We start from the raw sequence: 72,089 nt of genomic DNA, 5'->3' as shown, positions 1-72,089 counted from the left end.
AAACTACAAAGCTAAAAACCAAAAAGCAAAAATTAAAGTATCCTAACCTAAACAAGAGGCTTTTTAGTTACTTTTCTATTTGGTTAACAAGAAAATTAACTAAAATTCAAACATAAATATAATATTAAAAAAATACACCTAATTAATGAGTAACCAAAACGTGTTTTATTATTTTCTATTTAAAAGTTACTAGATAGTTTCATAAACAAGTCACCTTTAGAAAATAACTTCATTATGTTTCTAAATATATAGCTTTTAAGGTAATCAAAATATATCTTAAATATTACAGAATTAAATAAGTTACTGAAACAATAATATGTTACCAATACCAACTACAATAATTAGCTATCAAATAGTAACTACAATATATATTAATTCCACAATTAATAATAAGTTATGATAATATATGACCTAAAAATTAAATTATGTTTTAAAAGATAACCAATAATCTTATATAGTTTTAAAGACAACAAAAAAGTAACTCACAAAAGATCCCATAATAACAAAATTTATGGACCTTAGGTGATCTCCAACTCATTTCCTTTATAAACACTTTAACTTTATTTTGATATACTTAAGGTCATCTTCAATCACTATTTCATTTTAAATCAATTTTAACTTCATTGTATCTCATTTTTCACCTCAAATTACTATTTCATCTCCAATCACTACTTAAAAAAAAACTCTATTTTTATTATTTTTAATCATCAATAGATAATTTAATTAATAATATAAATCAATATATTTTTGTGATTTTAAATTTAATAATGTTATTAGTATTTTATTTTTGTTATTAATTATCATGTTGTATATTTTTATTTATTTAGATTATTAATATAATTTAAATCTAAAATTAAAATATGAAATATAATTATAATTATAATAACAACAATAAATATTTAAAATATAAAATATTCTATAAGAGGATATGCATGTACTTAATGAAAATTATCAAATGTATTTTAGGTATTTAATAATGGCATTATCATACATAATTTTTGTTCTATCTCAAACCTTTACTCCCAACTCTCCAAACTCTTCTTCATAAAGAGTGTAGGTTTCTTTACCGAAATGCCCCTACACTAGTTCACTAAGATAGAAACTTTCTAAGGTTAATCTTGTCTTTTAATTCAGAAAACAAATGGACAAAATCTTGTCACGATACTCCTAAACAGTGATTCTAAAATAAAACCTAAGGAAACAAAGTTTTTATATTCATTCCATCAGAAAAGTAAAGCTATCTTCTTCGAGTATCCCTTAGTAAAATCCAGAGAAACAATGTTAGGGCAAAATGTTCATACACAGAGAAAAACAACTCAGAAAATCTAATGAGAATGAGAAACAAGAAAGAAAAACAAACACAGTAGTTTATCGAGGTTCACCCCAATTAATGGACTACTTCCTCGTCGAGCTCGCCTCAGGGATGCGTCTTAGTCATTAGCACTATTATCACAAGGTTTTTGGTACAAAAACGAGGATCCAAGCCACACAGACGACTGGTAACCTCTGAACTCTGATTCTCCTGTTCTTTCTCTCTATTTTGCCTCACTTGTACATTTCTCTAACTATCACTCTTTTCTTTCTTACATGAAACCCTCACGAGTTCACTCTCTCTCTCTCTCTATCTGAAACTTCTTGAAGTTTGCTCAAAGATCTTGGAGAGCAGTTTGCTGATGAAATAAGAATTGCACTCTTTTTCTCTACTTTCTTTTTACATATATATATTTTGTTGTGAGGCAAAGGGTAGTTGTAACTCTGTTGAAGCAGCTGATAGATTATTTTATTTCCTGTTGATTGCATGATCTTTCTGTTGTAATGTTTGTGAATGTGCAGCTTATAAGGGGATTTAAACAATAAATTCCACCTAAATCCCCTTATGAGTCTGCCTAATAATAGTGCTAAGTTTCCCTGAGGGTCCTAACTCAAATAGTAAAGCTTTTATTCCCCAATACTGATCCCTAGCAAGTTCAAGCAGTGTTTGAACTTAGTTAGGTTTACTATCTTAGTGCCCATATCTACTGGATAGTCTTCTGTAGGAGCTTTTTCAATTTTGACCATCTCTTGTGCTACATGATCTCGTATGAAGTGATATTTGATAGCTACATGTTTAGTTCTGTCATGAAACACAAAATTCTTGCATAGGTGTATACAACTTTGACTGTCTGAGTATACAATAGGTTTCTCTTTTAGTAGCTTTAACTCCCCCATAAGACCTTTTATCTAGATAGTCTCTTTTATAGCTTCAGTTACTACAACATACTCTGCTTTTGTAGTAGATAGGGCCACTAATGGCTGTAATTGTACTCTCCAATTCACATAGTTACCTTCAACTAAGAAGAAATAGGCAGAAGTAGATTTCCTGTTATCTCTGTCACTTGCATAGTCTGCATCACTGTATCCTTCAACTAGTGTACAATTTTGTTGCTTAGAAATCTCATGGCCAATCATTGTAGTCCCAAGTAAGTACATAAATACCCACTTTATGGCCTCCCAGTGTTCCCTTCCTGGATTTGACATGTATTTACTTAGTATACTTATAGCATAGGCTAGATCCGGTCGAGTGCATACCATTAGATACATAATTGACCCTATTGCATTAGAATAAGGCACATTTGTTGCGAAAATTAAAGCTACGCAAGTATACGTAGTCGTGTCAAGTAGTAAATTCCGTAAGAAGGGATATCGTCCCACAGAGACTATCTCCCAAGTACCACTAATTGATTTTCAAATTCTATTTGGTTAAGTGAACAATTAAAAATAAAAGAAATACTATAAACTACGAACCAAAATTAAAGAACTGGAAACAAAACAATGAATCACTAGTTAAAAATCAATAATAAAAATCCTAGGAATTAATTTCATCAACTGTTCATTCTATTAATTTTAATAATCAAATCTAAATCTCTTATTTCTATTCTAATAGCAGGTTAATTTACTAAATTCCTATTATTTTTCAAGACATAAGATCTCAATCTATATGCAAGTTTTCTACATTTCTGTGATAAACTTAAACATATAAAATGCATTAAACATGAAAACCTAATTACTACACAAGTCATATAGGTACTTTCGTCCAATATGCACCCTATGTCTATATAATGATAGCATATTCAATTCTCATCTTTCGAATTTTGAATCAAAAACATTAAATCAAGAAAATAGTGATCAATTATTTACTAGCATTAAACACACATCATATAGATTAGATAGAAAAGAAATATCAATAGAAAATCATAATAAAATTAAATAGAAATCTCAGTGACTACATTAATTCCTAGATAAAAGAAATTAGTTCATAAATGCCATGATGAAAATAAACTGCAAATAATTGTTCATAAAATTAACCTAAAGAATTCAGATGAAAAAGAAAACTAATTACAACAGCCTCTTTTTATCTAGGGTTTATAAAAACTTCCAGTCCTCCCAAAATCGCAGAATAATGTCCCATGAATAGCTCTCAAGTGTTCCCAAGTGAAAAGACCAAATTGCTCTTCAAAAAGTGGTTTAAAATCTGAAAAACGCGTAACCAGCGCTGTAGCGCTACTTCTGGAGCGCTGTAGCGCTATTAACAGTGCCAAAATGCCTCAAAATTTGGTGCACTAGCGCTGTAGCGCTAAAGTCAGAATAGAACAAAACTCGTTTCGAATAGCCTGCAGCGTCAGCTCATCGTATTTTGATCATAACTCCTTCGATATAACTCCAAATTGAATGATTCAAAAAGCTATGGAAATCTAAGAGAAATATCTACAACTTCTATTGCTAAAAGTATTTCCAGAAAGTGAATAAATCATGGTCAAAATGCGGCTTAAAGTCTCATACTTGTGTTATAGAGCATAAACGACGTATGTTGAGCATCTTCAATGTGGTATTTTCCACACATAATGTCTTGAAACTCCAAAATCAACACTGTACGCCCTGGTTTTCCCACGGGCTGATTAGTAGGTCGAGCCTCGGACTAATCAAGGTTAGTCCGTAAGCCTCCCCAGGTCAGAGACCTGGTTTTCAAGGTCGTACCCACTTAGCTCGAGGTATCCTCAAGAACTCGCCAATGCTGCCTAACACTGGGGGGAGGAGTCCTTCAGGACGAAGGTTGGGTCGGTAAAGCAGCTCGTTGTGCGAGCTGATGCTCGTGGATTCCTGATCCTTTGTGAAGTCAACACACGCAAGATAATCGTGCCTATATCTGACATCACGTGTCCGATATCTCCCTGACTTTCCGGGCACGCATCAGGAACGTGCGCATTCAGACACCCACGGCTGGGTTGGGCCATGCGACCCATTATCTCCTTACATACTGATTAGACCACACTTATGTGTCAGGTTTAGGAATTAATCATAAATGTTACAGAGTTGATATGACCAATGGTAAGGTCACGTGATGACCTCCCTACCAACTTCCAGGTGCCTTCTCCTATAAATATGGGGACCCTGGGAGTTGATAGGGGTTGGAAAAAATAGTCTCTGAAGAGCCATATACTTTGTAAACCAAATACCCAGAATACATCAATAATATTGACTAGTGGAGTAGAAGGATTTTACCCTTTGAACCACTTAAAAAACGTGTCTTGAGTCACATAGTTCATTCTCTAAGATTTCATATCTGTGACGGTTCTACTTTCAGCACTAATCCCTTCCTCTTCTTCTCTTAATTACCTGTTGGCGAAGAACCGCGTCAACAGTTTGGTGCTTTCATTGAGAGCTAGTTCGATTAGTGCTACCGCAAACATCCAACTATGGTGACCACTCGATCCAGACATGGCAACGAAACAGAACCTCATGATGGGCAGGAGGCGCACCAGGTTGCCATCCCTGATGAGCAAATTCCTGAAGTCCAGCAGAGGCCAGGAAAGCAGCCGGCGGGCCAGGACGACACTGGTAGCTCAGCACCCCGGCCACCTAATCTGAACCCGTGTTATTATACTGCGGTGGAGATGGAGAATGCTCAACTGAGGAGCCAGTTAGCAACAGCCGGTCGGAAAATCCAGGATATTCTGGCCCGACTACCCCCTCTCACAACCAACGTTAACGTTGGAGAGAGGCAAGGTGAGGCTCCTAAGTCTCGCCGGAGTAATCGGTCTAGACATAGCCGTTCAGATAGGTCTCATGCAGCCAACTCTGCCCCTTCATCACACCATCAAGAGGCAAACTTCAGGGAAATGCCTGGGGTCAGACAACAGGAATATAGCCGTTCGGTTAGGACGTCAACCCCTAGCTCTCAACCTTCCTCAAGGGCGCCCAGGAGAGCTCGAGGAAACTCCCGAAGGAGATCCGGGGCGGGCCAGCAGCGCCAGCCCATCCCAGAAGACCGTCCTGCGCCTCGTTCAGCTCGCCCTGCGCAGGACCAGCAAGCTGGCAGGGCCGAAAGGCCCCCGCCAAATTTGATCCGCACGGACGGAACTAGGATCGCCTCCCCAGTCAGGCATCCTCCTTCTCCAATCAGATACCCATCTCCTCAGCCCATTCGGGACGTCCTAGCCTACGGGAGTAGTAGGAGAGACCCGCCGTCGGCTGGGCCTTCCTGGCGCAGCAGGGTGCCAGGGGAAGGGTCAGGTCGTAACCGCCAAAGACGCACTCCAAGCCTATCCAGCAGGAGCCACTGGATCGGTAGTCGCCGGAGTGATCTCTCGGGAGGAGACCTGCGTCAGCGACTGAGTTCGGCACAAAGTATCCAGACTACACAAGGAGGCGACCTCCGAGATCACCTCAACTCTCACAGAGACGATCGAACCGAAGATGGTAGACAGGCCCGCTCGGCGGGGGTCCGATCCGAAGTACATAACGGAGGGAATGTCCCAAATAACCTATCTCAAGATAGGAGGGGCAACAACCCACCTAATGTGTACAATGGGTCCGGAGCTGTGGAACAGCCCCGGAATAACCCAGGATCTCAGGACAAAACCCTTGAGCGCCTGACTCAGATGGAGGAGCTGATGAGAAAGCTCCTGACAGAAAAAGAAAAAGACGAGTATGATTCTGGCGACGAGATGGAACTCTTCGCCCCTAACATAGCAGCGACGGCCTACCCATCTGGTTTCCGTATGCCCCATTTGTCAAAGTTCAACGGGGACGGAGACCCGTCGGATCATTTGGGAATGTTCAACACCCTAATGATGGCTCATAACATCGGCCCAGAGCTGCGTTGCTTGATCTTTCCTTCCACACTGATCGGACCTGCCAGGCAGTGGTTCAAGCAAAGTAAAAGACAGTCAATCAGTTCCTAGAAGACTTTTTCAGCTGACTTCAAAAGGGCATTCCGCGCCTCCCAGGCCGCCCGAATCCAGGCAGACTCCCTAGCTAACGTAAGACAGCAGCCCGGTGAGACGCTAAAAGCCTACTTGAGCAGATTCGCGAATGTCGCTGCTCGAGCTCGGGACGCTGACGATAGCTCTAAGCTCATGGCCATGAGAACCAGAATTCTGGTTGGAGGAGACCTGTGGAAAGATATTCAAAGGAAGGGAGTCAGCTCGGTTAACGAATTCCTTAACAGAGCCCAAGAATGGATAAACTTAGAGAAAGCTGAAGCTTCAGCCGCGGGGACCAGCCAGGTTCCCGAGCAGCCCGCAGGGGCAGGGATGGAGATCGCGGTGGCAATTCCCGGCGACGCGCAGAACAACCAGCCCGGCGGGGGCAAAAGAAAGGGAAACGGTGAAAACAGCCAGCACGGTCAAAAGAAGAATAAGTCTGTGGATAAATTCAAGCCCGTATTCACAACATATACTGAGCTCACCCTGTCCAGGGAAAATATTTTCTTGGCCAACGCTGCTCGGGTCCCCTGGAAGAGGCCGGAGCCATTGAAGCACCACAAGGGAAAGAGAGATACTTCGAAGTTCTGCCGTTTCCATAATGACATCGGCCACAATACCGACGATTGCAGACATCTAAAAGATGAAATCGAGACTCTCATCCGAGCAGGCCCCTTGGTGCAATATTCACGAAACAGGGTCCCAGCAGGTCGACCAACTCCAGAAGTCCCAGCCAATCAGCCCGGGCCTCGGGTAGATCAGGACGTCCCTCCTCCCGTGATCGAGGGAGAGATATCCACCATCTCTGGAGGGCCGCATATGGCTGGCACGAGCAGAGGCGCACAGAAGAGGTATGTGAATGAGTTAAAGACTCATAACGGAGCGGAGTTCGCCCCGGAGCAACGTCAGTCAAAACAGCAACGGTTAGAGAAACAACCGATAACTTTCACGGAGGAAGACGCAGGCCATGTCCAATTCCCTCATAACGATCCCTTGGTCGTAGCAGTCCAGCTCGCCAACCGGAAAGTAAGGAGAGTGTTGGTGGACAATGGGAGCTCGGTGAACCTCCTATTCCGATCCACCTTAGAAAAGATGGGTCTGACTGTCGCCGAGCTAAAAGCCACCTCGATGATGCTGTATGGCTTTTCGGGAGAAGGATCGGCAGCGATAGGGACGATCGAGCTGGTGATCACCCTAGGAGAAGAGTCTCGGACAGTCTCCAAGCTACTTGAGTTCGTAGTCATTGACTGCTCCGCTGCCTACAACGCCATTTTGGGCCGACCTGCGCTCATAGCTTTCGAAGCCATCACTTCCGTTCGACACCTCGCCATGAAGTTCCCCACTTCAACAGGAGTCAGTACCATCAAAGGCGATCAGCTCGCTGCCAGGGAATGCTACAGCATTTCCATGAAGGGAAAGTCTAAACCCGGGCAGCTGGCAATGGCCATTCAGGGCGAAGAGGAATCTCAGGGACCCAAGGCGGCTCCCGAGATTGAAAAACCTCGGATTTCCGAAGAAGAAAAGATCGCCCTAAATGAGGACATTGACCCCGAGTAGGCGAGGATAGATCCGAGCTCCAGGCTATTGAGGAGCTCGAGGAGGTGATCATTGACGAACAAAATCCGTCACGGACGGTTAAGCTTGGGAAGAACCTCTGCAACAAGAGAAAGGCGGAGCTGATTGTATTTCTGAAGAATAGCTTGGACGTATTCGCCTGGTCCCACGAGGACATGGTGGGGATTAGTCCGAGTGTCATCATGCACACACTCCACCTGGATAAAAGTGTTCCTGCCAAATCCCAAAAGCAGAGGCGTTTAGGAACGACCCGAGTCGAAGCGCTTGAAGAAGAAGTGGCCCGGCTCAAAAAATGTGGTTTTATCCGCGAAGCTAAATTTCCAATTTGGGTCGCTAATCCCGTGCTGGTTCCAAAGCCCAACGGGAAGTGGCGGACCTGTATTGACTTCTCCGACCTGAATAAAGCCTGCCCCAAGGATTGCTTTCCATTGCCAAGGATCGATCAGCTGGTGGATGCCACGGCGGGGCACGAGCTCATATCCTTCATGGACGCGTACTCAGGCTACAATCAGATCGCGATCAACCCGGCGGACCAGGAGCATACCAGCTTCATGACCCCAACGAATGTCTATTGCTATAAAGTCATGCCATTCGGTCTGAAGAATGCCGGAGCTACCTATCAGAGGCTGGTAAACAGAATGTTCGCGGACCAGATCGGAAAGAACATGGAGGTGTATGTTGATGACATGCTTGTCAAATCAAAGACTGTCGACAACCATGTTCCCGACCTGGAAGAATGTTTTAAAATACTACGAGAGTACGGCATGAGGCTCAATCCTCAGAAATGCACGTTCGGTGTCGCATCAGGGAAATTCCTGGGGTTCATAGTCAATACCCGAGGAATCGAGGCAAACCCCGACAAAATCAGGTCACTGCTCGAGCTTCCTTCCCCCAGGTCGCGGAAAGACGTCCAAGGCCTCACAGGAAGAGTGGCAGCACTCAACCGGTTCATTTCCAAATCAACCGACAAATGTTTGCCCTTCTACAACCTGCTCCGGGGAAACAAGAAGTTTGAGTGGACAGTAGAATGCGAAAGCGCATTCCTCGACTTGAAGGCGCACCTGGCTGAGCCGCCTGTGCTGTCCAAGCCCACGGCAGGAGAACCTCTTTATCTGTACATGACCATCACAGAGGATGCAGCAAGCGCCGTGTTAGTGCGAGAAGAGGACCAAGTTCAAAAGCCAGTCTACTACATCAGCAAGAGACTCCTCGGAGCAGAGTCGCGATACCCACTGATGGAAAAACTGGCGTTCTGCCTAATCACGGCCTCGAGAAAGCTCAGGCCGTACTTCCAGTCCCACTCTGTACACGTCATGACCGATCAGCCTCTAAGGTAGGTGTTGCAAAAGCCTGAAGCATCGGGACGTTTGCTAAAGTGGGCGATCGAACTTAGTCAGTTCGAGATTTTCTATACTCCACGAACTGCCATAAAAAGTCAAGCCTTGGCCGACTTCGTGGCGGAGTGCACGGGATTCCAGGAGAATCCATCAGAAGGCTTGCCGCAGGTCGCCTCCCCACATTCGTCGTGGAAGATCTTCGTTGACGGTTCATCTAACGAGAACGGCTCCGGGGCCGGAATCATCCTGATATCCCCCGAGGGACATAGATTCCACTCGGCGCTAAAGTTCGGGTTCAAAGCGTCTAACAACGAGGCAGAGTACGAGGCTTTGTTGGCTGGGCTGAGGGTAGCTAGCGAGCTAAAGGTGAACTCCGTCCAGTGCTTCAGTGACTCCCAGCTCGTGGTAAACCAGGTTCTGGGAGAATATCAGGCACGGGGACCAAAGATGGCTGCCTACTTGGCAAAAGTAAAAGCCGAGCTGTCCGCGTTTGGGCGAGGTTCGATCGAACAAATACCTCGGGAGCAGAACGCCAACGCAGATGCTCTCGCCAAACTCGCCACCTCGGGAGAGGCAGAAACCCTGGGGTTGGTGCCAATAGAATTCTTGGAAAAGCCAAGTATAGAGGGAGATCGGGAAGAGATCGAGATGATTGATATTAGGCCGACCTGGATGACTCCCATTCTTGAGTATCTCGTCGAGGGCAGGTTACCCGAAGAGCGTAACGACGCACGACGAGTCCTTTATCAAGCTCCTAGATATACGCTAGTCGAAGGAGTGTTGTACCGACGTGGGCACTCCCTACCTCTCCTTCGGTGCGTTCTTCCAAGCGAAGTGAAGGCCATCCTGCACGAAGTTCACGAAGGATTCTGCGGAGACCACACTGGGGGGCAAAGCCTGGCCTTAAAGGTTCTCAGGCAAGGTTATTATTGGCCGACTCTGTCCAAAGACTCAGTCTCGTATGTGAAAAGGTGCGACAAGTGTCAGCGATTCGCTGTGGTTGCCCGAGCTCCTCCGGTCGAGCTAAAAATGATCTCGGCTCCTTGGCCATTTGCCGTTTGGGGAATAGATCTAGTGGGCGCCCTGCCCACCGGGAAGGGCGGGGTCCGTTACGCCGTGGTAGCCATTGACTACTTCACCAAGTGGGCCGAGGCAGAGCCATTGGCGACAATAACATCAAAGAAAGTACTCGACTTTGTGGTGAAAAGCATCATTTGTCGATTTGGCCTTCCTAAGAAGATCGTCTCCGACAACGGTACCCAATTTGACAGTGATCTGTTCACCGAATTTTGTGAAAGGCACGGAATTGTGAAGAGTTTCTCGTCCGTGGCCTATCCCCAGGCGAACGGCCAGGTCGAGGCTGTGAACAAAACTCTAAAGACAAGCCTCAAGAAGAGGCTAGACGAAGCAAAAGGGGTCTGGCCAGACCAGCTCCCCCAGGTCCTGTGGGCATACCAGACCTCGCATCGAACTCCCACGGGTCACACTCCTTTCTCCCTAGCCTTCGGGAGTGAAGCAGTCCTCCCCGTGGAGGTTAAAGTTCTATCGCATAGAGTCCAATCCTACGACCAAGACCGGAACCACGAACTCCTGTGCCATTCCCTAGACCTGATTGATGAAAAGCGGGAGGATTCGCAACTCCAACTCGCCCATTATCAGCAAAAGATCACTCGCTACTTCAACACCAAGGTCAAAAAACGCGTCTTTAGCGTTGGCGATTTGGTCCTAAGGAGAGTTTTCCTGGCCGGAAAAGATCCCAAAGATGGGGTTTTGGGACCAAACTGGGAAGGACCATACCAGGTCATCGAAGACATCAAGGAGGGAACTTATAAGTTAGCTCGACTTGATGGAGGGGCGATCCCGCGGACTTGGAATGCCATCCACTTAAAGAAATACTATCAATGATCCACTTGTAAGGCCTGGAGGGCCACTTTCTATGTAAAAATAAGAATCGACTGTTTCTTTTTATTTGCAAGTGTGAATTTAAAAGTAACCACGAAAGACCCTTTCCCAGTTACTTGGGGGGCATATGGTACCTGGACATAACCAGGTCTCCTTAACGACTTAGGTGCTGACTCTTATCTATGGGTAAGGGTTAGCGCGAACTAAGTCCTATCCTGGTTTTAACCGGGTCATAAAACTTAGAAGTTAACTTAAATTTATTGATCGTGGTTCTTCTTAAAGAGCGCGGGATATGGATAAAAGTTAACACGAACTAAGTTTTCAAAATAAGTTCCTGGTTTTAACCGGGTCATAAAACTTAGAAGTTAACTTAAATTTATTGATCGTGGTTCTTCTTAAAGAGCTCGGGATATGGATAAAAGTTAACACGAACTAAGTTTTCAAAATAAGTTCCTGGTTTTAACCGGGTCATAAAACTTAGAAGTTAACTTAAATTTATTGATCGTGGTTCTTCTTAAAGAGCTCGGGATATGGATAAAAGTTAACACGAACTAAGTTTTCAAAATAAGTTCCTGGTTATAACCGGGTCATAAAACTTAGGAGTTAACTTAAATTTATTGATCGTGGTTCTTCTTAAAGAGCTCGAGATATGGATAAAAGTTAACACGAACTAAGTTTTCAAAATAAGTTCCTGGTTTTAACCGGGTCATAAAACTTAGGAGTTAACTTAAATTTATTGATCGTGGTTCTTCTTAAAGAGCTCGGGATATGGATAAAAGTTAACACGAACTAAGTTTTCAAAATAAGTTCCTAGTTTTAACCGGGTCATAAAACTTAGGAGTTAACTTAAATTTATTGATCGTGGTTCTTCTTAAAGAGCTCGGGATATGGATAAAAGTTAACACGAACTAAGTTTTCAAAATAAGGTCCTGGTTTTAACCAGGTCATAAAACTTGGAAGTTAACTTAAGTTTATTGATCGTGGCTCTTTCTTAAAAAGCTCGGGATATAAATAACGGTTAGCATGAGCTAAGCTTATATAAAATATATATATATAAGTTAAGATTGCCAAGTAAATCGTCTCGAGGTGGAAACACCTATGAAAAGGTTACAAAGAAAATAAAAATAATTAAAAATGCTCAGAGAAGCGCCCTAGGTCCCGTCAGCTGGTCCTTTTGAGGTCGCAGTCTCGTCCTGCTCCACCGCGCCAGAGGCCTCCCCAGTCTCCGAGGGCGGTGCCTCTTTGTTTAGGCGGGCTTGGAGCTTCGGCAGCAAAAAAGCCCAGAGGTCCGGCGACATAAAGGAGAAGTCAGCATCCGGGTTATGAGCCCAGCAGTGATAGAACAGGTCCTGCAGGGACTGCTCCGAGATGGCCCGCTCGGCTTCCAAGGCGGCCTCCAGGGCAGTCTGGGCCTCAGTCTTCGCTGCCTCGAGATCTGCTCGCGAAGTGGCAAGGGAGGTTTTAAGTTCTCGGTTCTCGGAGCGACTCTTCTCTAGCTCGGCCTTCGAATTCGCCAGCGCGGCTTTCGCCGCCTGAGCTTCCTGAAGGGCGGCCTGGCGCTCAGCCTCCATCTCCTCGAGTTGAGCCTTGATCCTGGCGATACCTCGATGCGCGACAGCAATGCCCTGCAAGAAAGAAAGGATAAGTTGGCTAAGTAGAAAGATAAGGCATTGTATAAGTGTTACATCTTTAAAAGAGTGGGGCAGATTACCGTTAAAGTCATGTCCAGCGAAGACTCTATGACTCGGACCGGGCTCGTTGCTTCGATAGCCCGGAGATCCTTCTCTTTGAGCTTGTAGAAGCGGCCGACGGCATAGCTCGCCGAATCATACACCGTCCCCCGGAATGCTTCGGGGATCTTTCCCAAATCATGGGAGTTGACCGGTATGCGTACGTCCGGGAGCACGGGAGCCCCGACCTCCAGTACCACGTCCTGGGTGGATGGTGGAGACCGCTGGGGCGGCGGGGGCATGTCTCCTGCTCGGGCAACGGGGAGGATCGCCCCCTCGACCTGGGATGGCGGGGTCTTTTCCTTCTCCTTAGCCGGGGATTTGGTGGAGGCCCCGGCCGCGCTCTTGGACTCTCAGAGCCTTTTCAGCCTTGGCCCTGCTGGGGGATTCCAGCCGAAGACTACACCCCGCAAATTACCCCCGGACTGAGACATCTCTTCTGCCAAAGACAAAAACATGGTTATTACAAGTTAGACAACATGCAGAGGGTAAAAGCAAAAAAGTATACGAATATTAAGGGAGCCCTACCCCCCGAGCTGGAAGAGCCTAGGACAATTATCTCACGAACTGGCGCGGATTCTAGGTCCGGTTCTGACTCGGGGCTTGACTCTTCTACATATTGTCTTAGCCCCGGGGCATAGGTACCCCTCTGAAGTGATGGCCATGTGCGTAAGTTGGTCCCATACTCCTAAAAAAGGATTGAATTAAAAGCTAGAGTGTTATCTACTACTATGGTACCCCTAGGCCGGCTCTCTTGGTGATCCAGCACGAGCCGGTCAACACAATGGAGCAGGAGTGTATTCAGGTCCGGATCCCTCCCGTGACGGTGGACGATCTGCCTAGGGTTGTACCTAACCAGCCGGGGGCTGCAGTGGCCCTATCTACATTCTTAAACAAATAAGGGTTACCTTGACCGGAAGGACCTGCGGCTGCTCCGGTTTGGATCCTCTCCTCGTTCATCCCCTGAGCGACCTCCAAGGTCCTCTTTCTATTCCTCACGAGCAGAACTTCAGCTGTTTCGTCCTCCTCGTCCTCCTCTTCCGCGACCTCCTCCACGGGGGTAGGTCTGTTTGCGCGAGCTGGGGGCGGCCCCCGGGGTCTCTTCAGGTTCAGAGTCTGATTTGGAAAAATCAGTTTGCAGAACACCATCGTCTCGTCCGTCACGAGCACGCGGTAGTCCTTTTCACTGGGGGGCAAGCCCGCCAGTGTTTCATATTGACCCCCGAGGGTCGCAGACTTCTCGGTCCTCGTGTAGATGGCTGCAAGGTTGGACTGGAGTCAGAATGGAGTACGGGGGAGCTAAAAATTAAACAAAACTCAAAAGGCGAGCTAGGGTCAAGGTTCACTTACGAGGACGATTGAAGTAGTGGTGCTCACAGTTCCGGAACCCAGTTGACATGAAAAACTGGTCCTTAAAGTCATTTGGATGACTTGGCAGCTCGATGACCGCCGCCGTATTTGGAAAACGGGTTAAATAGTAAAACCCGTCACCTCGCCCCCGCTGATCCGGGCTGGCTTTGAGGCAAAAGAAATATAAAATATCAGTAGGAGTAGGGACCTCCCACTCCTGCTTCTTAAACAAGTACCTCAACCCCGCCAGCAGACGGTAGGAGTTGGGGGGGAGCTGAAATGGGGCCAGCCCCACGTAATTCAGAAAGTCGGTGAAGTACTGGTCCAGGGGGAGGAAGGCCCCTGCCTTGAAGTGCTCACCGCTCCAGGCCGCGAACGATTCGTCTAGCGGCATACAGCTCCGCTCGCCCTCCGCGGCAGGTTGGGCTATGACTGAGGCCTTCCCCAGTGGGATCTTGTGGGTGAGGAAAAGTTTAGTGATCTTCGCCTGGTCGGTCACCTTTGAGACGATCCTCTCCGCCTCAAAGAATGCGTCGGGGGCCACCTCGACTTGTCTCTCCACGACCGGGCCAAAGTGGGGGATCGGCGAGCTGGGCATCACCGCCTTTCCTTTCTCTTGCTGGGAGATCGAGCTTCCCACGTTCTTCTGAGGCAAGTCCCTTTTTGGAGCCATCTGGTCGCCTATCGAACAAAAGAAAACACTTTAAATAAGGCGACCCAAGCAGAAGGATGAAGCAATTATTATTTACACGAGCTGAGGTAAGCCCAGCCCGTGGAGAGTGGAACCACGCGGTTCAATGAACACGCGCATATTCCCCCAACAGATCCCAGGTTACTCGGAATTCGTGTGTCAGGGGGCTCAGAGTAAAAATTTGCCTTGGGGGGGAAGTTCCAACAGGCAGAACGATGCAAAACCGCTTTTGAAGCGTATCCCCTAAGCTACCCGGTTTTGCACCCAAAGTTCCTAAACCTCCTAACCAGAAATTGTTCCTGAAGAAGCATCTTGAAACCCATACTCTAAGGCAATTTCCTACAACAAGTGTGCCCTAGCCTAAAAGGGGCTGTCACCCTCCTACCCACGCAACCCAGAAAACCCTTGCATGCGACTACAGTAAATTTTTTTTTACCTAAGCTACAGTGGCATATTTTCAAAATGAACAGGGTCAGAAAACTTACAATATATAGCTGGATGGAAAACGTGAATGTTGCGTTGGTAGGAGCCTCGTCAATACAGTAGCTTCCAAAGCTTTGGAGAAACTCGTGCGCCTGAGCTTCGAGAACAAGGAAAATGGTGGCAGTAGAGTCGAGGGTTTCGTTCTTCTGAAAGTCAGAGAAGGAAGAAGGAAAGAGATTTGGGGAAATTTCTGAATGAATGGGTGGTCCGTGCGTAGGATGGCCATCCCCTTTTTATACAAGGGAAGGATCACGTGAAGAAGGCTCTTGGATGACCCTAGTGAGGGATCCGAGGCCTTCCACTCGAAATATGAAACGACGGCTGGGCAATAGGCTAGGCCATTAAATGCGGTTCTCGTAAAATGTACCGTCACCACCCACGGCGTTCCACGTATTAGACGCCTGCACCAAAAGTGGAGTGTGAAGGGTTGTAGGGAAGTCTAAAAGCCCCTACTGTGGTCTTCTATATATGACGTCATATACCACGAGCAGGAGCTTGGGGGGCAGATGTACGCCCTGGTTTTCCCACGGGCTGATTAGTAGGTCGAGCCTCGGACTAATCAAGGTTAGTCCGTAAGCCTCCCCAGGTCAGAGACCTGGTTTTCAAGGTCGTACCCACGTAGCTCGAGGTATCCTCAAGAACTCGCCAATGCTGCCTAACACTGGGGGGAGGAGTCCTTCAGGCCGAAGGTTGGGTCGGTAAAGCAGCTCGTTGTGCGAGCTGATGCTCGTGGATTCCTGATCCTTTGTGAAGTCAACACACGCAAGATAAACGTGCCTATATCTGACATCACGTGTCCGATATCTCCCTGACTTTCCGGGCACGCATCAGGAACGTGCGCATTCAGACACCCACGACTGGGTTGGGCCATGCGGCCCATTATCTCCTTACATACTGATTAGACCACACTTATGTGTCAGGTTTAGGAATTAATCATAAATGTTACAGAGTTGATATGACCAATGGTAAGGTCACGTGATGACCTCCCTACCAATTTCCAGGTGCCTTCTCCTATAAATATGGGGACCCTGGGAGTTGATAGGGGTTGGAAAAAATAGTCTCTGAAGAGCCATATACTTTGTAAACCAAATACCCAGAATACATCAATAATATTGACTAGTGGAGTAGAAGGATTTTACCCTTTGAACCACTTAAAAAATGTGTCTTGAGTCACATAGTTCATTCTCTAAGATTTCATATCTGTGACGGTTCTACTTTCAGCACTAATCCCTTCCTCTTCTTCTCTTAATTACCTGTTGGCGAAGAATCGCGTCAACAAACACGAAATCCATCTTATTTATCATATTTAACATGTTTCTTCTCATTTCACTCCATATTATGTAATTGACCATTAAAACCTGAAACAAGAAGAAAACAAGCATAGATCTGCGCTAAACAATCCTAAATAACTAAAAATACAACCTAAAACGATCTCTAAAACAAACCTAAAATGACCCTAATAACATTACTCACAGCTTCTCTTTCATCTTAGGTTTTCGGGCACTGTTCCTTACTTAGGTAGAATTGATTAGTCATAGGCTGTTTAGTAGTCTTCGCTTCCTTCATTGAGAACTTGTTGAGAATTTTCCTTATGTAGTCATCTTGAGACAAAATTAGAACCCCTTTGTCTCTATCTCTCTGTATACCATTTCCTAGGATCTTAGTTGCAACTCCTAAATTCTTCATATCGAACTCTAACTTAAGCCAACTCTTCATAAGATCTGTCTTACCTCTTTCTTTGCTTATTATAAGCATGTCATCTACATATAACAATAGGTAGATGACTTCTCTTCAATTTTAGACTTTGTAAAGTAGAGACATGTATCATAGTAGCTTCTTACAAAACCCCTTTTGTTCATGAATGCATTGAATCTCTTGTTCCACTGTCTTGGGGACTGTTTCAGTCCATATAGTGATTTGATCAATTTGCACACCATGTTTTCTTTTCCTGCAACTTTAAACCCCTTAGGCTATTCCATGTAAATATCTTCTTCTAGTTCACCATGAAGAAATGCTGTAGTAACATCCATCTGGGCCACTTCCAAATCGTACTGTGTAGCAATGGCTAGCATGATCCTGATAGTTTTGTACTTAACAACTGGTGAAAAAATTTAAGTGAAATTAATACCTTCCTTTTGTGTGAAGCCCTTAGCAACTTGCCTAGCTTTGTACTTTACTGGTTCCTATTTGTTTCTTTCTTCTTTTAGCTTGTATAACCATTTACATGTAACCAAATTCTTGCCCTTAGGTCTGTCGACAAGTCTCCAGGTTCTATTCTTCATCTGAGAGTCCATTTCCTCCTTCATGGCTTTAATCCAGTGTTTTAAGTCTTTGTCTTTTATAGCCTCTTCATATGTGTCAGGTTATGTTCTGTATAGACCCATAGCACTCACAAAGGCATAAGCTAGTACCTCTTCCCATGCATTAAAACTGAACTTCTGGTTTGGTTTAGGAACCCTTTTAGTTCTGTCTCTTGTTAGTTGGTAGTCCAATAAGGTTCCTGGCTCTTGTTGTACTTCTGCAGTATGTTCCACTTGACTTGTATGCTCCTCTAAGTTCTGTTCTAGTTGGGTAGGTTCCTCTTGCACATTTCACATTCTTGTTCCACCTGAGTCAAGTCGGGTTCAAGTGTGTTGTCCTTGAGTGACTAGCTTCTGTTTGATAGTTTATGGTAGTTTCTGCATGGTTAGTATTATGAGAAACATCTGCACTAGAATCATAGTTAGTAGCACATGGAAAAATGTCTTCTTTGAAAATAACATCTCTACTAATAATAGTTTTAAAACCAGAATTTTCTTTAACCCATAGCCAATACCCTTTAGTTCCCTCAGGATACCCTAGGAAGACACACTTTAAAGCCCTAGGCTCTAACTTACCCATACTTTGGTGTGCATAAGCTGCACAGCCAAATACTCTAAGGTTAGACAAATTTGGTGGCTTTCCTGACCACATTTCCTCTGGGGTTTTACAATCTATTGCACTTGAGGGACATATGTTTACTAAATATGCAGCTGTTATAACAACTTCCCCCAAAAAACTTTTGGCTAACCCTGACTGTAGTAATAAACATCTCACTTTGTTCATTAGGGTTCTGTTCATCCTCTCAGCAACACCATTTTGCTGAGGGGTTAACCTAACAGTTCTATGCCTTTGGATACCAACTTCTCTACAATATGAATCAAATTGGTCATTGCAGTATTCTAGGCCATTATCTGTTCTTAGGGTTTTAACTTTGTGATTTGTGAGGTTTTCTATGAGTGTTTTCCACTGAATAAACTTTTGAAAAACTTCATTCTTATGTTTGAGTCAAAAGACCCAAACTTTTCTAGAATAGTCATCTATTATAGACTTAAAGTAAGAACAACCCCATGTGTAGAAATATTTTATGGACCCCACAAATATGAATGCACATATTCTAAAATTTCTTTTGTTTTGTGTGTGCCAATGCTAAATTGTAGCCTATGATGCTTACCAAGAATACATGATTCACAGAAGTCAACACTACTTACTTTATCCTTACCAAATAAGTTTTGCTTACTCAGAATTTGTAGCCCTTTCTCACTGATATGCCAAAGTCACCTATGTCACAATATAGCTTTTTGATCTTCATTTGCTTGAGCTATTGAGTTGTTGCATTGAGTTACTGGTTCTCCTTGTAAGTAGTACAAACCTTCATGTTTGTGTCCCTTTATGATGGTCATGGCTCCTTTACTTAGCCTCATAGTTCCTGCCTCAATTTTGCTCACAATACCCAAGTCATCCAGAACACTTATTGAAATTAGGTTTCTAGCAAGGTTAGGAACGTACCTTACACCTGTTAGTGATCTAGTGACCCCATCAAACATTTTGAAACTTACTGTTCCTGATCCTTCAATTTGACATGTTTGTTTGTTACCTAGAATGACTTTTCCACCTGAGGAGTCCCTATAATCAGTTAAAAATTGTTTAGAATTTGTCATATGGAAAGTGCAACCTGAGTCTAGGATCCAATCATCTCTGAATGTTGCCGCAGCTACATAGACTTCACCACTGTCATATCCTTCACTTAAATTTGCAGATTGGTGTTCTGTCTTGTGTTTAGATGCATGGTAATCTGACTTGTTTGATTCACAGTCTTGTCCTTGTAATTTGAACTTGTTCTTTCTTTGCCAAATGTAGCAGTCCCTTTTCATATGTCCTAGCTTTCTACAATGGTAGCACCCTTAGGATCAGATGGTCTTCTTGAACTTAATCTGCCTATGTTATTGCTTGGCTCTTTTGAGTGTCCACTGTTAGCAATGTTTAACTGGATGTTTATGGAATTAAAATGGAGATTTGGGAGTTATTTGAGATGTTAGAACCGTTCAATTTGGAAAAAAACTGAAAATTCACATAGGCTGTCAGCCTCACTGGCCGCGACTAGGATCATCAGTGGCCGCGTCCACTGGCCTCTGTCCCTCAGGCCGTGGCCAGGGAAAGACAGTGGCAGCGGCCACAGCCTAGTTTCAGCACAAAAATTGTCATTTTCCAAATCGTTCCAAAACGTCCCAAATCATTTCCCACATGATTTTGTAACCTCCAAACACCCGGAGTTAAAAACATGTCTCCAACAACCATATTTCATTATGGCTTTATGAAATCCAATCTCAAATGTGTAACATATAATATACACATTATTAGGTAATATTTAGGAGTTACAAATTTGTAACTCCAAAATATGTCACATTTGGACACACACATGTGTCAAATTTTGTGACTCTCAATAATATGTTACAAGGTGTGACAAATCACATTTTGTCACATTATTTAATATAATATTATATTATATGAAATAATATAACATTCCCCCACTATATTAAATAATCACTTTTTGTAACACTTATTTAATCAATCAAATATTATATTAAAATATAATATTCCCCCACTTGATTAAATAATCACTCTCTATAGAAACCTTTGCATTGTTGCATAAAGTAAAATGTCTTTCGACTTGAATTTTACCTTAGTGTAATTATCACAAAGTTTGTTGAAATTTTGGTTGTCGAAGCATTGAACCACTATCCCTTGATAACAAACTGGTGATAACACACACACCTTTGCTATGTTCACTTGAGACCTCAATGTCTCGCTTTTGCACCGTTAATGGCCATGTGCACATTCCATTCATATACTTTTCTTGAGAATGACTCTCAATTCTCATGAGGGGCGACACCACCCCTAGGTCTATATAGGTAGAACTCTTACAATATTTTGTTACCCTAAAATACTTGTCTTTTCAAGACTGAGTTCTATTAAAAATCCTTTCAATTTTAACCCTCATTTTGGTAACACACTAGTACTCATATCTCAGATGGGACAAAATTTTGAGTACTACTACTATTCACTTGATTGACTTGTTATTACCTATTGAACCTAATACTAGTTTGGTGACTAGTATTAAGATAGGTTACCATCAACCGTGAATCTCTTTAGGGAGTCTAAGTCCCATCCCTTGAGATGTAGAAATGATTCTATTTGAATCATTTTTCTCGTGTATGCATACTTAGACACTCTCATTATTTTATTCAAACTTTGTTGCTAGCTATAGTTTGATTAAAATGATTACCTCTTTAAAATAGTGATTTTGACCATAGTCAACATCCCCACTATTTTATAGTTTAATATCCAAGATAAACATTTGAATATTAATTCTAGAAACCTCTTTGTTTCTAAAATGCTCATTTATGTTTTAAATTGATTCATTCTTGAATCAAAATATTACAAACAATGAATTTAGACACCAAACATGTCTAGATTTCTCCATTCTATACACATATAGCCAATGTGATTTAGAATGTGAAATTCCAAATCACCTATTTGATATGATGACCAAATTAATCAATTATTGTCAACAAAATAAATTGATTAATTTTGGAGCATCACCCCCACATTTCTCACATATTGATAATAAAATATCACTTTAAAATAGAAATCTCTTCATTTCTATTAAGTCTTTTATCCTCCAAGATAAATCTAGACCTATGATTCTCAAAGTTCATCATGAGTCCGCTGTGCCACATGATAAACTCTTAAGATAAAACATCAATGTTTATCTTGATTTATTTACTTGCTAAAGCAATGCACACTCCTTTCAAAGAAACTTTTACTTAGTTTCTTTCTTTTATGTATTTCACAAAATAAAATGTGAACACAAGTGTAATGTGAGAATTTCTCAAACAAATAATCACAAATTTTCATTTTTAGTTGTCTAAATAATCTCAAAATCACTTAAACAACTTTGGTGTATTTCTTAAGAGTCTTTTTGAGATTCTTTTGAAAACATCAATTTGACATCCATTGATTTTCTCATCAAGATCAAAATGAAAATGTCAATTTTTAAACACTTTAAATCAAAGAAAATAAACCCTCATTGATTTATTTAAACACTTTGATTTCTTATGTTTTTGTTTAAAATTATCTCCTCATTGAGATTAATTTAAACATATCACCATCTTTAACCAAAATGAATAAAGTTCTCTTTTATTCACCATTGGTGTAAAGATTCAAAATTGCTTCTCCAATTTTAAAATGTCTCCTCATTGAATATTTAAGAATTATTGTCACTAAATAATTCTCAAATATATTTCATTTGACCACACTCTAGACTATAAGTCTATTGAGTCAATATGTCATCCCACAATTTTTTAATCCACTTTGATCCATTTTTTTTGCAATGGCAAGACACTTGTCAAAAGATGTAACCCCCTTAGGTTCATCTTTTCTTATCTCACAAAGTGAGATGGTAAACACTTAAATAGGAAATTTCATTTCTCAAATAATTCCTTTTATTTACCAAATAAATGGTAACTCATCACATTGCAATAACATAGGATAAACATATTAACATCTCACAAATGTTTGCATGATTATATTTTAATATAATTTCACATAGTTGTCAACATATATGACTTATATCATACTAATATGGCTCTTTATTAATATGAAAACATGAATTACAAATATCATACACATATGATTTCACATTTCTATTGATTTACAAAATTAATATATTTAGGCATGTCATATAGGACTCATAAAATTGTCATTCTAATAACTTATCGTTATCACATAATAAAACAATTCTATAACATGCTAACATATTACCCAATAATCTACTAGATTATTTACACATTGATCACATATAATAAAAACTCAAGATATTAAATTATCTTCTAATCTAACCACTATATTTGAAAAACAAAGGAGATTAGAAAATAATGAACCTCATTTACAAAAATTTATTCTTCTCATTTCTATCACTATATGAAAACCATTAGATCTTCTAAGAAAACAAAAGAAGAACATTACCTTATCTTACCATCTTTTCAAAGTTGGATCATCATATGATCTCCATGGTTTCTCCTTCTATTGAAAAGGGAATAAGCTTTTGATTGTTAGGAAAATATGTATTGCCTCAATGGAAATATGGAAAAAACCAAAATACAACTCTATGCAAAAATTACAATAGACAAGGTAATTAATTAAATAAACATTACAACTCAATTGCTCAAAATATAAGTAAATATAAAGAGGTAGAAGAAGAAGATTACAACCTCAAAACAATAATAATACAAGTAAATAAGATCAACAAGATCAAAAGAATGAAAATAAAACCAATAAAAAGAACAACCTCTCATACAACAAAAGTGTAGAGCAGTGGAGATCACCAACTTGAACAAGGTTCAAGCCTTTGTCTAAAAACTTATTTCCCCATATTCTCTAAGCACTAAGGGATCTCTCTAGGAAATAGCTCTTTGGAATTATCAAGCCTCTATGGTGTATTTTCCAGCCAAGTGCTTTGTGGATGGAAAATGGTGTATCTTACAAGTGAGCATTAGGCTCCTATTTATAGAGTTTGAGATACCCCTTTGAATTTCAAATTCCACCAACCCCCATGGCTGTTACCAATGTTTAATTGGATGTTTATGGAATTAAAATAGAGATTTGGGAGTTATTTGGGATGTTGAAACCGTTCAATTTGGAAAAAACTGAAAATTCACATAGGCTGTCAGCCTCACTGGCCTCTGTCCCCCAGGCCGCGGCCAGGGAAAGATAGTGGCCACGGCCACAACCTAGTTTCAGCACAAAAATTGTCATTTTCCAAAATGTCCAAAATCCTTTCCCACATGATTTTGTAACCTCCAAACACCTATTGGGAGTTAAAAACATGTCTCCAACAGCCATATTTCATTATGGCTTTATGAAATCCAATCTCAAATGTGTAACATATAATATACACATTATTGTGTAATATTTGGTAGTTACAAATTTGTATATGATTTTGTAACTCCAAAATATGTCACATTTGGACACACACATGTGTCCAATTTTGTGACTCTCAATAATATGTTACAAGATGCTGTGACAAATCACATTTTGTCACATTATTTAATCTAATATTATATTATATGAAATAATATAACAATTTATGCAGGTTATGATTTTTGAGTTTTATTTAAATGCAGCTGTTATGCTGCCTAATTTTCTAAAATATAAAGGGAATATGTTTATTTATTTTCATGTTTACCTACATTTGGTTATACCGATGAAAGACAAAGTGATCATGTTTTGTGCATGTTGTTGTTTCACGACCTAGTGTTTGTGTCATCATAGGTAGATCAGGTGTCCACTCACTTGTAGGTGTAAAGACCTAACATCTATATACATGAAGTGTTCTGAGCCTCCATCTTGTGGTGGTCATCAAGTCTGGCTACCTGGTTTAGGATGTCGGCTTGGGAACTAGGGATCTAGTGGACGGTGTGATGTGCACTTGTAGCTATGCTCTTATGATTATTTGTGGTTTCTCTCTATTTTGGTTTATACATGATGATATATGTTTTGTTTTCAAAAGCTAACCATGCAAGTGTTTTATTAAAATTTTGGGTCCTATGTTATTAGTTGTTTTCCTACTGGGTTTTATAAGCTCACCCCTTATATCTCTCCCATTCCAGGAACCTAGTGACACGATCGTGGATAAGGTGAATTATTGATGAAGCCAATGTGTTTAGTGCCATAGTCCTATCTTTTGAACATTATATACCTATTTAATTTGGAACCTAATGGTCTGTATATCTAAATTAGCTATGTAATAGTTAGAAATGAGGAATGGTGGATGCTAAATATTATTTTGGGTGTTTTACAACTTATTAAATTTAACTGTTTGATGCCTACATAACTGTGGGGATATTATTGTTCTATGTATTAGGATAAATTTATCACTAATATTTTTATATATAATTTTTGACCACGATTTTGGCCAACTGCGAGTAGATGCAAAAACAACAATAAACCTTGAATAGAAAGTAAATAATACAAGCAATTTTATAGTGGTTCTGGCCCAATTTTTTAGTAATAGCCTAATCCACTTGGAATTGTGATATATGTAGCCTACACTTAAGATCAAATGAACTTGAGTCAACTGAGTTTCTTAAGTGTAAGTAGAAAATATAGAGTTTCTCTCTCAAGAATACAAGTTTTCTCTCTCAGAAAAGTACCCCAAAAATGCCCGAGTCCCAAAATCTCAAAATTAGAGAGTCTCCAAGTCTTAAAATGATCAGATCCGCACAATGATGCCATGAGCTCTTTATTTATAGGCTCATGTATCGTACATGAAAAATATCCTGTTTTGATGAGGTCATTGGTTGTTTCAACCAACTTTATTTAATAAATAATAAACAAATTCAAATTACAACAATATAGCTATTACTTCGGGATATTTGAGAAATTCACGTGGTAGTTACGAGCGATTCGGGTTGAAGTTGTTACTGAGATTCTGTAAAGAAGTCACTGGGCAGTTAACTCCTGAGATTCTGACACATCCGGTCGGCTACACTCCTCAATCTAACATAGCTGGTCGGATGAAACCAATTCCTAAGATGCCTGGTCGGCTATATCACGTTGTTGACGTAACTAGTCGGCCAAAACACATTACTGGTCGGTCAAGACACATTACTCGTCGGATGAACTACGTGTCCGGTCGGGTGAGTCCTTCTCCGAGATGACCGGTCGGCCAATCCGTGCGTCTGGTTGGGTGAGACTTCTCCCTGACTAGACAAAAATATTCTCCGATGTAGCTGGTTGGACAAAACACCTCCTGAAGTAACTGGTCGGCCATGGCACACCACTATTCGGGCATGGCACATCACTGGTCGGGCAAATCACTTCTGACCAACTAAATTATTTATTTCCTGACTAGTAATATCATAACTCCCCAGGTCAACTCTCAACCTTTGCATTTCTTTAGTCAACACATTTATTGACTATTAATGTGTCATTTACTGACCATGCATTGCCACTTGTCTCATCTGATTGCCATGTCATCAAACAAAATTTTGGGGATAACAATAATTATATGAGTTATTCTATTGTTTTGACCTATAATTATAGTACTATTGGATATAAACTAAATGATCATTTATAAAGACTATTTTCCACCAGGGTCAAAGTTTGACCTTTGACCACCCAAGTTATGGATATTACAAATCGTCCACAGCTTAGGGCTCGGGCTGTGATACCCTTAGTGCTTGAGATGAGGGGAAATAAGCTGTTGGACAAAGGTTGTAAACCTTGTTCAAGTTGATCCCCAATGCTCTTTACTTTTGTTGTGTGAGTGAGAGTATTTTTTAATTGTTCTTGTTCTTCCCTTTTTTCTACTGTTGTTTTTCATCTCCTTCTCTTATTTTCTATTTACATTTTTGCTTGCATCTTTTGTTTTTAGAGTTGTAATTTCATCTTGTCATCTTTCCTCTACTACTTCTAATTTATTTGTACTTATTGTCTAGAGTTGTATTTTTCATTATTCTCTTTATTTATTATATCTACATTTACATGTATTTTTTGCAATAGAATTGTAACTTATTTAATTAATTACTTTATCTTTTGTATTTTTTTACTTAGCTTTGTAAAATCTTACTTTTTCCATTGACTTAATATATATATCTAACATCAAGTACATTGCAAAAAATTCATTTAATTAATGAGAATATATGTGAAATATCAAATTTTATGTCTATTTTGTATTTGTATTAAAAAAAACAAAATGTAGTTGCATTCAATGAATTTAAGAGATGATAAAATTATTATTATTATTTGACTTCACATATTTGTTTTTTTTTTTGTCAATTACTGACGTCTAGGAAATTATGCTTGAATTAATTGACTTCAGAAGTTTTTTTTTTACATCAAAATATTGGAATTCAAGACATTATGATAAACTCAAGGATTAAAATAAAGCATCGGTTGATTTATCGCCGGTGTATCGGAAAAATTTATGGTTCAATATATTTTTTTTGTGTAAAAATTATATGTCATATCGACAATGAATATCGATATATTTACTACATCTCGGTTGGATTTCTACAATCAATTACATAAACAATAAATATATATGAAAAATCATATAAATAATTAGATAAATATCACTTTAAAATATTTTTATTATATATATTAATATACTGTAATTACTAATAGAATTTATAAATTACTAATATATTGGAAAATGTCTTGATTGTTTTTGTATTATTAATTTTTTAAGACTTTTTTTATTTGTTTTTGTGTGTTATAGAAAATATCTGTAATAAATGTGATATCATCAATTTTGTTTAACTTTTGACATAGATTTTTTGATATTTCTGATACCTATATTTTCAGCTTAATATAAACTTAAGAAAAATACACATAATTTTTCTTGGAGGTATATATTATAGAAATATCTCTTTATATATTTATATAAGTATATTTGCGGTGAAAGTACTTAAATTATACAAAATGTTGCATTTAAGTACTTAATAAGTTATATTTTTTACGGCAAAAATAATCAAGTTCAACTTTTACATGCATCATCTAACGATCGTTACTATATATCTAACGACAAAGTTAGCGGCGACTATTAATGATACAAGTATAAGTTGAACTTGGGTACTTTTAATACAAAAATAAATAAATTTGGGCACTTTAAGTGTAAATTCAGACAACTTAAGTATTTAGCCACAAATATTATTTTTTTAATGATTTTTTTTTTATTCATCTGTTAGTGTGTTAGGTTAGGTTAATTGTTAGATAAGAACGCCGCTTAGCCACAATTAATTATATAATGAATAAGTTTGTAATGACTAAAACTATATTATAATGTCAATTTGTGAGTAAAAATTATATTTTTAATCACACAAGTCTCTTTTTTAATTTGACTAAGTAACACTTTCAGTTATGAACTTCTTAATACAATGATAATTTATGATAATATTTTTTAAACCCAAAATCACAAATTCTATTGTTATTAAAATTTTAGAAACTTGTAGTACATAATATTACAAACCAAAGTAGACAACACTTTAAAGTTGACAGAAGTAGAAGTGGAGCAAATGTCTGCCAAGCTAGCTAGAGCTACATAACCCCATGTAGATATATAATATTATGAAGTGTGCTTTAAATGAGCTTATAGCGGTCGAGTGGTGATTTTCTCTGGCAAGTATCTGTTATATAAGTGGCCAGAAAATCTTTGAATATGAACGATTTATACAGTGGAGGACTGTCGTCCTTGATTAGCCCTTTTCCAGGTTCAACTTGATAACCTTGGCAAGGTAATATGAAGCTGCTTATTGTTGTCCGCCCAAGCTTTTGGTTTGTCACAACTCTGTGCTCAACACTTCTTAGCTTTCCATTACTAATAATCTGTAAGAAAAACATAATTTATATAATACTTTAATAAACGCAATATATAATAAATACAATATTTATATTTATTAAATAAAAAATACATAAATATTATAATTATAAATAATACAATATAAATAACTTATAATATAAATGACAATATTATAATTATAAATAACACAATATAAATAATTATAATATAAATAACAATATTATAATTATAAATAACATAATATAATTAATTATAATATAAATAGCAATTATAATTAATTTAGACAATAATTATAAAGAATAAAATAAAAGCCGAGGCCTGTGTAACACACAGTTTCCAACTCAATTACTTCGCCGCCGAACCAAATATGCCTGAATTCTATCACACTAGAACAAATCTAAGAACTCAAAAGAGTAGAAAGGAAAAAACAATATTGAAAATATATATATCACAATCTTCAAAGGAAGACAAATATATATAAGTATAAGTTTTTGGTGTAAAAAAAACTAAGAGATCCAAGACTCTATATATATATATAGGCAACAAAGGAGAGGTTTAACCTCTTATTACCAATGTGAAAATATCCAACATAATCTGCATCTATAATAAACATATGGTAAATTCAAGGGCTAAAACAAATCTTATTTGCAATGTGGAGCATATATTTACCTCTAAAGTGTGGCCTATGTTGACAACAAAGGCATTGGGTAGAGGCTCAACTGCAAGCCACTGGCCATCTTTGAGTATTTGGAGACCATTCATTTGTTGGAGAAGAAGAGTTAGTAGGACAACATCAGCATGTTTAGGTAGTCCTAATGTCAAGCTTGGATCTGGACATGGTGGATAATGGTTTACAGACATACGAACTTCAAACTGTTCACTTTCTTGGCTGAAGTACCCTGGTTCAAGTCCTAATCCTTTACTTATCAGATCCAAAAGACACAAGCTCAGATTCCTAACCTCAACTGAGTATGGCCCCATCACCTCTCTACTTTCAATAACATTAATTTGTTATTAGTATATATATGTGACATTAATGGAAAAGAATATATAATATGTGACATACATACCGATATTGAGGTGGTTTTTGAGGCCAAGATTGAATGTGTTTCTCTAAAGGATGACAAGGGTGTTTCAAAGCATCTCTCCAGTAATGAAGCTGCTCTTTCGTATAATCCATGCTGGTATGTAGCCTACTACTTTGGTTGATATCGTCAGAGAACATGATTGCTTTGTCTTCAGCTGGTAACTTAAAATATTCCTTAGTCACTTCTAACACATCCCTTAACATCTTCTCTGGAACCCCATGATTGATCAGCTACATCACATCATAATCCAACACAATAAATTGTTAATAAGAAAGAAATCCCAGCTGTAATATAATCAAGAGAAGAGCATGACAAACCTGGAAGAATCCAAATTCTTTGCAAGCATCTAAGATTTGGTGAGAGAGTTTAGTTGGATCTGCTTTGAGATCAATCACAGGAATGTTCTCACATATTGGGACTTTGGTGTTGCCAGGTCTAGTGTCAGGTGGCATTATGTATGCCTCTGGTACAAATTTCATGTCTCTTTTTGTTGATAAGAGTTTCTCCATATTATTTCTCTTGAGACTTAGTTCTTTGATTAGATGGAGAATATATGCATTGTACCACTCGTTATTATAAGTTGTATATATATTGATTTTGTTTGATGATTGGGAGATATAATAAGAACAAAAATGGTCAATGTCATTGTTTATGTATAGTATAGGGCCTATTCGAACAGTTAACTATTGTTTATATGTAGATCTCAATAGTTGGAATACAAAGTTTATCATGTGAAGACATGTGAAAGTTGAAAGTTATATGAATATAACACATGTGAGATGTGACATGTCGTTTTCCAAATTAAGTGGCATGCAATTATTACGAACTTTTATTATGAACTATTTAGATAGTTTTTGTTTTACATTTTTTGGTTAGTCAACTTAGTACTTCTGAGAAAGATAAAAAAAAATGCAATCAAATAGATATACTTTGACTTTAATGCAATTAAAAATTTGTGTTCAGATTCTCGTTATTACTTGTCAAGTTTTGGAAATGACCCATGTGAGAGTGTCATGACTTTATATATTTGTGTTCATTATATATATCACGTTCTTATATTACATTATATATATATATATATATAAAGAATTAGAAACCAAACTCCACAAAATGAAATATCATCTGAAGTTACAGATTTTGACACGCATGATGTGGTCCTCGCGTAAGTGTCAGTTTTACAAGAATAATAATAAGTGTTTTTTCATGGGACGTAAGTCCATGCAAATCTGGGTTACGTCGGTTAAAAATAAACAGTAATTTTTGTTGTGGTGTTTGTCTTCGAGTTTATAGGTCATATAGGAAGTACTCTCCCATGTGTCACTCATATTATATTATTGTGTCCCACATCAAATAAATGTAAAAATATTGAACCATTAATAAGAACATGTTTAACTTCACTAATCACCAATTGGTCTTTAGATGGAGTCTCATGATTCTTGTCATAGTATCAAGAGCCAATTCCCTAGCGGACATTCGATACACACCGATCCAAAAGAGAGAGTCAAGCCGCACGAGATCCGCATAGTACGAAAAGACACTTGAGATCAAAAAAATAAATAAATGAGCTGAAAAAAAAATGACCACTTGTGATAAGGTGATTCAAGATTGGCGAGCGAAAAATCGCCACCATCTTGAGGAGGTATATTAGACTATTGTGTCTCATATGGAATACGTGTAAGAATATTGAACCATTAATAAGAACATGTGTAACTCCACTAATCACCAATTGATTTTTAGATGGAATCTCATAATTCTTGTCACTGCATTATATAAAAATAAATAAATAAGGCAATGGTAGTTACATAAATATATGAAGAATTTGATTGACAAATCACCACTAATTTAAAATATAGAACAACAAGAATTATTGTTATAAGGCATCTCTTAAGATACCCAAATATACTCATGAGTTTTATGTGTGATTGAATTTAAAATTGAAATCTACTTATTATAATTTAATAAGTTATTAATTAGGCATCACCAACCACATACAAAATATTATCTAATGTGAATATATTGTAAAAGAGATAGATTTTTATTATTTCATTATTAAGTTTACTTTTACTTTTACATATAGTTATAACTAATTAATCTTTATTTCCTTTAGGTGGTTCATAAGTCAATAACTTGCTAGCACTCAATTGGTGGGACTTTATTATAGCTAGGCTCAAACCCTAATTGGATGCTTATTTAGTGTATTTTTGTTCTTAATGTTTTATTATTATAAATTTCTAGGGGTATTTTTCTTTTTTTTTCATGTCGGTTGCAATTTTCTTTTGTAGCTTATGGATTAGTTTGCACATCCTTATTAGGTTAGACATAAAAAAAAAAATTTATAAAAAAAACATATCATACACATACAATGTATATCACCCAGCCATGCACATGATTTGCCTGTCACTTGGTCTTTATTAAGATTTTTTTTCAGATTTACAACTAATACACTCTAGTACGTACTAGTAAATATTTTTGTGTTCATAAATATTTTTGTACTCAAAACTACTTAATATGGTATGCTGCGATTAATATATTTTATTATCAGGTTTTATATATTTTAATTTAAAATAAAATATGTGAGACTCGATACTAAATTACAACTATTACAATATATGGTGTTGGATCAACTAAAACTCATTTTGGACTTGCTTGATATCCCTAAAAGTGATTTTACAAATTTATTAAAAATCCCTTTTTTTATCATTGGATCTCACACTCTTTATAAATCTAAAATAAATATAATTCTATATAAAGTTTGAGAATAGTTTTGGTAAAAGAGTGAATTAATATATTACTTAAAAATAGATACTACTTAGTTATGAGACTTATCCATAGCATGTGTTTCACATTTGAGATGGAGATAGTTACCGAACAAAATTAAACTCTTCCAACAACTTCTTATACATTATAATAATATGTTTTATTATTAGCAAAACCACGTTTATTACAAGCTAAAAAAGACAAGCTTAAAGAAATCATATTAAAAAAGAGCTGTCTTTGACAATATTATTAAAATGGTGCATTGGTTCAAGTTTTCCCAAAGTCATTGTTTGCTTGTACATTTAATCATGAAGATCATCATATCTAACTTTGGAGCATATAGCGGTCAAGTGGTGGTTTTCTCTGGTAAGTATCTACCATAAAGGTGCCCAGAAAATCTTTAACAATGAAAGCTCGATAGAGTGGAGGATTATCATCGTTGGTGAGAACTGTTGCTGGTTCAACTTGGCAACTGTGGGAGGGATAAATGAAGATGCTAATAGTTGTCCGTAGAAGATTTTTGTTTGTCACAACTCTGTGTTCAGCGCTTTTTAGCTTCCCATTGCTGATAATCTACATTGTTATTAAATATATATAACACATGGCGGTCACAACGAATATATATATATGTATCTAATGTAATGACTAATTGGGACAAAAGGTTTAATAACATACATGTAAAATGTGGCCAATGTTGACAACGAATGCATTTGGGACAGGCTTAAGTGCAAGCCATTGCTCATCTTTTAAGACTTGAAGACCATCCATTTCTTGGAGAATGAAACTTATGAGGTTAGCATCAGCATGTTTAGGTAATCCCAAGGTCAAACTTGGATCTGGGCATGGTGGATAATGATTTATAGCCATCAACTGAGCTTCAAGGAGTTCAGCTTTGTCCTGGAAGTATCCAGGCTCAAGTCCTAACCCTTTACTAATCAGATCCAAAAGACACACACTCAACTTCCTCACCTCAGCTGTGAAAGCCCCAACCACATCCCTATTAGAAAAAAAAACAAATATATTTGGCGTTAGTACAGTGCCATAGCGCTACTGATGCCAAAGCGAGTGATGCTTTTGGCATCATTTAACTAGGCGTCAATAACTCATTGACGCCTATTTTGTGTCACTACATATAATCATAATATGGAAATTATAGGCGTCACTGATCTAGCTAGCTACTATATTGTCACTAGCCTCATCCCGTCCCATTTATAGCGACAATAATCAATGTTGTTGACTGATGCCGTTGTAGTAGTGAGATACTTTGTTATTATTTGGAAACTTCTGGTAATAGTATTGATAAATATAAGAGAGTATATTGATTAAGAAATATATATATATAAATACCTATATTTAGCTGGCTTTTGAGGCCAAAATTGGATGTGTTCCTCTAGAGGATGACAAGGGTGTCTCAAAACATCTCTCCAATAATGTACATCCTCTCTTGGATAATCAATGCTGGTAAAGATCTTACAACTTTTCATGGGGTCATCACTGATGAAGCTTGCTTTGTCCTCAACAGGAAGCTCAAAAAACTCCTTGCTCACTTCTAATACATCTTGTAATAGCTTCTCCTCAATCCCATGATTAACCAACTGCATTTCATAAATCAATTTAATCTTTAATGTGTAGGGAGAAATATACATCCCAACTTTTAAATAGATATCACTTATAATGAAAATAAAATGTAACTAAATAACAATTAAATGGAAAATTGAAAAGAAACATGGAAATAATTAATATATTCTAGTGAATCCTAGAAGTGCATGTTTTTGGAACAGGTGCTTGTTAGGACTATTAGAATATGACTATATGTGTTAATTAAGATTATATATAGTTTTATCTCAAAATTAATTAATAATATGTGGAATGACCAATCTTGTTGTACAATCATAAGTGTTCTTTAACAGTACAACATTGGCTAATTAATAGTCAAATTTAAGGTGAAAAAACAGGAATTAATATTGGAAAACATATATACTACTCTAAATTGAAAAGTATATATATGTAGGTATGACAGGATGATCTCAAACCTGGAAGAATCCAAATTCTTTGGAAGCATGAATGATTTGGTGAACAAGTTTAGCTTGTTTTCCTTTGAAATCAATCACAGGAATGGTATCACAAAGAGGAACTTTGGTATTGCCAGGTCTATCTTCAGGTGGCAATATGTAAGACTCTGGTACAACTTTGAACTCTCCTTTGGTTGATAACAGATTCTCCATTGTTTCTCTCTTGAGATCACCGCAATTTGATTACATATAGATGGAAATTAAAATAAGTAGATATGTATCTTACTCTGTGTGTGTATATATATATATATAGCTTGTTTTGGCTAAGCAAAATGCCAAAATCTTTTATGGATATCATCAAAATACCTGAATTTAATCACAACTATACGTCCTCTAGTCATATATTGCTGGCCGTTGGACTAGATGAAAACAGATATGGTGAATCGAATCTTAATTGACCTAGTAATGTTTGGAGAAGAAGACGAGTAACTGCAATTTTTTTTGGATTTTTTCAAGCGTGTTTAGTTGTCATAATATAATATAAAAATTACGACAACGCCAAATGGTATTTATATAGAACATCAAAGCGTGAAGTCCTAAGAAAAATACTGTATATACCTGCATCATATATATGTGACATCATATTTTAAAATACATGTAATATCAACTACATAAAGTCGTTGTAAGAGCAAGGAATTGACATGCAGAAGATTCTATTCAGCTTAAGAGTACAATTAAGTGGAAAATAGTATGATATATATATATATATATATATAAGAAAAGCTTTGCCAATGCAATTCCAAAGTGCGCTGGCAAAAGCCACCAATGCGTTTGATGAATTTTGCTGGCAAAAAATCTCATTTGTGTCGGTGGTGTTAGGGTGTTTTGTTGGCAGAATTTGTTAACGCGCCAACAAAAGTCACTTTTTTTGGCGCACTTAGAAATTGCACCGACAAAGATTTGGAACCTTTTCACGATGCCATTTTAGCCCACACATTAGGTTTTATTGTGCCGAGAAAAGTGGTTTTCTTCGAATTGATTTTTGACAATGCTACTTTTTCCGGCGCATGACTTAATGGCGCCAGCAAAAGACAATTAATTAATACGTCAGTAAAATCCATAAACGCGCCAGTAAAATATATAATTGCGCCGGCGAAAGTGTTATATAATAGAATTACACAATTTTTTTAAGATTTTTTGAAGTGATTTAAGTTTTATATAGTATCATTATTAAATTAATGAGTATTAAACGTCTAGTCAACGATACAATTTCGTATAGATTGTTCTAAGAATCAACTTTGTAAATATCAACTGTTAGGGTTAAAATGTTGTGATCATTGTCGATTATGCTTATCTAACCATATAGTTATCTTTGTTTTTTAAATTATTTGTTAGCATAGGTCTAATAATAAACACACTACTACAAAATCACAGTTTTATGACTTCATTTGGGAGACATTAAAAGTCTACCATATCTCCCACAAGAGAAGACGTTGAAGGGTGTCCAAAAGCGAGACCTTTCAACGTCTCCCAATCGGAAACGCGTGATGTCTCTCACGTCTCGCAATGGGAGACGTTGAAAGTTTTTTAAAATTATTATTTTAATAATATTTATTTTTAATATATTAAATATATTGAATTAAATAATAAAATTATAACAAGAAAACATAATAAATTATAACCATTTTCCCCAAAAATTTAGCATGATGATGTGACACAAACATAAGGCACGTGAAAGACACATGACATGACATTTTATAGAAGATTGGTCGACCCACGACCAGATAGGAGAAGAAAACATGCCATCAAGTACATGCAGAAATAATGCGAAGCAACAGGAAAAGAAGTGGTCAAAAGACATGCAACCAGAGCTGCTCAATGAAATGCAGTTAAAGCTCAAAGTTAGTTTAAAATACAGATATATGTGAGATATCTATTATTTTAAATATAAAGAGTATTGTTTACATATTATTTTATATTTACTTGTTGCAAAAGTTATGCAAGGCCCATGACCCATCTTTGTACATTCTTGAGTCTATAAATACACTACAAGAAATTTGGCCTTTACCTACCAATTTTATTTGTGGGTAAAAATGGTGCATTGGTAGATAAATCCATTTACTTACCAATTTTGACCAATAACCTATTGGTAGGTAATAGTTAGTCGAGAAAGATATTATTACCTACGATTAATATATTGGTAGGTAAAAATCGTGTGGACCCCACAAAAAATGAGTCAACGTCATTGACCTAGTGTTTGACGTGGTATTATACGTGGTAAGTGATGTGGCACTCCACGTGGCACATGACGTGGCACTAAATGATTGGGTTACTTGTCCATTTTTATCAATTACGTGGCACTAAATAACTAGTCCACATGTCATGAGCTGGTATATACCTATTTTTACCTACACTTATTTATTTGTGAGTAAAGATAATGTTTATATGTAGGTAATTTTAATTATATCTTTAAATTTAATTTAATATAAACAATAAATGAAAGTAATTAATTTTAAAAATATTTGTCATTATTCCTCAAATAAATTATTTAACATGAATAACAAAATATATTATAAAATATTCATTGCTTATTAAATGATGAGTGTTACACTAATTACATTTCATAAAATAAAATATCAATAAGTCATTACAATTCTCTTTTCTCTAACTACATTTTTCTTGATATTCTTCACTTTGGAATTATTGTACGAGAGCCTCATTCCTCTAACTGAACTTTGAGAATGTCGATGATGGTTTTGAGATGTGAGGTTTGGATTGGCGATAGTGGGAATGACTATAATTAACTTCAACATAAAAAATATCCCCAATTTAATCATCATAAGGATTTCAGATTATATATGACTTATTATTATGGGCATTTATGACACTTGACATACCAGCATATATTAAAAACAAATATATAAGCACATCAAGTCTCAAAATCACCAACATAGAATAAGTACACTTATTCTTGAATATCATAGGCAAAATAAACTCAAAGTAACAATGGCGAAAATCCACAAACTATAAAAATAAGATTATAGACACAGAACCAGACCCTACAGCCAAAGAACAACACTAAATCTTAATACAAATATCAGAAACAAAGTATCAAACAAAATATACTAAAATTTAGCTCAAAATAGATCCCTTCATATATAGGCATTAAAATAGATTTATTCCTCAAAACAGAACCACACCCTACATTCAAATAGCAACACCAAAGCTAAATACAAATATCAGAAACAAAGTACCAAACAACATATATTAAATCAAATCCTTACTCAAAACAGATCCCTTCATATATAGACATATTAAAACAGATTGTTTGCTCTAAACATATTAAAAAAAACTCATCCTTAGTCAATTTCATCAGCTATAATACATAAAAGAAAGCTTGATCAATCAGATTTAGGACAATGAAACACACTAATACTTGAAACATATTAGTTACTCTATAAAGAAAGATATATTTCCTAAGTTTCCCATTAAAGTTTATACATGAATAAATAAAAGTTAAAAACTGCATTCAAGTATAATCAATCAGATTTATATAGAACTACATGTAAAACTAACTTTTCATCAAAATAAAACTAATGAAAGCATAAGGAAAACAATATCAAATATGACAAACTCCCTGAACATGAACAAAACCCCAAAACCATGAATCACAACTCAAAGCTTAAGGACAATCAAACAAATAAACTAGAATATAGCAATGAAACACATAAACCAGATTACAACAATGAAACATAACTGAAAAACTCTACACAACTCAAAGCCGAAACACACTAATCATCAAAACAGAATTTTGTCAAACCTTATCTCAATAAAACAATAAATAAAGTTTAAATCTACAAAAGAATCATAAAAACTAGTTTCTCATATACATATATAGATAGCAAACATCAAATAAGATCACTAAAAAAAAATGACTAAGGTATTTTTCAATGAAATATTTACAAGTATGTTAGAAAATTTACAAACATGACACAAATCATAAAACACACTCCAATTAGATTAAAAAATCAGATTCAAACACATAAATATCTCATACTTAAAATACCAGATTACAAATATCATTTATGCTTCAGAAAAACACATATAATGCAAGACTTTAAAAATAGGGCAAGTGTACTTAGACTAACTAAAACTCACTACCAAATAACAACAAAACAAAGATATATATAAGAGAAAGTGTAAAAAGTCGCCCTTATCAATTCTTCATATTACAAAAGACATAAATCCATAAAACATATTTTAAATATCTTGAAAGAAAAAAATACTAGAAATTTGAATCTTATACTAACATAGCATCACAATCACAGAGGCAAAATAAAGACTAAACCCAACCTAGAAACACATAGGTCTACAACAATGGAGATCTTTATATATTTTAGATTGTTCAACAATGAAAAAAAATAAAGCTTCAAAACAATGAAACAAACCTCCAGAATAATTAAACACAACTCAAGCCTCAGAACAACAATGAAACACATAAATCGCCAAAACAGAAATGCATCAAAGTCATAAATTTGATCCCTATAAATCCCACACATTTAAATTCGGATAAAATGAATCCAACAAAAACATGTATGTGTTAAAATCAATTAATCTAAAAAATGAATCACAAAAACAAAATATAAATCTAACATTAAAACACAAACATACCGTAAAGCTAAATACACATAACATGATCATAAAGAAAACAACACAAACAACCTCAGAACAATGACTCATCATAAACCCTTCAAATTATTGGGGATTTCATCAGCATTGTCATAAATATTACCTCAAACAACCAGCCAACCAATTTGAAAAATCTCAAACCCACCAAGGCCATAAATCCAAAAATCTGAAAGCCATAAGCCAAAACTCATATTAAAACTTAGATTTACATATTCAAACTTAACCAAAATAAACCATAATTAGGTTTTAAAACCAAGCAACGAATACAAAAACCTCAAAGCCACCAGCCAACCAATATGAAAACCTCAAACTCGTTCCAAAGCCACACCTTAATCGCTGCAATCCAAATCCATAACCCAACCACTGCAATCCAAAGCCAGGCCCGAACTCCCTGCCTAAAAAAAAAAACCAAAAATGCAATCTAATAAACACATATACACATATACTCAAAACCACACAATAATTAGAATTGGATAAAACAATACCCACCACAAACATAAAGTTAAAAAAAATTAAGGATCAACCACAAATAGAGTCGAAAATCGAAGGTCGTGCAAACAGAGTTCACAAGTTCTTTGACAAGATTAAGGTAATTGATCCGCCCATTGCTCAATATCTTGAGGAAATTGGTTTTGAAAGGTGGAGTAGCGCTTATTTTCCTGGAAACCGATACAATATCATGATGAGTAACTACGCAGAAAGCTTTAATAATAAAACCAAGGAGGCAAGGAACTTTCCAGTTGCCACTTTTAGTGAATTCAAAAGATTCACTCTTCAGTCTTGGTTTGTCGATAGAAGTGAAAGAGTTGTAAAAGCAACAACTGTGTTATCACCTGAGATGGAAAAGGATGTGAAACAAATAGGTGAGAAAGCAATTTTCATGGATGTTCAAGTCCTTGGTCATCATGAATTTCTTGTGGTCAATGGTAATGGTGATGGTGAAGTGAACTTGGCCACAAAACCATGCTCTTGTTGCATGTTCTAAACCATTGGAATACCCTTTGTACATGTTTTTGCTGCAGTCAGAAATAGAAGCATAAGCATTTACTCATTGTGTTCCTCTTACTATAGAATCGAGGCATTGAGGGACACTTATAAGGAAACTATTTACCCTGTTGGGAATGAGAATGAATGGGTAATCTCTGATCACATCAAAGATATGGTTGTCAGCGTCCCCGTTGACAAAACGCCCAAGAATTAGAAAGTGGGTAGGCGAAAGACAAACCGCTATGCTTCACACGGGGAAAAGATCGTCAAGCCACGTAAGTGTAGCATATGTGGTGGTAGTGGGCACAATAAGAAGTCAAGTAAGGCTAGGCTTTAAAAAATTTTGTTCTGTAATAATTCAATTGATTATATTCAGGTACCTTTCCTAATACTTTGTTGGTTTTGATCTAAATAAATAGCTCTTCACAAAATATTTCCTGTCTGCCTCGATAGGCCTTGACACAGTAGTCAGTCTGCCTCGATAGGCCTTAATCTGGAACCGTCGAGGCCTATCGAGGTAGATATCGTTATGTATTATTATGACCCTATCGAGACAAATCGAGTCCTATCGAGGCAGATATCGTTATGTATTATCATGACCTTACCGAGGCCTATCGAGGCCAATCGATGCAGATTTGGTACAGTATTATTCTGGACTTGTCGAGGCCCATCGAGGCAGATTTGTTTAAGCATTAATTTACCTATCAATGCCAATCGAGTCTTATCGATGTCTATCGAGGCAGATTTGGTTAAGTATTATTTTTTACCTATCGAGGCAGTTCGTTTGACCCATCGAGTTTTGTCGAGGAAGACACATTATGTGAATTTAGTAGTTTTTTATTTAATAACTTTATCAAAATATAATGTTTTATAAAAAACCATATACAAAACTAACTATATACTATACTATACTATACAAGAGGTGCATCAAGAAAATGTAAAGAGCATCATGGTGACAAATTCTAATAGAATAGGTCCACACACCACTTGGTCCTGAAATGCTGCATGTTCTCATCGATAACGGTATCGAGCGGTAGCCTAGAAACCAAATGCTCGATATGTTTGATGGAAAACATACCACAATTCCCACTGCATATAATCGGTTTTGTGTCAATACAAGAAAAAATAACTTTACTATTCAGATTTCAAAAAACACTAATTAAATAGGGGAATACCTTGTCTTAGTCTGAGGACACTCCTCAGGAGAAATACGACAATACAAAAAATGCTTTGCTTTTTGCTCAGGATATGTCTGGAGGTCGTCATGGTCGTCAAATATGCCAGAACACCACAACAACGAAGGCAGCAATAAGCACCAAGGCTTAATCACTGCCTCCAGCAGAGTCGGACTAAACATGCTATGGTTGGAATCATAAATGTTGATGCACCACAATGGAATGGAGACTTCAATGGCGATCCAATGCGTAGCTTGCTCGACATGCAAGGAAAAATATACTTCACTCACATTGTGTCGGGATGCGAGGAACTAATTATCATCGCCCTTCAGCATTTTCAGCACATCATCGTCCCATGTATACTTAGGGTCGATCTCTTTGAAATAATTCCAACGACCTAGGCACACTTGGGGGAAGGTGGTGTTCATGATCGTAGCATCCTGCCGAAATACGACATGATAAAAGTGGCGTTGGTGGCGTAGCATGTGCAGAGCGACATCAATATGATGTAAAAACATGAAAATTCGTTAGTACCATCAACATATTTTATGATTGAATTGAAAACATAAATGTAATTTACATATTGAATCCCAAAGACAAGTTTGAACTGTGTGCAATTGCAAGAACCATGCCACACCGTGCGTCCTAGTATGGACGTTTTGATCCCTCTTGTTGTCGATCTTTCCTATCATCCACTTATGGAAGCCTTTCTTCTGCTGCAGGTCACACTTCCTCAAAGGTTCAATAACTAGCCCCTGTTTATCTACTCTCATCCTCTTCGTTGGGTCGGCGAAGTCATCAAAACGCTCAGGCTTGCGTTTCTTCCTAACAACTTCAAGGTCAGCTGCCTCCTCAGGTTGTAGTACTCGTACACTGGGACTGTCGGCGTCACTGGCAACAAGAGATGTCTGGGCCTGTGGAGTGGAGGGTAGATCACCGGGCTTGTAGTCCTCAGGCAAGATATCAGACTCTGTATCTGATTTTAAGTGGGTGGATTGACCCAAGACTACTGAAATCAGTTGCACCAACTGAGCCATGATCGTAGTTTGATTTTGAAGTAAGGTTGCCTGGCCCTCCTCAACCCCCTTGAGCCTCTGCATCAACTGCTCATAATCAGGTTGGGCAACCTGACTAGAGGAAGGTCACAGGCCTGTGAAGTGCCCTCCTCAACCCTTGGGACATCCTCGTAAAAAATGGAAGCTTCCTTTGCAACCTCTGCCAGCGTCTCTGCCTTCTTCTCAGGCATTACTTCCTCCACTGCAGTCCCAGCCTCCACTACAATTGATTCTAACTCAGGGAATAACCTGGAATCAACGTTTGGGAGGCTATTGTAGTAGACTACCTCACCAGGACGTGGCTTCAGCATGGAAAATACCATTAACTGCATGGTGTGTTAGAAAAACTTTAATAAAATAAAATGTTAATCAATTAATTTGTGATATTTAATAAGATAAAGTGGAACTTATTCGACGCTTGGTGAACATAGGAACCAACTCATCTATCGAAAGACTGATATCGGTCTTAGTAGCCTAGCTAAGCATCCTGGGAATTTGGTTCCCACTACTCTCACCGTACTTACTCCTGATAGCTGGCATGGCCTCGAAAGCCCAGTACAGAAGTGCAGGGGCATAGCCATAGAAATTATACTTCGACTCCTTCTATTTTTTGCTTGAACCCTCTTTCTTCTTCTCCTCACAATGCTTCAATTGCTTCTGCGTGTCCTTATGAACTCCTCTAATAACCTTCTTGAAGGACAACTTCCCCCACGGATACTTGAAAAAGTAGTCAAGATCCTCAACCATCTTCAGGGAATCACCCCATATCTTTGCTGTCTTCTCTGGGGCATTCAGTACCCCCTCTATCAACTAGCACAAACCCAACTTAAATGCATCTTCTGGGTTTGTCAAGGCCTTCAAAGCATCTTCCATCTGGCTGAAACTAAACTTGGAATCACCATTAAAGTATTCTTGGATGATCCGATCACTTGAAAGATGCTCTCTCAACTCATATGGGGACGGGGTGTTCCCAAAATTCAGCCCAGTCACTAGGGCAAACTCTGCAATCCCAAATCTACAAAGAGTGTTGCCCAAGTAGAACTGGCCCTCTTCAGCCTTCTTGCTTTCCACCTTCCGCAACATAAGCTTATGCAGTAGTACCCCAGAAAACCTAAAGGGCTTAGCCTTGAAGAACTGTCCCAACGGGCATGCCTTTACCCGTTTAATTAGCTCGTGCCTCTTAAACTGCTCTATAAGGGTATCCAAGTAAGCACTACCCCTATAAGTGACACGACCAGGAAAGTGCTTCTCCAACGGTACAATAAGGTTAGGCATCTGAAAATAAAAAAATAAAAAATAAACTGTTAAGGCATCTAGGAATCAATCGAGGACAACCGAGGCATTTCGAGGCCTATCGAGGTGACTAAAATTTAAAAGGCGACTAAATCATCGAGGCATATCGAGCTCTCACAAAATATTAAGGCTGGCCACTTATTTCGAGGCATATCGAGGTCTCACGTATTATTAAGGCTGGCTACTTATGTCAAGGCATATCGAGGCACAATTCCATGTATAATTTGAAAACTCAAACATGTACACATCGAGGAATATCGAGGCCTCACATCTAGGTTTAATCGAGGCCTATCAAGACCCATCAAGGTCTATCGAGGCACACTAAATTGAATATATTTAATAACATCGAGGCCTATTGAGGCCAATCGAGGCACATTCAAAAAAAAAACCTAACATATACTATCGAGGCTAATCAAGGTTTATCGATTGTTATCGAGGCCTATCAATTTCTATCGAGGTGGGTCAAAATTTTTGAAAAAAATCCCAGATTTCTCAGTTACCCAGCCTCGATATCCTATGAACAAAAAATCAACAAAAAACCAGACATTGGAGATTAAAAAAAAATCCTCACCTTCGAGTACTTGGGAGTTTTTTTGCCTACTTCGGAGTTGTTTGGTTGCCTCTGGGTGCTTTCGGTGCCTTCTCCGATGGTCAAGTGCTGGTTACGACTGAAGACCTTCTCTTACAATGCTCATCTTATCTGATTTCGTTCGATTCCAACGGATTCAAATGTGGGTTTTGAGAGTTTCTTTTGGCTCGGGACCGAGAGTGAGAGAGAGTATAGAAAGACCACTACAAAAAACGTCACTTTTGCGTCGGCAAAAGCCTTATGGTTTTTACCGACGCGCTTTTGCATCGACAAAAAGCGACGACGTACCCCCGTCGATAATGTGACTTTTGCTGACGCAAAATGGACTATGCCGACAATTGTATCTTTTGGCGACGAAAAAATGCGCTGGGAAAAATAAGGATACGCCGACAAAATTTTTTGTCGCGGGATTGTGGAAAATACTTTTAGCAGCGCAAAATTGCGTCGGCAAAAATGATTCTTTTAGTGGCGCAAAATTGCACCGGCAAAATATGTGTCTTTTAGTGGCGCGTTTTTGCGCAGGGAAAGGTGGACATCTGTAGTGACAAATTTTTGCGCCAGTAAAGGTTGAAACTTTTGCCGACGTATTTTTGCGCCAGTAAGAGCATTTTTTAAATAAATTTTTTGATAATATTACTAATTTTATTTTCAATATATTAATATTAATTAATAAATTTTGATTTTAATATATTAATAATTATTTAATTTTTAGTAATATTATTTAATTATAAATAAAATTAAAATTAAAATTTTATAAATAAATAAAAAAAATTATAACTATTAATATTTATTGTCTCCACAAAACATGAAAATATAAAAGTAGTTTAGTAAATTAAACTTTAAATAAATAAATAAAAAAGTTCTACAAATGTGTACTGCCCTCCTCATCATTCTCGCCCCCGTGAGCATCATCGTCCTCGTCCGGATCCTGTTTTGGTAAGTCGACAATAAAACCAGGAGCCAATACACCAACTTGCTTAAGATTAATTGTTAATTATTATGATTGGTAATTTTACTTTTTTTAAATTATAGTTAAAAATTAATGTTTTGATGTATTTTTTAATTATACTCAAACTTTTATTTAATAATTATTAAACGTTTATTAATTTTACTAACCCTAACAGGATTTGGGCAGCATAACGACTATATTTCAAACTATCCCAAAAATTTTAAAACCTACAAATTAAACACATATATAACCAGAATATTCCTAGATCATACAAAACATATATATACATTAACAAATACATCAATTTACATATATAAAAATATTTAACCACAAAAAAATATATACCAAAACTGATTTTTTTATTAATACAAAAAAATTATTAAATACATATTTACAAACATATCACATTTAATATAAAACAATTTAAAATATAAACATGCATTATTAATCTGATTTTTTTTAAGTTCATACTTTAAATAAAATACATATATCACAAAATACAATATAATAAATATTAAGAAGCAAAAATAAACAAATACATATAAAGCATTAAAATAAAATAAAAATACATATTGTCTTGTGTTTTTTTAATTTTACAAAAAAAAAATAATAAATACAAAAAACATATATTATAAAAATAACTTAAAAATAGTTGTTATTAAGAGAAACAAATACATATAAAGCATTAAAATAAAAATTAATGTTAACAACTATATATTTTTTTAATTAATGTTAATTTTCCTAAGACTAACAAAATTTGGGCAGCATAACAACTATATTTTAAAATATCCCAAAATTTTATAAAACCTCCAAACTACATACAAAAATATACATAATATTACTAGAGCAATATACAGAATATTCTCAGAGCATGCACAACATAAACCAAGATTAATAACATATATCAAATCTTTTTATATCAGTTTATATATATCCTAAAGAAAACAAGTACAAAATCAGTTTGTTCCACCTCCTCCGCCTAACAGAAACGTAGGCATGCGCAGGGCTCTCTCTTCTCTCCGATGAAGAAGAAGCGAATCCCTCGAAAGCCAGTCAGATTTCGCAGCGAGGAGCCCCTTTCAACTAAGAATCCAGTGGAGGTGGTTACCGATGACAGAGATAAGGATGCTGAACTCCCTTCAATCCTTGATGATAGCTTTGAGCAGGTGAATATGGACGAGTTTCATGACCCATGCGCTATATTGGAGATCGAGCAAACAGAGATGGAGGTTCGTGATGTTGATGGAGGTTCGAAAAGCTCTCTGAAGCCTGTAAGTTGGGCGGAGGAGGTGGAACAAACTGATTATCAAGCTTCAGCGAAAGATGTGTGGAGTAAATTCAAATTCAATCAGGTTAGAACTCCTTCCACAAGATTGGATTACACTGAACCATTAAAATTAGGAGATCAAATTGTTGCTAGATTGGATATGGATGAGGTTGAAGTAGAGGCATCTTTCTGGAAAACCTCTATTGTTTGTATAGTTTTGGGAGCAAATCCTCCATTTAGGGTGTTTGAAGGGTTTGTGAAAAGGATTTGGGGGAATTTGGGAGTTGATAGGATTGTGAGGATGCATTCGGGCTTCACTCTAGTTAGTTTTAGAGATGAAGCTACTAGGGATCTTATTCTTGAAACCGGTGTGATTCATTTCGACAAGAAACCGGTAGTTCTTCGACCATGGACGACCGATATGGATTCTGTTCAAATGATCAGATCTGTTCCAGTTTGGATTCAGTTGAATGGGCTTGGATTACAATATTGGGGGAAGAAAAGTCTTAGTGCCTTAGTTAGCACAATAGGCAAGCCTATTATGATTGATAAAGTGACTCAAAGCAGGTCAATGGTTAAGTATGCAAGAGTTCTAGTGGACATGGAAATCAATGACAACCCTTCGAAAACTATTGCGTATATTAATGAGCGAGAATAGTTAGTGGAGCAACTAGTAGAATACGAATGGCTGCCTGCTAAATGTACAGCGTGTGGTATGTTGGGTCATTCTGTGGCTAATTGCAACAAAGAAAAAGGGCAGGTTTGGAAGAAAAAAGCTAAACCAGAGAGAAAAGATAAACAAGAAGGGAGTAAATGTAATGACCCACTAATCTAGACTAATTGGACCATTATCGAAACTATACATAAAACTTACATTTTTACAAAAATACCATAATTTATTGAGTAACTTGAAAAATAAGAGTTATTTACAAAGAAACAGAATACTAAGAAGGATTATGGGATCCCATTGTTTTTAAAACAAAACATGATTTAAAATAAAAGACATTACATAATAATGCGGAAAATACACATAAAAACCATAAAAACATAAAAGGAGACTATATCCTCGAATCGAATAACGCTCGGCCCCTTGACTCCATTCATCATCGATACACATTCTCCAAGCGTCAAGAATCTTTCCGCCTCTAAACTTATTTTCCTGCACATAAACAGAAAGGAGTGAGCCTAATGCCCAGCAAGGAAAATCTAACACAAAATCATATACATAAATACATAAGAAAACATAAAGACTTAACATAACACATATAACATACACTTATTATAATGGCCATTATTACTTGGGGTCCCATAGACTAAACAAGCTTATGCCCATGAGATTGGTGGGGTCCTACCAGCTAAATAGGCTTATGCCCACAATCTTTTTGGGGTCCTGTTAGTCAAATAGGGCATAAGCCCAAGCCTACAACATACACATCAATAACATATTCATAACAAAACATAACACATTAATAACATAAAACATATAGATAACACAAGCATATAACATATTAATTCTAGCCTATTTTCCTTACCAAAGTTACCGAGATTATGGACTGAGTTGGGATTGTTGGAACACTCCTAAAACCATAAGAAAGAGTAAGTCTAAAGAAAGGAGATGAAATGAAAGAGATGGAAAGACTAAACCATAGAAAACATACTTACCGACTTATATGCTTAAAAGCTTGGATTCCCTAACCAAAATAAGAATAAGGTTAGGGGACCGAGTAGAAGGTTTTGAGAAAGGAAATAACATAAATATACAGAAAAGAACTAGAGTTTTGGGTTTACCTCAAAGATTGCAAGATCAATCTAACATCCACCGAAATACTATAGCACTCACTTCCCAAAGTGTTTGATAAGCTTATGATGTTTAAGCTTATAGTTTTTCCCCAAACCAAGTGTTTACACTCTCACACTCACTTAACACTAGCAGCCTCTGAACTTAGAGCAAATGGTGAATAATGGTTGGGTACTAGGTCCTATTTATAGAGGTTGGGAATGAAAATATCTTGATTTTACTTGAATAAAAATAATGGCTTTTTAAGTGAAAATCATTTGAATAATCGTTCAGCAGAGGCTGAAGACTCGTTCAAAAGATGCTGGACTGTTGAAGGAGTTTGAATGGCTGAAGGGAAAGGAATTCAAAAGTATTTGAATTCATGCTGGTGGAGGCGATATATCGCCCCCTGTAGGCGATATATCGCCTGGGCCAGTATGCCCGAGGCGACCGTGCATCGTTTCGTGTTTTCTGTATCTACGTGCTGCGACATATCGCCCCCTATAGCTGCGATATATCGGCACACGCTGAATAATTAAACACGAAATTACACATTTTTAGCTAAGTTTGAATGGAGTAAACAGCCTTGACTAAGCCCTCAACGTATTCAAAGCTGCTGACTGACCCTATAGCATTCAAACTTTACCCTTATTTAATTTAATTCTCAAAAATACTTAATCCTTAATTACCATTCATAACATGTGCTTAAAATCCTATTGGTTGATGTCTAAACCTTATAATATAATAAATATAATCCTTAATATCAGTTACATTAATCAAACCTTAGGTTATACTTAATATTCTTAAACTATAGATTAAACTTAGAAAATCTATAAGTACTACTATGAGTGTCCAAATAATTCTCGGTCTGAACCAAAAATCCAAAGTAACAATGATAACACTAAACATACTATAATACTACTAAACAATTAGCTACGTAAAGTTCTTGGACTCTACAATTCTCCCCTACTAAAAAGAATTTCGTCCTCGAAATTTACTTACCAAATAACTCCGGATACCGGCTCTGCATGTCCTTTTCCAACTCCCACGTTGCCTCGCGTTCAGAACTATTGCCCCATAGGACTTTAACTATAGGAAAGCTCTTGGACCGTAACTGCTTCATCCCCCTATCTAGGATGCTAACCGGTCGTTCCTCGTAACTTAAGTCTTTCTGGAGCGCTATGGTATCGTACTTGAGGACGTGAGATGGGTCTGACACATACTTGCGTAGCATCGAAATGTGGAAGACGTTGTGACTATCGGCTAGTGCTGGCGGTAGGGCTAGTCTATACGCAACTGGTCCCACTTTGTCCAATATCTCAAAAGGACCTAAGAATCGGGGACTGAGCTTGCCTTTCTTCCCGAACCGCTTGACACCCTTCATAGGAGATATCTTCAGGAAGACTTGATCTCCAACTTGGAACTCCACATCGCATCGCTTGGTATCTGCATAGCTTTTCTGTCGGCTTTGAGCAGCAAGCATACGCTGTCTAATAAGCGTTACTGCTTCTTGTGCTTGTCTAACAGCTTCGGGCCCTAGAAGCTGCCTTTCTCCTACCTCGTCCCAGTGCAACGGTGATCGGCACCTTCTTCCATATAGCAACTCATAAGGTGCCATCTCGATCGTCGACTGGTAGCTGTTGTTGTACGAGAACTCGATCAGTGGTAAGTACTTGTTCCACGATCCTCCAAAGTCAAGTACACATGCGCGTAGCATATCCTCTAAAATCTGAATCGTACGCTCTGACTGCCCATCTGTCTGAGGATGGAAAGCTGTACTAAGACTTAACTTAGTACCCATGGCTTGCTGTAAGCTTCTCCAAAATCTTGACGTAAACACTGATCCTCTATCTGATACTATCGTCTTGGGGATTCCATGAAATCGTACAATCTCTTGGATGTAGATGTCTGCATATTGGTCTGCCGTATAAGAAGTCTTAACAGGCAGAAAATGAGCCGACTTGGTTAGTCTATCTATGACTATCCAAGCAGAATCATGCTGCTTATTTGTCTTTGGCAGACCCGTCACGAAGTCCATGGCTATATCGTCCCACTTCCACTCCGATATGCTAAGCGGTTGCAATAAACCTGCAGGCCGCTGGTGCTCCGCCTTCACTTGCTGGCATACCAAACACTTAGATACATACTCCGCTATGTCCTTCTTCATCCCTGGCCACCAATAGACTGCCTGGATGTCATGAGTCATCTTGGTAGACCCTGGATGAACCGAGTATGGGGTGTTGTGCGCTTCTTCTAGGATCGTCTTCTTAATACTTTGATCGTCTGGCACGCATACCCGATCCTTATATCTCAATAAACCTTGACTGGATATTGAGAAATCTGTAGTCTTGCCTTCTCTGACTGCATCCATGTGCGTTGCTAGCGAATCATCATGTCTCTGACCATTCCGTATGTCTTCTAGCAGATTCGATTGGATAGACAAGTTAGCCAGCTTGCCTACAACCATTTCTATTCCAGCACTGATAAGCTCCTGCTGTAGTGGCTTTTCTATCCCGGATAAGGCTGCTAAGTTCCCATAGCTTTTCCGGCTGAGTGCATCGGCAACTACATTTGCCTTTCCCGGGTGGTATAGGATTTCGCAGTCGTAATCCTTTACTAATTCCAACCACCAGCGCTGCCTCATGTTAAGCTCCTTCTGAGTAAAGAAATATTTTAAACTTTTGTGGTCCGTATAAATCTCGCACCGTTCTCCGTAAAGATAATGGCGCCAGATTTTTAACGCAAAGACCACCGCTGCCAACTCCATATCGTGAGTTGGATAGCGTTGTTCATATTCCTTTAACTGGCGTGAGGCGTAGGCTATCACCTTGTCATTCTGCATCAGTACGCATCCCAATCCTAACTTTGATGCATCACAGTAGACAACGAACTTGTCGTTGGGTGTTGGGACACTAAGTACTGGTGTTGAGAAAAGCTTATCCTTAAGCAACTGGAAGCTTTCCTCACACTTATCATTCCAGTTAAACTTTTGTTGCTTCCGGGTTAGGTTGGTGAATGGAGTGGCTATCTTAGAAAAGCCCTCTACAAACTTTCTATAGTAACCTGCTAGCCCTAAGAAGCTTCTTACTTCCGACGCGTTCTTTGGTCTAGGCCAATCCTTCACGGCCTCTACCTTTGATGGATCCACAGCAACTCCGTCTTTCGATATGATGTGCCCGAGGAACGCCACTTGCGAGAGCCAAAACTCGCATTTCTTGGACTTCGCGTAGAGTTGGTGCTCCTTCAATCGCGTCAAAATCATCCTCAAGTGTTCCTCGTGCTCCACTTCATCCTTGGAGTAAATTAAAATGTCGTCGATGAACACAACGACGAATTTATCCAAGTAGTCCTTGAAGACCCTATTCATTAAGTCCATAAACGCGGCTGGCGCGTTAGTAAGACCAAAAGACATAACCAAGAACTCGTAATGTCCATAACGAGTCCTAAAGGCTGTCTTAGGGATATCTTCTCCCTTTACCTTGAGCTGATGATACCCGGACCGTAGATCGATCTTAGAAAATACAGTTGCGCCTCGGAGTTGATCAAACAAATCATCAATCCGAGGTAGCGGGTATTTGTTCTTAATTGTTACTTTATTCAGCTCTCGGTAGTCTATGCACATGCGCATACTTCCGTCCTTCTTCTTCACGAATAGTACCGGAGCTCCCCATGGTGAATGGCTTGGCCTAATGAAACCCAAGTCTAGGAGTTCTTGTAGCTGTCTCTTTAACTCCTTGAGTTCCGTAGGTGCCATCCGGTATGGTGCCTTAGAGATAGGCTCGGTGCCCGATACTAATTCTATCGTGAAGTCTATTTCTCTAGTTGGCGGCAATCCTGGCAAGTCATCGGGAAATACTTCTGGAAATTCTTGTATGACTCGAACATCTCCAACTTTGAGTGATGTCTCCTTCTCCACATTCGTGATGTTGGCTAAGAATGCTTGGCATCCTTTCTCCATCATTCTCTGAGCTTTGAGAGATGACACTAACGGTGTGCGTAGTCCTGAAGCTTGTCCCATGAAGCACAGTTTCTGGCCGTCAGGAGTATCAAATGTCACCTTCTTGCGTCTGCAGTCGATCGTTGCGCCATGTTGTGCTAGCCAATCCATGCCTAGTATGACGTCGAAGTCTTTGATCACCAGCTCTATCAGGTCTCCTTCTAGTTCCTTGTCCTCAATCTTGATTGGTACGCCTCGTACAATTCGTGATGATAGAACTACTTTGCCCGAAGGCAACTCGGTTGCAAACCTAGTTCTAAATCTTTCACTAGGTTTGTCTAGTTTATCTATCATTCCTAACGAAATATACGAATGAGTGGCTCCCGAATCAAATAATACATGATATAATTTAATGAGGATGGAAACCTGACCTGTGACCACCTTGTTGCTAGCATCCGCCTCTCCTTGGGTTAAAGCAAAAACCCGAGCAGGAACCATCTTTTCGTCCTTCTTTCCTTCCGGCTTTTGCTGAGGATAATCTTTCTTGCGATGCCCCTCTTGACCACAATTGAAACACTCCTTGGTGTTGGCACGGCATTCTCCGGGGTGCTTCTTCTGACATTTGGCACAGGACGGGTATTCCACGTAGTTTGACTTATTTCCCCCATTATTTGGTCGTGCCCTTTTATTGTTGTCGACTTGCTTGTTGTCAGGATGCCTTCTCTTCTGTCCGTTACCGTTGTTGTTGGACTGATTGTTGCCGCTATTGCTAGACTGAATGTTGTTCCGACTGGCCTGAGGTTGGCTCTGCTGTCTGGGTTCAGGCTTGCTGGCTTCTTCTTTGCTCACGTTGGCCTGCAACCTTTCTACTTCAATTGCCGTTTCAAGAACGTCGGCATATGAAGTGTTTCCCGGGTTCGCTAGTTTAACCCCCATCTCGATCTTCGGGCGAAGTCCTCTAACAAACTTGTTCACCCTTAGATAGTCGGTTGGAACCAACTCTGCTGCGAACTTGGCTAATCTGTTGAACTGACGAGCATATTCTTCTACCATTAGCGATGACTGCCGAGGTGTAATACTTCTTGTGGAACAGCTCCTTAAATCTTGTCCATATCATGGTGGTGACATCGTTAGTCTGTTGAACTAAGTCCCACCATATTCTGGCATCCTTCTTGAGTAATGACCAGACGCAGGATACGCGGTCTGCATTACTGAGATTCATGTGCGTAAGAATTGGCTCCACATTCCTAGCCACTCTTCTGCCTCAAAGGGGTCTATAGTCCCTTCGAAGTTTGGAGTGTGCTGCTTGCGGAACCTCTCATACACTGACTCCATATTCAGTACTGGATGTGGTGCGTAGTTCGTCCCTGGCCATCCCCCATATGGACCAACTTGTTGGGGTGCTAAGGCCATTTGTTGTAGTTGCGGCTACGGTTGCGGCGGAGGCTGAGGCTGAGTCTGCGCCTGTTGACGTTGTTGCTGCAAGAGTTCCTCGACTTGTTGTCGCCATCTAGCGATTTCCGCGATGTTGTTTACTGACGGTGTCGGCGCGTTGCGGCTAGTAGTAGCACGCACTCCCCTTCTGCGAACTGGAGGGCATCATTGGTCGTTGGAACAACGTTGGAGGCGTTTCCGTTGGTGCGTGCAGATCTTCGGAGCGACATCTTCACCAAAAGTTCTAACAGTCGAGAACTTGTTAGAACTTACCCTAATAGGCTCTAAGGCAAAAACTTATTCTAAAACAAACATATCTCGGACCTATTTATTATGACTTCTTATGAAAGATTATATAGGTCTTTATTTATTATTAGAGTGGGTTTCTATACTTAGAAAAACAAGTCATCTTTATTTTCTAAGTGTGTTTCTAATCATCCTATATGACTTAATTCTCAGGCTCGAAACTTATCTTTGTTCCAAAGTTAACCATATTGAGGGAGGGCTGGGATCAGTAAAATCGTTCCCACTACTAAGGCCCCCTAACTCTCAACAAGGAAACCAGGTTCATTGATTCGTATCCACCCTCACCGAACTCAGTCATTATTCATTTTATTTAGTATTTATTATGATTGTGAAAAAAAAAAATATATATTCAAACTCACACATGATATTCAAATAGCATGTTTATTCATTTGGAAAAATAATTTCACTTATTACAATCAAAATAAAACATTTGAAAACTTCTAATCTAAAAATTGGGATCTTCTACATCCGATCCGTCATCTAACATATCATCATCTATTGCCTCATAATCATCATTGTCATGAGCATCAAAATGCCCTCTAGGAAGGTTCAAGAAGATCCTATGTTGTTGCTCATTAGTGAATTGAAACTCTAAATCATAGGTGAACTTAAGTATGAGAGAATAATATCTTAGGGCTGCTTGTAAGTCATCATCATTATTTATATTCTCCCATATTTCTTCTAAAGTTAAAATTGCTGAAGGAAAATCTTTTAAAAGCCTAATTACTAGGACATATTGTTCTGCAGCCCTCATCATGATTTGCTTAGACTCTTGAAGGTGACCTATCTCTTTGTGGAACAAGATCAATCTTCGAGTGATCTTTTCTAGTGCTCCTACGGTGTTTCTTGGCTCCCTTATTCTTTTTAAGGCCTTAATGGCTCGGATATCTTGGTAGGTTAAGGCTCCGTTCATTCTTAACTGAAACATAAACACTAAGGTTGTTAGCTATACACATAGACAAAGTAACTTGTAACTTGTAACTTAAACACTTACTTGGCGGTCAGATTCGGAGCTTTGAGCATGTGTATCGAGGAGAACTTCATGCGAAGGAACCGTTGCTCTGATACCAACTGTAATGACCCACTAATCTAGACTAATTGGACCATTATCGAAACTATACATAAAACTTACATTTTTACAAAAATACCATAATTTATTGAGTAACTTGAAAAATAAGAGTTATTTACAAAGAAGCAGAATACTAAGAAGGATTATGGGATCCCATTGTTTTTAAAACTAAACATGATTTAAAATAAAAGACATTACATAATAATGCGGAAAATACACATAAAAACCATAAAAACATAAAAGTAGACTATATCCTCGAATCGAATAACGCTCGGCCCCTTGACACCATTCATCATCGATACACATTCTCCAAGCGTCACGAATCTTTCCGCCTCTAAACTTATTTTCCTGCACATAAACAGAAAGGAGTGAGCCTAATGCCCAGCAAGGAAAATCTAACACAAAATCATATACATAAATACATAAGAAAACATAAAGACTTAACATAACACGTATAACATACACTTATTATAATAGCCATTATTACTTGGGGTCCCATAGACTAAACAAGCTTATGCCCATGAGATTAGTGGGGTCCTACCAGCTAAATAGGCTTATGCCCACAATCTTTTTGGGGTCTTGTTAGTCAAATAGGGCATAAGCCCAAGCCTACAACATACACATCAATAACATATTCATAACAAAACATAACACATTAATAACATAAAACATATAGATAACACAAGCACATAACATATTAATTCTAGCCTATTTTCCTTACCAAAGTTACCGAGATTATGGACTGAGTTGGGATTGTTGGAACACTCCTAAAACCATAAGAAAGAGTAAGTCTAAAGAAAGGAGATGAAATGAAAGAGATGGAAAGACTAAACCATAGAAAACATACTTACCGACTTATATGCTTAAAAGCTTGGATTCCCTAACCAAAATAAGAATAAGGTTAGGGGACCGAGTAGAAGGTTTTGAGAAAGGAAATAACATAAATATACAGAAAAGAACTAGAGTTTTGGGTTTACCTCAAAGATTGCAAGATCAATCTAACATCCACCGAAATACTATAGCACTCACTTCCCAAAGTGTTTGATAAGCTTATGATGTTTAAGCTTATAGTTTTTCCCCAAACCAAGTGTTTACACTCTCACACTCACTTAACACTAGCAGCCTCTGAACTTAGAGCAAATGGTGAATAATGGCTGGGTACTAGGTCCTATTTATAGAGGTTGGGAATGAAAATATCTTGATTTTACTTGAATAAAAATAATGGCTTTTTAAGTGAAAATCATTTGAATAATCGTTCAGCAGAGGCTGAAGACTCGTTCAAAAGATGCTGGACTGTTGAAGGAGTTTGAATGGCTGAAGGGAAAGGAATTCAAAAGTATTTGAATTCATGCTGGTGGAGGCGATATATCGCCCCCTGTAGGCGATATATCGCCTGGGCCAGTATGCCCGAGGCGACCGTGCATCGTTTCGTGTTTTCTGTATCTACGTGCTGCGACATATCGCCCCCTATAGCTGCGATATATCGGCACACGCTGAATAATTAAACACGAAATTACACATTTTTAGCTAAGTTTGAATGGAGTAAACAGCCTTGACTAAGCCCTCAACGTATTCAAAGCTGCTGACTGACCCTATAGCATTCAAGCTTTACCCTTATTTAATTTAATCCTCAAAAATACTTAATCCTTAATTACCATTCATAACATGTGCTTAAAATCCTATTGGTTGATGTCTAAACCTTATAATATAATAAATATAATCCTTAATATCAGTTACATTAATCAAACCTTAGGTTATACTTAATATTCTTAAACTATAGATTAAACTTAGAAAATCTATAAGTACTACTATGAGTGTCCAAATAATTCCCGGTCTGAACCAAAAATCCAAAGTAACAATGATAACACTAAACATACTATAATACTACTAAACAATTAGCTAAGTAAAGTTCTTGGACTCTACAGTAAAAGCCCTAGTGCTGAGAATAAGAACGGAGAATTTGTTACAGAGCAGCCAGCTCGGGTAAAATCTGATGTGAGGATTGACGAAAATAAAAGCAAAACAGCTGCACAAGATAAAGAGGAAGATCAGGGTCTAGCCAAAACGAATGAGATTGCTATGAGTAAAGTAGACAGTGAGAACTGGATTACTCCTAGAAGAAGAGGTTCAAAACAAGTGGTGGTAGATTCACAAAAAGCAATGGACAGAAGTACTTCCACTAGCAATGGTTATGCAGTTCTTCAAGAAAATGGTGATGGGAATTTGGTTACTACTCCTACTGTTGTTGATCAATGACAGAAGTAATATTTTGGGGTGGAATGTGAGGGGAATGAATAAAAAAGATAAGCAGAAAGCTATCTTAGATGTGTGTAGGGAGAATAAGGTGGGGTTTGGTGCTTTACTTGAAACTAGAGTTAAGCATGAGAAGATAAATGAGATGATTCATAATAATTTTCCTGGTTGGGACTTTTATTCTAGTCCTGTTGTTTCACGGCGTATACTGTTGCTTTGGCATTCTAATTTGATGAAGGTGGAAGTGCTTATAGAAGATGCTTAGTTCTTACACTGCAAAGTCAAGATCTATGGGCATTTGGAAGAAATGTTTATTACTGCCGTTTATGGTAGTAATTCCTTGATGGATAGGAAAGAGCTATGGAATAACTTGGCTGGAATAGGAAAGCTAATGAATCCTTGGTTAATTTTTGGTGATTTCAATGCAATGATTAATTATCAAGATAGGAGTGGTGGAAGGCTTGTCACTACTAAAGATATTAAGGATGCGCAATATTGGCTTTCATTAGGCCAAGTAGATGAGTTTAAAAGTTCGGGTGCTTGTTATACTTGGTGATGGACCCAAAACGGGTATGTTTTAAATATTTATAACTCGCAAGCGCACGAATCGTATTTATAGAATAGTTTTCGTGTAAGCACGAGATCGAACCCAAAGGAGTTGTCTAAAATGGAAAAGAAAACTATTTTAAATCAAAATTAATAAATTCTAACCTAGTTCCAAAGATTGATGAGATTTTTGTAACAATAAATATAAAATAAAAGATAATAATAAAGAAATTAAAGACAATATATATAACATAAATTAATAATAGAAATGAAGATGGTAAAATAAGATTATTAAGGATTAGAATCCACAAAATATAAGTTCAATAATATTTATAAGTACATTGATTCCCAAGTTTTAGTGATAGTTAAAATAAATCAAACTATCATTTTCTAAATAAATTTATAATTTTAAGCACAAATTATTTCTAAAAAGATAGGATTTTTCTTCACTTTTCAAAGTTATAATTTCAAAGCATTTAGTGTAAATCAATCTAATGAAATAACAAATAAATCAATGAACATTATTTATAAGGCAAAACATAATATTTTTGTTCTAAGCATGGATGTGTACAATTTAATGACACATCTTACACAAAGAATATTATGTATTTGCACTAATGAAGAACAAAGTTTAAATATGTGCTAACAATCCAAAATACATGATATTTAAGATGAAAGAAAATATTTGAAGAAGAACATCCATAAACTTTATTGCACCAAATGGGAAATCAACATACAAAATAAATACTATCTAGTTACAAATTGTTTCATCATCATCTTAATAATCTTAAAAAGATTAGAAACACATAACTAGAATAGCAAATACAAACTAAAAATTACAAACATAAATAGGAAAATTTGAAGGAAAAACCCCCAAACTTTTCCTCTAAAAATACATAGAAAAAAATAAAAAGAAGAAGAAGATGAAGAGAATTGAGAGGTTTTGAATGTGTAGAGTTTTTGGTATGGTAACCTCCCTCCAAAATGGACATCCTAAATCCCTTATTTATAGCAAAAAATGATGTATTAAAATAATCAATTTAAATTAATTAAATTGATTAAATTAATTTAATTAATTATAATAGGAAACATAGGGGTAAATTATAGGGTGTAATAATGATGTTTTGGGGTAAAATGTGTAGAAAGTTGGGTAAAAATTTGGTATTTTTGTCAAAGGGGACAAGGGTACAAAAGTGATTTTGTTGGGCTCAAAATGCACAAAAAGCAGCTGGTTTGGGTGGCTGGGTCAGGCTGGCCGTGGGCCTTGCGCCTGGGTTTGGAGTGGCAGCTGGCGTTGGAGCAGTTGGTGTATGGGTGCTGGCTGGCATGCTGGAACCGTGAGCTTCAGGAGGCAAAATGGTGGAGTGCTTTGGTGAATGTGGTTGATGGCTTGCTAAACTTGGGCTTGGGCCATTGATGGGCCTGTTGGGTTTTTTTTTTCAATCTAAAAAATGCCATCCTTTTCTTCCTTTCTTTTCTTAAAAACGTCACATTTCCTTTATTTTCCTTGCTTTTCAAGAGCATAAAGTCCCTACAAAATAAATATAAAATAAATCATAATACAATATTTTCAACTATAAAATAAATCAATTTAATTCTTTAAAAATATTAATTATAACTTAATTTATATTTTATATTTGAGTTCAATAATACAACATTTTTTTCCACTAACTTAACAATAATAATTCAAATAATTAACTACAACATTTTACAACAAAATAACTATAAAAACACACAAAAGTATAAAAAATCATGATAAGACTAATAAATTCAAAATTACTTAAAAACTTAATAAATCAATTAAAAACTCAAGAATTAAGCAACAATTAGCACATAAAAAGTGGTAAAATAACTCTATTTTGTAGAGTTATCACTTGGTCTAACAAGCATAATGTTGGGGATTGTATTTATTCCAAACTTGATAGAGTTTTCACTAATGAGTTGTGGATAGATGCTTTTCCTAAGTCTGAAGCCTGTTTCAAATGGGACCCTTCTTCGGATCATAGCTACTGCATTGTTAAAAGTCAAGATATTGGCAACTTGGGGATTAGACCATTTCGTTTTTGTAATTACTGGATGGATCATAGTGGTTTCAAAGAGGTTGTTCTTCAAAAATGGCCTTGTGCTTCGGACTGTGGAGATCTTAAGAGTATTGTGCTGAAACTTTTCAGAATCAAGCATAGTTTGAAGAAATTCCATAGAGAAGAGGTGGGAGATGTTGTGTTAAGGTACAAAGAGGCTAAGGAGGCTTATTGTAAGGCTCAAGGGGACTTGGCTAGTAATCCAACAGATTTGGTTTTGCAGCAGGCCGAACTGAAAATGCAGCAGGATTACTATACAATTCTGAAAAGTTATACCAACTGGCTCAAGCAACAAAGCAAGGTAACTTGGCTGAATGACGGTGATGAAAACTCAAGATATTTCCATGCGGTTATGAAAAAAAGGAGAATAGAGAATCGAGTTACTACCTTTTCTGTGAATGATATGGTAATTGATGATTACTCTAAAGTAGTTGAACATTTTATAAACCATTTTAGAAATATAATGGGGAGGAAAAGTTCGGCTACTAGAAGGGTAGATCGAGAGTGTGTTATTCATGGAAATAGATTGAGCATAAAGCAACAGGTTCTCTTGATTAGACCGTTCAGCAAAGGGGATGTGAAGAAAGCTCTTTTGGGATCCATTCTACCAAAAGTCCTGGTTTGGATGGTTTTGGGTCGGGTTTCTTTAAAGGCCTTTGGGAAGAGATTGGGGATGATGTCGCTAAGGCAGTGTTGGATTTTTTTCAGGAAGGAAGACTCCCTTCTGAACTGAAGGAAACTGTGATATCGCTCATTCCCAAAAAAGAGAACCCGGAAGATGCAAATGACTATAGACCGATCGCTTGCTGTAGCACTCTCTATAAATGTATTTCAAAGATGATTTGTACTAGATTGGTTGAGGTCCTTCCTAGTCTTGTGCAAAGCAACCAAGGAGCTTTTATAAAGAATAGACTGTTGGCTCATAATATTCTTATTTTTCAGGATCTCCTAAAAGGTTATACCAAGAAGAATGTGTCTGCTAGATGCTTCATGAAGATAGACCTAAGCAAAGCTTATGATAATGTGGATTGGCAATTTGTGGAGGATCTTTTAAAAGAGCTCTGCTTTCCTTCTCGATTCATTGGCTGGATTTTAGTTTGTTTGCAAGGTACAAACTATAATTTGTTGATGAATGGACGCCTCCAGGGTGCTTTCAAGGGTGAAAAAGGTCTTAGACAAGGGGATCCTATGTCCCCTCTTCTTTTCGTGTTGATTATGGAGTACCTTACAAGGTTGTTGGCTAGAAACACTTGTAAGAAGGGCTTTGGCTTCCACCCTCTATGTAAGTCGCTAAAGCTAACTAATCTCTGTTTTGCTGATGATCTGATTATCTTTTGCAAAGGTAATGTCAAATCGGTGGAGATGGTAAATAGTGCTTTCAAGGAGTTTTGTGACACTACGGGTCTTTCCGCAAATAAATCGAAATCCCTCATCTACTTTGGAGGGGTGAAGGGTGAAAGTAAGAAGCAAATATTGGATTTAGTTCAAATGGAGGAGGGTTCTTTCCCTCTGAAATATTTGGGAGTGTACCTCAGACCTACAAAATGGAAGGTTGCCGATTGTGGGATCATCTTGGACAAGCTAAATAGGAAGCTAAATAGTTGGGCTAGTAGGAATATATCGTTTGCTGGTCGTGCTGAACTAATTCATTCGGTGTTACTTGGAATTAGAAATTATTGGATGAGTTTGTTTATTCTTCCTCAAAAGATTACAGCAGCGATAGACAAGAGTTGCAGAGTTTTTCTTTGGGGGGAAAATGGTAACCAAAGCAAATATCATCTTCCTTTTTGGGAGAAGGTTTGTCTCCCAAAAAAGTTTGGTGGAGTTGGCTTTCGGGAAGGAAAGAAGTGGAATAGAGCTTTGATGGCTAAGTTCTTATGGGCCATCTCTAGCAAGCAAGACAACCTTTGGGTTAAATGGGTCAACTCCATTTACCTAAAGGAGCAGAGTTTCTGGTCTTTATCAGTGAAGCAGGATATGTGCTGGTATTTTAAGAAGCTGTTGAAGCTTAGAGAGATTGTAGATATGGATAAGCTCCACCAAGCAGGGAGAGGAGGTAAATTTTATGTGAAAAAATTCTACAACTCTTTACTGTCTGTTGATAAAGTAGAATATGCTCATACGGTTTGGCACAAATTAATTGTTCCAAAGCACATATTTATATTTTGGCAGGCTATTAATAGCCAGTTATTAACTAGAGATCATTTGGGTAAAATCATGTCAATCCCTTCTAGTTGCTGTCCTGTTTGTGAGATTGATGATGAGACACACAGCCACCTTTTTATGGATTGCATATTTACTAGAAAGGTGTTTGGGGAGATTGAAAACTGGTTGGGGTGTTATTTTTGGCCGAGGAACTTTACTGAACTACAGGAATGGTGCTCGAAGAAACTCCACGATCTGAGGCAACTGGTGATTAATGTTGTTCTGTCAGCTACAATCTATATGTTGTGGAAGAATAGGAATAGGTGTATTTTTTATTGTATGAGTAGCACGGTTATGGCTATTTGTAGAGAGATTAAAAGCATTGTCAAGATTAGAGTGTTGGGTAGTAACAACACTAGAGTTAAAAGGGGGGGATCATTATGTATTGAATCTCATTGAAAGCTGGTAGTTCTTTTTGAGCAGCTGCTGTTGCAGCTGGCTTTTTGCTTTGTATTCCTTGTTCGATTTTTGAATGAAGTTGTTCCTTTTGTTCAAAAAAAAAAAATATATATTTTTATATAAGTAACATCAAAACAATTTATATAGTAAATATTTATAAACAAATAATCTTTAATATAAAAAAAAAGTATAATGCAAATATACAATATAATATAATAATCTAATCTATTTTTTTAATATACATATAGAGCATTAAAATTAAAAAATACATACTCAAATCAAAAAAAAATTAATAAATACTAAAAACATATTTCTTTTTTTCTTTTTCATTATTAATCTCATTTTTCTAAAACTACACAGATTCATTTGTTTTTTTTAACACAAAAATATAATTATAATACCAAATATCACACACATACATATATATTAATAGTTCACAATTAATTAATTAATTTTCTATAAAAAATTAACATTAAATAAACATATGTACGCACACATTCACATATTTAAGAATAAAATTTCTTAAACAATAAATATTAATTTAATTACCTAAAAAAAACTAACCATTGGAGCTGTTCTACCGAGAGATTGGAGCTGCACACACTTTGGTGGACCTGTTTATAGAGAGAGAACAATAAAAAAAAATACAATTACAAATCGAGATAGAGAGAAAGAAAGAGAGAAAAATGTCTAAAAATGTTAAAATTTTTGCCTTTGGATTTACTAACCTTGAGAGAGAAGAGATTCATTAACTGAGCTGAACCATGGTGGAATTATGGGCTGGGGTGGTCGGACATCAAACCTGAGAGAAGAGAGAAGAAAGATTGAAAAAATTCTAAAAATGGGGAAGAATGGCTCATGGCTGGTGTAAATCTCTATGACTTTTGCCGGTACGTTTCGTTGCGCCGGCAAAAGTCAGCATTAAAACCCTAGTTCAAAACGGCACCGTTTTAATAAGTCCAACGTTTGCCGACGCAAATTAGACTTTTGTCGGCGCTACGAAACGCGTTGGCGAAAGTCTAGCCACCTACCTTGTTGAAAACGTGCACTAAGTTAATATACACGTTTGACTTTTGCCGGCGCGTTAGGTGAAATGCGCCGGAAAAAATGTATGATATATTTTTTTTTAAATTCAATAGATCTTTGTTGGCGCAATTCGGGGTTGCGCCGGCAAAGGTATATTTTTTTAAAAAAATTTAATAGATCTTTGTCGACGCAATTCAGGGTTACGCCGGGCAAAGGTAACTTTTGCCGGCGCGTTTCACTAAATGCGCCGGTAAAGATTTTTTTTGCCGACGCAATTCCGAATTGCACTGGCAAAAGTCTTTTTTCTTATAGTGGACCGAGAGAGAGAGTGTGGGAACAAATGACAAGGGTATTTTGGGAACTAAGGTAAATAATAGGACCAAAATGAGATTTGTATAGTGATAGAGTATTTTTTAAATACGAACCCCTTCCAAGAATGATGTCATATTTTAAATACGGACCAAATTTCCTTCTCCTTTTCCAAAGTTGTCGTTTTCCAAGAATGATGTCATATTTAATATATGTTGTCGTTCTTTGTAATTATTGTCGTTTGTTTAGAAAAGTTGTCGTTTTTACTGAAGAATGTTGTTTTTTTTAGAAAGTTGTCCCATTATAATAATACATAAATAAATAGAAAAAAGAAAAGCTTAAGTTTATTAACACTTATTTTTTGTTTGATATATCTACTTTAACTTGATTCTTTTTTTTTTTCTTCAATAAACATATATCTAGATCTACTGGGTTTTGAGTCCAAAATTGGATATTGTCCTTTAGAGGAAGACAAGGGGGTCTCAAAGCATAATTTATGTTTCGTTACATAAAAAAATGACGTGATTGAAAAAAAAAGGTTAAAATTTCAATCATAATTTATTATATAATGATAAAATTTGTTATAAGTAAACTATATTATTATAAATTTGTACTAAATGTATATATATTTTTTGACAAGTTTTTTTTAATGACTAATACTTTCAGTATTGAACTATATATATATATATGTATGATAATTATCGTTTTTACAAACCAAATAAAAGATTCTATTGCAGAAGTAGAAATATGTAGTGGAACAAATGTTGTCTAAAGTTTGAGCTTATAGCGGTCGAGTGGTGATTTTCTCTGGCAAGTGTCTGTTACATAAGTGGCCAGAAAATCTTTGAATATGAACTCTCTATATAGTGGAGGACAATCGTCTTTGATAAGCCCTTTTGCAGGTTCAATTTTGTAACTGTGCGAAGGAAAAATGAAGCTGCTTATTGTTGTCCGCCCAAGCTTTTGGTTTGTCACAACTCTGTGTTCAACACTATTTAGCTTTCCATTGCTAATAATCTACATTAATACACAGTAAAAATTGTTTTATAATGAATTTAAACATGCATGCAGGTTAAAACAAACTGTTAAAAATTATAAAGAACAAACAAATCAATAAAGAAAGAAAAATAATAAAAAGGTAAAAGTCTATGAGATCAGGCCTCTCTCATATCACCCCATAACTCTAATTTTTCTCAATATTTATTTGGGCACAAACACAACATAAATCTTTATCAATAATCTCCTCTAAAAAAGTAGATTAATGACATATATAAGATATATATATATATATTTACCTCTAAAGTGTGACCTATGTTGACAACAAATGCATTAGGGAGAGGCTCAACCGCAAGCCATTGACCATGTTTGAGTATTTGGAGACCATTCATTTCTTGGAGAAGAAGAGTTAATAGGTCAACATCAGCATGTTTAGGTAGTCCTAATGTCAAACTTGGATCTGGGCATGCTGGATAGTGGTTTACTGACATACGAACTTCAAACTCTTCACTTTCACGGCTGAAGAACCCTGGTTCAAGTCCTAATCCATTACTTATCAGATCCAAAAGACACAAGCTCAGTTTCCAAACCTCAATTGAGTATGGCCCCATCACCTCTCTAATTTAGTAGAATTCAAAGTAAGAAAAAAAAAAATTGTTAGTCTTTGAAAAAGTGATCATTATGCCACCAGTACTCTTATATACATAGCAAAGAAAATTGAGAATATATATACATACATACCGGTATTGAGGTGGTTTTTGAGGCCAAGATTGAATGTGTTTCTCTAAAGGATGACAAGGGTGTTTCAAAGCATCTCTCCAGTAATGAAGCTGCTCTTTCGTATAATCCATGCTGGTTTGTAGCCTACTACTTTGGTTGGTATCGTCAGAGAACATGATTGCTTTGTCTTCATCTGGTAGCTTAAAATATTCCTTACCCACTTCTAACACATCCTTTAACATCTTCTCTGGAACCCCATGATTGATCAACTACATCTCATCATAATCCAACACAATAAATTGTTAATAAGAAGAAATCCCAGCTGAAATAAAATCAAGAGATCAGCATGACAAACCTGGAAGAATCCAAATTCTTTGCAAGCATCTATGATTTGATGAGAGAGTTTGGTTGGATCTGCTTTGAGATCAATCACAGGTATGTTCTCACATATTGGGACTTTGGAATTGCCAGGTCTAGTGCCAGGTGGCATTATGTATGCCTCTGGTACAAATTTCATGTCTCTTTTGGTTGATAAGAGCTTCTCCATATTATTTCTCTTGAATGATGAGAGTTGATGAGACCTTCTTTGATTTCTATGGAGAATATTGTGTATGTATATATATATATAGTTATATATGCAAATGCAGTACTCTTATTATTATAAGTTATCAAGTTTGTTTTCTAATTTTTGGGAGATAAGAACAAAAATGGAGTCAACCGCGAACAATGTCATTGTTTATAAAAAAGAATAAGTGTAGGGCCTATACGATTTATACTATTTACAAACAATATGCATATTTACATTTGCTTAGTTTTATTTTAAAAAATTATTAAATATATTTATTAAGTTTTTATGATTTTCATATAAATTTTAAATAAATAAAAAATAATATTATATATATAAAAGAATGACATAAACATATTAAAAAAAATTAAACTTAAATATTATTTATGATTTTAAAAAAATATATATATGATAACATTTATAGATCATAAACTACACTATTTGATGTATAAAACATTTATAATATTATTCAAATCACACATTTATAATTGGAGAAGACGTTTGTTTATTCTTTATGGTTTTTTTAAAAAAAAAAAATACATGATAACATTTATAGATCATAAACTACATTATTTGATGTATAAACATTCATAATATTATTCAAATCACACATTTATAATTGGAGAAGAAGCTTGTTTATTCTTGATAGAAAGTAAATGTTATTCTATTTTTCTATTTAGTTACACAGTGATATTATTTGTACACACACGACATCTATATATAATATTTGTTGTTATTTAATATGAATATATATTTAGTTAAGTTACATTAACTAATAAAAAAACATGTTTTCTTTATAAATATAAATAATAAAAAATAAGATTATGTATTATATATTATTATAATAATGATATTTTTAAATATTTGAATTTATATTAATATAATTATAAAATATCTACTATTGCATTAAATATTATTATAATAATGATATTATATAATATTTGAATTTATATTAATATAATTAATAAATATCTATTTTTAATAACTTTAAAAGTATATTCCGTTAAATATTTGTAATATTCTATTAAAGTTAACAAAAAAAACCGTTAAAACAAAGATTTTCCATTATCTAGACACTTTTTATATAGAAGAGATATTTTGTGGGAAATATTGTTTATAATAAGTAGATACCTCAATAGGTCGAATGGTATATTGTAAATTGAGTGTTGTTATTTGGCACCTTAAGGTGCCCAATACCACATGGTGTGGCATGGTTGGTTAGCGATACTCCATAATACTTATTAAATTCAAATATATGAAACTCTCGATATTGGATTGCACAAATATCAGTATGTCACATCCTTGTGGTGTTGGGCACCAGTGGTGCCCCTTAGCAATTCTCTTGTAAATTAGATAAAGACAAAGTGTCATGTGAAGATATGAGAAAGTTAAAACACTACAAGAAAATGTGTATCAGCGGCGACGCCTGTCACTGCTGAAAGTGTCACCTTTCGCCGCTGATAGTATGATTAAAAAATAGAATTCTAAGAATAACATAAATATAATTAGGCAAACTTACATAATCTGCTTAAGCAGCTTCGTTGACAAACTGCTTTGTCTCTTTCCTCCAGTGATAATCCTTCCAATCCTCAATAAAGTCCAGGTTCTTCTAAAAAAATATGAACATATGGTTAAATAACTTATAATTTAATTAAAATTAATTGTATTAATATTTTTCCTTACTTTCTCGTGACGGCGGACCGCCAACGATTTTGAACCCTGTGTTGTTGCATACTTTTGTTGCGCATTGTTTTCCTTATTCTTTTTTGAGCGCTCCACCCAATAAGGACTGGTGAATAACTCACAAATCTTCTTCCACTCGTCCTTGCTAACATTCTGAACTGGGTTTTCTAGGATTTTGTCCCAATCGTCAGGTCCATTGTAATGTGATGAAAAATGGCGGTGTCTTTTTGTTTTCCTATGGTGGTATCGATCTTTCATCTCTCTCTCTCGATACCTTCTATACACCGTTCGTAATCCAGTCGACCATCTATTTGATGATACCACTACATTTAAAAAATATATATTAATAATTGATTAAATAAATTACTCGCCTTAAAAGACACATTTTTTAGTAACAATTAAAATAAATTACTCACCTTAATTTTTGTTTTGACTAAGTCTTTGAATTGATTAGGCACTGATTATGTGTATGTGTGTGTCCTAATCCACATTTTCACTCCACTTCTAAAAGGGTAAAGAACATATCACATTTAGGTTTGTAGTATACATATAATTTAATCTACACTCTTTTCATTGTTTCGTTTGTGTAAAAATTTCGGCAGCAGTGGGCAGACTAATATTAAGTCTGCCCACTTACAAGAACAAATAAGGAGACACATACCAAAATCTCTACTAATGAAACAATAAAATGAGTAATAGATCAAATTATAGGTATATAACAAACTCAAACTATCCATGCAGACACATACCGTGCGGATAATTCGAAGAAGCGTATTTAAGGCTTTTCCGAACGAGTCTAAGACTTTTCGTGTTTAAAAATAATAAATAAAACATATCTCTTGGTGATCATATATAACTTTTATATCATATCTTTGCTCATAAAATTTTATGGCCAAAGAGAAAAACAACAAAATTTAAATATTTTGTCAACCCATTTTATGATGTCTTATGAAGTCTTATGATTTGCTCAAATTACGATGTCACACTTTTTAATATTATTGTAAGAAGTTTTATATTAAATGTGAATATATAATTACCTATGTATTTATGAAGTAGAACTTATTCGAGTTTAGTTTTATTTAATTCATATATTGTAATTATTATTATTTAATTATCTTCAAATAATTTTATTATTTACTTATCTTATTAATTATTAAATTAATACTTTATCATTTCTAGGATCTTATTAATTATTACATCATTACATTATCATTTTATTATTTAATTATCTTATTAATTATTAAATTAATACTTTATTATTTAATAATTTTATTAATTATTAAATTAAAACTTTATTATTTAATTATATTATTAAATATTAAAATAATAAATTTATTATTTAATTATCTTATTAAATATTAAATTAATAATTTTATTATTTTATTATCTTATTCCTAACCTCAACCTACCATATTCCGACTTAATGGATCTCTTGGTGTTGATGCCGTTTTTCGTCAAACAGTAAAAGAAGAGCACATAAATAATGAATGACAATGGCCAAATCAAATAAAACAAATCAAACACACGATTTTTACGTGGTTCAGCAGTTAAATCTGCCTAGTCCACGAGTCTCTGTTATTAATCTCAAGATTATCTCTGAAAATTCTTAAGCATGAATTCTTCAGAGTTTTCTCTCCAGGATCAGAATTTCGGTCCCTTACAATGGTGCATGGCCACTCTATTTATAGAGAAGGCTGCAGAATACTATCCCACATATTTTGGGTAGTTACTCTTTTTGTGTAAATAAAATAAATGGCTTTAAATGCCTATAATCAGATATAAAAGGAAACGTCCCTGAAGACTAGGAAACGCATAACTGACCAAATAATATCCCACGATTCTAGGGGATTTACATTAATAAATGAGGATTACATCTCATATTTATAATACTTGTAGATATTCAAGGTGGTTATCGCGTATCTCTAAGGCTTTAGCTTCCCAGGTTTCCCGTCGTCGTCCGAGCTAATGACATCTCCCGAGTTCACGTGGCTTTCGAGATCGTACGTACATCGAGCTCGAGACCCCTGATCCGAAGTCGTCCCTGAAGATGAGTGTGTTCTCGGAGCTACCTTTCGAGATCGCGATCGTTTCGAGGTCACCATATTCGAGGTCATATATCGTACTTTGCAGGCTCGATATACAATCCTGGAGCATACTCTAATCCTTACGAGACCATTTGTTGCGAATCCAACTTTCGAGGTCACATTTACCATGGCTCGAAATCTGGGTATAACACTTGGAAATAATAAGTAAACATCTACTATACTACTCATTTTTTCAAGATATTCAAAGAAATATCTTGAAAAATGAGTATTATTAGATGAATACATTGACTCGGATTACTATTCACAAGACATCCACTAGATGTATATCTATGACTTTTTGTTATCACAAATAATAACAATTATCACCATGTGATAATAACCATCATATCCTATATATTATAATGAAACCAAACTCGACCCCCGACCCCGATCCCAACCCTGACCTCGATCCTAACCTCCTAACCCCAACCCCAACCACCCACCCTATTCCAAGCCCCAACCCACGACCACGACCCCCGACCCTGATCCTGACGTCCTAACCCCAACCCTCGACCCCCTAACCCCAACCTCAACCACCCACCCATTCTGACCTCTGACCACGACCCCCGACCCTCAATCTCCGACCTAGAACCCCGAGCTCCGACCCCTGACCCCCAATACTTTTGTATCATTTTTTAAAATAATATTTTTATCAATTACTATAAGAATGATTTATCTTAACTCTGCCAAAATTTGGGCAACATAACAATTGTATTCTAACTTATCTCAAAATATTAAACCCTGCAAATAACACTCAAAAATTCCCAAAACATTTCACAATATACATATTTATAAGACTAAATTTTTCACCGTACACAATAAACACATATCATTAACCAAATTAAAACACTAATATTTCAAGTAATGAATATTAGAGGAATTAATTTAATCAATACATATTTTGAGTAGGCAATCAAAACATATATATCACTGAAGATAGGCTATTATTAAGCTTTACAAAAGTTTATCAAGAAACAATATTTAGAGGAAACAAACATAATATTATCTCATTATCCGGCTTTTATATATTTTATATAGTAAATTTAAATTAAAATACTTAATGCTTTCAAAATGTTGCATTTTTATACCCAATTTTTTTTCGGCTGTAAATATTCTCAATATTTTTAAAATGTTACTTTCTTACCCAAACTTTTTTTGTGGTAAATATACTCAATTTTTTAAAAATGTTGCACTTTTATATCTATTTTTTATTTATTATTTTGAGAAATAATAAGAAAGTTGAGGAAAAATATATAGATTTTTAATTATTTTTTAAATTTTAAATTATTTTATCTTTCTTATTATTCCTCAAAATAATTATTTTTAATTAAAAATTAATAAAAAAATGATTAAAAATAATTAAAAAATATTTTTCCATCAATTTAAAATATAAGTTTTTTTTAAAAAAAGAAGTGATGGAAAAATATAAGTTTTAATTATTTTGATTAATTTTAAAATCTTAAATGATATTTTTTATTATTTTGAGATAGAATAAAGAAGTGAAAATAGTTTAAAATTTAAAATATAATTAAAACTCTATATTTTTCTTTCACTTTCCTATTATTTCTCAAAATAATAATAAAAAATTAGGTATAAGTACAATATTTTAAAAACATTGAGTATATTTAGTACCAAAAAAAATTGAATATAAAAGTGCAATATTTTGAAGACATTAAATATATTTACCACCGAAAAAAAAGATTAAGTATAAAAGGACAATATTTTGAAAACATTAAGTATTTTAGCTATTTACTCATTTTTATATTATATGATTATTGATTAGGACTAGTCATTCTTATCTTGTAACTTGTATTTATGCATCATCTTTATTCAATGAAATGAAGCCATTATCCAACTTTCATAATGAATGTAACTTGTGCGTAACCATATGTCGTTTGAGTTCCAAATGAAGTGGCATGCAATTTGTACGTAATTATTATTAGCTATGTTGTTTTGAATTTTGTTAAGCACCACGGTTTATCAACTTATAATTTTTTTTCATCAAATCACCATTATTTTTAATGTTAGTTTTTATCATATACCAAATTATCATTTTTATTCTAAATTAAAATTGTATACCAAATTACCTTTATATATAAATTAAATAAATAATATATATTATACATCAATATTTTGTAGAAAGAAATACAATAAAATGTGATTAATACTTAAAAATTATACTTAATTTAATGAATTTTCAAAATATATATTATAAGATATCACATTATTATTAATGTATTTTATTACATTAGAAAAGAAATAAAATTAATATATCATTTCAATCCGAGGAATTAAAACAACTAAGTATACATGGCACTATATTGTAACTAACATAGAACTAAAATACAATTAAGAACTAATATAGTGACATGTCACATGCATAGTTACAGTACAAGTGTCTATTTAATTATCTGAAGTTAGTCAAAATCGAGTTTATTGATGCTAAACATATAAAAATTAGTTCTTAAAATGCACTTACATATTTTCAAAAATTGTCATTATATCACTATATATATATGTATTTACTTGTTAGGACAAACGAATTCTGCCACATTAACACAACATCAGTGCTACATGAGCAAACTGTTTAAAAAAAATGAACGAAATAGAATATAAGGAGCACATTTACAATAGTTGCTATAATTCAAGGGGATTTTTGCCACGAAAAAAAAATTCGGGGGGCGAAACTATATAGAGACCATAGTTTAGGGGGGAAATTTTCTATTTATCCTATTGTATATACGTAGTCAACAAAGAAAATTAGCATATAAATAGTATATGTGGATCGAATAAGATTAATTGTAACGTCCCAAATTCTCTAATATGGCTTGGTGCCTGGATTAGGGGGCCAGGAGGGCCATAATTGA

General features: G+C 36.6%; 3 protein-coding genes across 3 annotated transcripts; all 3 read right to left on the bottom strand.

Moving 5' to 3' along the window:
- Positions 1–27,584: 27,584 nt before the first annotated feature.
- On the bottom strand, positions 27,585–29,609 carry LOC133812087 (flavanone 3-dioxygenase 2-like). The gene is made up of 4 exons (XM_062246329.1): positions 29,377–29,609; positions 29,042–29,289; positions 28,641–28,959; positions 27,585–27,997 (listed from the first exon to the last, which is right to left on the bottom strand). Exons 1-4 carry the CDS (start codon positions 29,566–29,568, stop codon positions 27,752–27,754), a joined length of 1,005 nt encoding a protein of 334 aa, XP_062102313.1. The 5' UTR covers positions 29,569–29,609; the 3' UTR covers positions 27,585–27,751.
- Positions 29,610–32,140: 2,531 nt separating this feature from the next.
- On the bottom strand, positions 32,141–34,041 carry LOC133833569 (hyoscyamine 6-dioxygenase-like). Its single transcript, XM_062263449.1, has 4 exons — positions 33,850–34,041; positions 33,164–33,411; positions 32,492–32,813; positions 32,141–32,389 (listed from the first exon to the last, which is right to left on the bottom strand). The coding sequence occupies exons 1-4, from the start codon at positions 34,039–34,041 to the stop codon at positions 32,141–32,143; spliced, it is 1,011 nt and encodes a 336-aa protein (XP_062119433.1).
- A 29,901-nt stretch (positions 34,042–63,942) lies between these two features.
- On the bottom strand, positions 63,943–65,437 carry LOC133833258 (flavanone 3-dioxygenase 2-like). Its single transcript, XM_062263439.1, has 4 exons — positions 65,246–65,437; positions 64,912–65,159; positions 64,470–64,788; positions 63,943–64,191 (listed from the first exon to the last, which is right to left on the bottom strand). The coding sequence occupies exons 1-4, from the start codon at positions 65,435–65,437 to the stop codon at positions 63,943–63,945; spliced, it is 1,008 nt and encodes a 335-aa protein (XP_062119423.1).
- Between the last annotated feature and the right edge of the window lie 6,652 nt (positions 65,438–72,089).

Source organism: Humulus lupulus, chromosome 1 (genome assembly GCF_963169125.1).
Source record: "Humulus lupulus chromosome 1, drHumLupu1.1, whole genome shotgun sequence".
NCBI lineage: Eukaryota > Viridiplantae > Streptophyta > Magnoliopsida > Rosales > Cannabaceae > Humulus > Humulus lupulus.
This window is presented reverse-complemented; position numbering and strand designations above follow the sequence as displayed.

What these genes read in the sequence shown, in the direction of transcription:
- LOC133812087 (XM_062246329.1), bottom strand. Translation starts at nt 29,568, where the DNA reads ATGGAGAAACTCTTATCAACAAAAAGAGACATGAAATTTGTACCAGAG. An exon ending in AAGAATTTGGATTCTTCCAG is followed by an intron (nt 29,290 to 29,376) that starts GTTTGTCATGCT and finishes GATGTGATGTAG; the next exon opens with CTGATCAATCATGGGGTTCC. An exon ending in ACATAGGCCACACTTTAGAG is followed by an intron (nt 27,998 to 28,640) that starts GTAAATATATGC and finishes TTTTTCTTACAG; the next exon opens with ATTATTAGTAATGGAAAGCT.
- LOC133833569 (XM_062263449.1), bottom strand. Translation starts at nt 34,041, where the DNA reads ATGGAGAATCTGTTATCAACCAAAGGAGAGTTCAAAGTTGTACCAGAG. An exon ending in AAGAATTTGGATTCTTCCAG is followed by an intron (nt 33,412 to 33,849) that starts GTTTGAGATCAT and finishes TATGAAATGCAG; the next exon opens with TTGGTTAATCATGGGATTGA. An exon ending in CAAAAGCCAGCTAAATATAG is followed by an intron (nt 32,814 to 33,163) that starts GTATTTATATAT and finishes TTTTTCTAATAG; the next exon opens with GGATGTGGTTGGGGCTTTCA.
- LOC133833258 (XM_062263439.1), bottom strand. Translation starts at nt 65,437, where the DNA reads ATGGAGAAGCTCTTATCAACCAAAAGAGACATGAAATTTGTACCAGAG. An exon ending in CAAAAACCACCTCAATACCG is followed by an intron (nt 64,789 to 64,911) that starts GTATGTATGTAT and finishes CTACTAAATTAG; the next exon opens with AGAGGTGATGGGGCCATACT. An exon ending in ACATAGGTCACACTTTAGAG is followed by an intron (nt 64,192 to 64,469) that starts GTAAATATATAT and finishes GTATTAATGTAG; the next exon opens with ATTATTAGCAATGGAAAGCT.